Source organism: Carassius carassius, chromosome 25, assembly GCF_963082965.1.
Source record: "Carassius carassius chromosome 25, fCarCar2.1, whole genome shotgun sequence".
Taxonomy (NCBI): Eukaryota; Metazoa; Chordata; class Actinopteri; order Cypriniformes; family Cyprinidae; genus Carassius; species Carassius carassius.
Window position 1 is genome coordinate 13,717,561 of NC_081779.1, and position 72,089 is coordinate 13,789,649.

Below are 72,089 nucleotides of genomic sequence, written 5' to 3' on the forward strand. Positions count from 1 at the left end.
ATTTAAATAATAAACTGACGAAAGGCGAGACTACTTTTAATAAAAGAATTACAGAATCAATCAATTGATTCAGAGAAACTATTAAATATGTGTTATATAAATGTATGCATTTATATTCTAAAGTGCATTGACAGATGAGATATAGGTCATAGACATACAGCAGATATTCAGTGAATAACATATCTGATGACATCTCCATCAGCATTGTGAAATTTAGGTCACAAACCAATGTGACACCTGGACACAGATAACATTATGTGTGTGAATATACATGAGCAATGATATAAAATAACTACATGTTGAATATATTAGTGAACAGCCGTTGCCAGTTAGAGGTGTGTAACCTTCCTAACATCAGTGAAATCGACTGCCCACTCAGAGAGCAGAGAGGTGATTCATAAAACATTTAATCAAAAGCCCTTTCATTGATGCTCATGTTTTTACTGTTGTCAACTCTAACTATTGTACTCACTGTTTTTAGAGTTTCACAGAACTTCTGATACAACAATAAACAGAGAAAATGCGAAGACTGACTTTTAAGTGAATGGAAGACATGCTTATAGAGCTTAAAAAGAGAGAATGGAATATAAAAACATTCTGTACTTTCTGATCATACAGGTAATTTGTGACCCTTTTTTTTTGGCATTTTAATAATGTCATAAGGTTGCCCTGTTAACCTAAATTCACTATACACTCTTAAAATGGTCTCAGAATTTTTTTTTGGCACTCTATAGTAGAAAAACGTTAATTTTAAGAACAGTTCACTGCAAAGGTTTTTCAAGGTCATTTCATTCTCGCATAATAATAATAATAATAATAAAAATAATAATTGTAATTTCAATTGAAGAGTCATGTCAAACAACCAATCAATTGCATAAAAAATATATACAAATTCTCTTATTGGACAAACAGCGGATTTAAATTGCACGGATGTCAAAGTGATATCATCTTTGGTTCAAACTGACTGCCAGCTGGTTCTTAAAAAAGCAGCCTACTGAATACAGATGTAGTGACGTTACGTGAATACATCAGGTAACAGGAACATCGTATAAATAGAGAAATTTCCCAGCAACCCAGTGAAGCAACAGAAAGCGGCAGCAAGAGCACAAGCTCAGAGAAAAACTTTCAACGCTGGTATTGCTAGAACAGAAAATAGTAATAAAAAGGATTTTGTATATTAAATTCCCAGTTTTACCTTACTAGCGCCAAAGCATTCAGCACCATGGACAGCGTCCGCGCGGCGGTTTACCTGAGCGTGTTCCTCTCGCTGCTGTGTGTCTGCAGGGGTCAGATGTCACTGGACACCCGACTGAGAGCGCAAGAGGAGCAGGACATCAACAGAGACCTGGTAAGAGAATACATAAGAGGAACATATATGGCATAACTCAACAAATAAATTTTCAACCTGTTGGTGTAAAAAAAAAAATTTCAGCAACACCAGAAAAATAGTATGTAAAGCTTTTATTTTAATAAAAAAAAAAAAATTCAGGACAGTTCTCTTGATTGGGTTCAGGCATTTTAAGTGAAGCTATATATATGTTCATAACTATGAAAGTCTCGTGAAATGTGCTATACCTATTTTTTTTTATTTCAAACAGAAACGATTTACTTGGATAAAATATCAGACTATGTCAGAAACGTATCTTTAAATAATGATTTGTGTTTAGGCTGAGGCGCTCCATGAACTTTTGGATGGAGATCAGGACAATCGGATATCTGTGGAGAAAAAAGCTAGCGTCATTTCCAGGGTAAAGACATTCTTCCTATTTTCCCGTTATTAATAGCGCTCATCATCAAGTTAAAGAGATTGACCAAGTATCTAATGCGATGCACCCTGTTTAGTGTGATGTTGGGGAGCGCTGCGCCATGAAGCACGGCCCGCGCATCGGGAGACTGTGTGACTGCACGCGAGGAACAGCCTGCAATACTTTCTTCTTGCGCTGCTACTGATGGGGCTCGCGCAACTCTCCTCTCTCTCAGGCACTGTGAAGAAACTCGTGACAGGAATGCTTGGGACACCTCATCTATTTAACGGTTTAATTCTAAGCGTGAAATTACTTGTAGCCTATTGATAGGCCTTCTGTTCTATTGTTAGTAAAATGTAGCCTAAACTACATCTTTAGATGATTAAACGTGTTTATTTTGAGTAATGAAATGTCTTTAAGACTCATTCGTTCTGATACTTCTGATACATTGTCAGTGAGTGTATAATGTAGGTCTAACTATGTTTAATAAAACCATATAGGCTAACTGTTCAAACAAGATGTGAACTGAGGCGAATTATTACAGATGCATAATGGGTGCGATTAACAATGACGACGAACAAGTGTCATGATCAGCTACTAAAATCCCGATTTGAATAATCATTAATCATTGTTAATCTTATTATAGGCTTTGAGAGGTTTAACTGTTTGATGGAAACGTTTTTTGGAAGCGCAATGTGTTGAGGTTCTTCTAGCACAGCTAAATTCATCTTAAGTTTTAAAACCAACAGCGATTTGTGATTACAAGTGTTATAATGCAGTAACAATGGTATTTTTTATTATTTACAGCCATACCAACCGGAAAGCGCTCGAGCAGTGTATAGTTGTTATAACGAGCTCTAGCGCAAACTTATAAGATATAGGGCCTAACTAACTTTTCTGGTTACTGAAGCGTAGGCTACTGTATGTGTCAAATAATTTATACTTTAAATATATATGTATATTTTAACAAAGCCATTCTATAGACTACCTTTTCTCAGAATCGTTTTACCATATAGCCTACATTAATGCAAGCAGATCGGTTGAAGAGCTCGGTTCTAGATCCAGACTCATTCGGTTTCTTAAATCCTCTTTGAAACAAAATAGGATTGGGTTACTGTGAGATCTGTCCACGGGTTATAATGTGGTCACCAATCACCATTATAGAAATTCAAGAAAATGTCGCAAAGGGAAGGGAAATCTACATATAATGGCCGTGATAAATCGCGGAAAATCTCATCATCCTGCTCTTCAGTCGATCAGCAGGGGTGATCAATCACCTCGTGACGTAGAAGCTGGTAAGACCTTTTAAGTACCACAAGTCTTTGCGTGAAAACTTGTCCCGGACCCCTTGCCACTAGAAAAACCCCTACGTGATTATATTACAAATACAATGTCAAATCTATCTATACTTCTCGGAGCGCTTCACTGTGCGGTTTACATTTATTCTAAAATCAGTGGCGTGGATTCAAGACCGCCAGACTACGAACCGTCCAGACCGTCCACTGACGACGCGACAGAAGCGGTGAGGTCAAATATTGCGCGCGTGCATTTTCTTCTCAACAGATCGTTGGATCAGGGCCGGCCCGCGGCATAGGCAAATGCTAAGGGCGCCACTCATCCATAGGGGCGCTAGAATGAGTGAACGAGTGAATTATTATTATAATTGAATTATTATACATATTTTTTTTATAATAGGCTACTATTTAAAAACCATTAATTCGAAATACTACCAAATAAAGCAAAATTTTTTATCTCCCCCACAGGGAGCTCGTAGAAACGGGACTGGCAGCCCGCGCCAGTTCTAGACACGGTGAAAGTTTCCTGATTGTGACGGAAGGCCGAATTTACATGACACATTATAAATGAGAATAGTCTGCAGAGATGGGACCAAGTCACACATGTGCAAGACTCAAGTAAGTCTCAAGTCTTAACCTTCAAGTCTCAAGTAAGTCCCAAGTATTTTTTTCTAGTCAAGTCTAGGCAAGTCAAGTCAAGTCAAGTCACAAGTTATGTCAAGTCAAGTCAAGTCCTGTAGTAAGTCAAGTCCAAGTCAAGTCACCTTATTATTGTAATTTTACCTGCAGAATCTGATCTTAATAAAGTTAAAGACAAGACATAAGTAACAGTAAATTAAAATAATTTGGATTTGCATTGTAAATACTCATGTTCAGTAAAATACATCATGGAATCAAACAAAATTGTAACTTCATAAAATTATTTATTTTTCACTTCTGCCAACAGAAATGTTTTACATTTTCAACATTGAGTCCATAAAACAAATAACAGCTAAACATCCAACAGACTCCTCTCTCCTCTCTTTTGAGTGAGCTATCCCTTTATATATATATATATATATATATATATATATATGCTAAATCCTGAACACAATGACAGGGTGAAATGGGCTGTGATGCATGGGGCGCCAGGTAAAATCTTGCCTAGGGCAGCAAATTGGTCAGGGCCGGCCCTGCGTTGGATAATCGGAAAACTCACTGTTTATTTCAGACAAGAGCTGTGACAGAATATAAAGAAAAACTTCAAAGACAACTCGTGCCCATTCTGAGGAGAAAGTTCAACCGTCTTCCAGGAGTATGCAGACGTCTGAAGAGGAGGAGGATAACAGTTCTGGTACTTCACTTTTGCTAATTAGATGTCTGTATACTGTGACAAACACTCGCGTATCTGCATGAAAGTCATTTAACGCAAGCAAAATTTTGGAATTAAAGGGATAGCTCACTCAAAAATGTATAACTTGTCATCAAGGTCTATATGTTTCAAACTTGTATGAGATTCTTTGTTCCGTTCAAAAAATAAATAAATAAATGAAGGATCAATGTTTGTATCCAGTTGCCTGCACCCACTTGTATGGAAAAATGTCTATGGATGTCAGTGGCTTCCTGCAACTGTTTGGTTAGCAAAATTCTTCAGAATAGCATATTTTGTATTCAACAGAAGAAATTATTTCATACAGCTTTGGAAAAACATTTTCATATTTGGGTGAACCTTTCCTTTAGGTAGACCACAAGAAAACAAAATATAAATCTAAAACAAGGGCTTGTAGAAGACGTTTAACACTTTGACTGCAAATCCCTTACTTTAAGTAACTTTTTATTTTTGTTTAATTTTAATCAAATTATACAATTCCAGTCCCTATATGGGTTTTGCAGGGCGGGAAACTCTGGGATCAAGTCACTCTGTAAACTTGAGCAAAACATGTGGTGTTCAGTTAATGAGTGTTGCTTACCAGTTGTCCTTTTCTTCTCCAGAGTGTAACATAGCAAAGTTCTGTTCTGGTATGACATATCTTCAGCATGGCCACATCTGCTCCTGTCCAAAAGGATCAAAGTGCACTAATTTCTTTTTATGGAGTTTGTGACCTCTCTTTTTTTTCTTTCATCACACCATGCATTATATCCCATCATAACAGAATCACATGACAACAAACAAACGAGGGCAGACAATTTATTTTTCCCATTTATTCCTCCGTTCATTATCAACAGAGGACAGGAAATGTCACTAATCTTTCATATAAAGACACCAGTCAACCTTTAACAAAAGGCATTATTCCATCAAACCAATCATAATGTAAATAAACTTATAGGGAACAGTTAGAAATGTACCTTTGTACCCAAAACCAGGAGAGTAAAGTCTTTCTGAAGATGATGGCACAAAATATCACTTTCACCTTCAATAAATGAGAAGCAGATGCATTATTGAATTTTGCTGAGAAGTGCTTAAATGTACAAAAAAAAAAACAAATAAAAAATGTGTTGATTTCAATACATCTTTTCCTCTTAATTTCAAGTCAAACAGCTTTAACATACACTACTATGCAGTCTTGCATATATCAATCAGATAAGAATACAGAGCTGGTATCTTTGAGACTGAAATTATTATCAAAGACGTTTGTTCACAATTTTATATAAAATATTTCATTTCACTCGGGGGGGGCAAAGACTGAAAGTAAACACCATATATAAAAAAAGAAAGAAAAAAAACTTTTAACAAAGATCACCTACAAGTCTCAAAGGAATGTGCAAAAAACACAAAAAATATGTAAGCCTACTGAAAATAAGGATTTAACAAACAGCAACTGCACATTTAAGATAAATTAAATTACCATTAAAAGGAGTCATGAACTGAGAAATGAAATTTCTCTTTTGACATAACAGGTCAATGTACTATAAAAATCATCCCGTAAACTCAAAACTTTCTTGTTAGTTTAAAAACAGCTTTTATTGAAACCAAGTTCAGAAAATGACTAGTTTTGTAATATGCCACCTTATGACGTAATCATGTGGCTAAGCATCGCCTTTGGAAGCGAATATCAACGCCTGCTTCTACATCACTGCCTGTTTAGCACCGCCCACTGATACACGCCTGTAGTAGGAGGAGAGGAAATACTACAGAGACGCAACGACAGAAATACTCCAACAGAACCATACAGATGACATTACAAGTCACTGTGTAATGTAAGTTGTGAAAAGTAGTCTTTAAATTGCCTTCCTTGTGATCTAACACCATATCTAGATCAGACGCGAGCGTTGTTTTGTCTTGTCACGAATCAATTTCTCTTTCATGTCAGAAGTGGCATGAATGCTTGTATGTTAGAAATAGAACTGGACATCAGTTTACTGTCAGAGATTTGTTGTGTCAATCCATGCCACATCCAGTGTAGACAGAATCGCAGATTATAATGGGTTCTGTTGTCTATAGTCGCATTGTGCCGCTTGCTTCCGATGTAAACACTGGGTAAAATTAGCAAAGAGCTCCAGATCGCGTCAGTAAAACACTGTTTGCTTTAATTTGATACGGATTCATTTTTAAAAAAGACAGTATGATGCAGGCTTTTTAGAGAGCCTGAAAGTAAATGATGATGCAGTGCTGCGTCTGAATAGAATGGTTCTAACGGTAATGTCACAGCACAGAAGTGGGAGTAAACATGATTTTGCCACTATTGCATTGTCTTGTCTTGTTCCAGACTGTTTTATTTATACGGGGTATTCATACGTTGTTAACCCAAATGACCCATGTTGTTTTCGGAGTACGTCACAGCAGCTTTCGTTTGTTATTTTAATAAGCAAAACTGTTCACAGCAGTGAGCATTTACTTGCTCATCTTGAATGTGCCCTGCCTATGAAAACAGACCTTTCTGCAGAGAGGCTCAAAAGCAGGAAAGGAAATAGTCTATTACTTCTACATAATGTTTTTCTTTTTTTGATAATGTAAAAATCACACTTACATTATAAGTGATCCTCAGAGAACATTTAATGTTCCTGGATGAAACGTCAATGTTAACGTATGGAGGGGGGTGTCAGTTCGGAGAAAAACAGGAAAAAGACATCTGTGATTTCATGAATGGCAGCATGTTCTAATATGAATGGAGCCAAAGGAACAAACCCCAAACTTTTGATATTCACTGAAACTCACACTATCTAACATAAACCCATCCTAATGAGACAAAATTATGTCTTCTTTCATTCTAAGCTTGAAAAAAATACTTGATGTGCTTTTGGATTGTTGAAAACATGCAACACACCCATGTTTTTTTCTACACACACCACCTTCACAGCATTTGAAAGAACAGGTATATGCCGAGTTTTACATCTTCTGTTACAAAATAGGGACTAGAATCCTGTCTTGCATAATTTTTGTTGAGTTGATGGGATGATCTTGAGATTCACATCTAGTTAGTTAAATCCTACACAGAAGCAGCATCCACAAGTAATGTCAGTCTGGAAGGAAAGAGCACATTGTGCCCATTCAGAGCTTTGTCTTTGTGCGTCCAGTAAGATTAAACCAGTGATAAAGTCTGGAAGCCGTCATGGACTGTGGGGTTATGCCATTTGCTGAGAGTTTATGACACCAGGCCACAGGCCAATTAACTTTTAGTACAGTCCGGACTACTAAATAGACTCAATCTGACGTCGAACCTTGTCTGAGGCTTGGCGGTCAAGTGAGCGTTGCCTAGCAACAACCATTATTGCAAAGACAACAGTGAGAGCCAGCATAACGCCCTCAAATTTCCAAAAGAGATGCTCCTCCATTTTGGTAGAGCGACAGCTGAATGTAAAACAAAGAGAAAAGAGTGAATTCAATTAGTATATTTTTCTTAATTATTAGCTGGCTGGATTAATAATGTTGTAAGCCAGAAAAACATCTGCTATTTTGCCATCCAAACTGTGAACTTATTATGCATGGAAAGAAGTGGAATTTAAACATGTACTGTAAATGCAGCCCTAAACAGACATTTAAGTTGTAGCTATTGGAGAAGCTACTATGACTCTTATTACATGTAATAAATTACCTGTGGTTTAGAACATGGTGACAAAAACAAAACAACTCAATACAAGATCGCCAAAATTGCATAAATGTATATTGTTGGAGAAATGGCTACTGTCAACCGAACAGAACAGGACAAATATTTTAGGTGGAGAACCACTCACCTCTTGTATTCATCTTTGTTAGACTTAGTGCAGTTGATCTTTTCTACAAATCCTGTTTGGCTGCAGGCTGGTATAGTTTTCTGTAAAAATGACAGCGGGTTTACAAGGCAAGCAGAGTAAACTTTTTAATGAATCCTCAAAAATGAAACACTCTTCTTCTGGAACAATCAAAATCTTTTGAGCACTATATTTAGATACCTTGACTGTACCCATCCAATTCAGTATATTCTGCTTAGGAACCTAAGATCATTTGACTCTGAAGACTGGAATAATGGCTGCTGAAAATTCAGCTTTGCATTTACAGGAATAAATTACATTTTAAGATATTTAAATAGAAAATAGCTATGATAATATTTCACAATGCTACTGTTGTAAAAATAAATAAATCTGGCCTCGGTTAGCAAGACTTTTTTTTTTTTTATTAAAAAACTAAAATCTTACTAACCCCAAACTTTTGAACAGGTGTGTGTGTGTGTGTGCGTATACACTCACCGATTGCAAACCTTCACATGCACTGCACTCTTTAGCCACCACAAACTCCTCAAGCTGCCAACATGGTGCTGTCACTGCCTTTGTCACTGCAACTATGAAACAAAAACATATGGACAGTAACAACTATGAACTTGATATACTTTAGAAGAACAATCTTGGATGCAATCCTGATTTTTTAAATACCTGCTGCCTTCTCGTCGCTAAGAAGCGCTACTCCAAACACTCTAGAGAAAAAAAGTTTAAACATGAAATGAATGAACATCAAAGCTTTGTTTTGCAGTACTCTGGCATTAGAAGAAAATCACTTGTGGTAAATCTGTAATTTTTCTCACCTAAGGGACACTAAGCCCCAGAATAAAGCATGCAGGGCCAGTATCCGGGGTCTCAGACATGCCATAGGGATCCTACAGTCACTCTCCATCATTCTGGTCCACATGCGTTTATAAAGTAACACAACTGACGTTCACTGCTGGTTCATAGCACACATTTTCTTTCCTGAGATCAGTAAAACATCCAAAGTATCTACAAAGACAAATGAGAAAAACAAAATGAAGATCCCGAAAGTCATATAAACACTGAACAAACGAACACACACGTTTAATAATTTAATTATTTAAATGGAGGCATTACATAGACTTATATTGTTTTTATACACAGATAGTTATACATTTTTTTAACCTAAACCAACCCACCCCTACCCCTCACAGAAAACTTTCTGAATTTTAAAAAATTTGTTTACTTTATTTTTATTCCAGTTTTACAAATGAGGACGTGTCGAAATTGAGTTTTTTCAGGTTTTGATAACTTTTGGGTACAAATTTGTCCCCTAAATATGGTTAAGTAGGTACACACACGCACACACACACACACACACACACACACACACACACACACACACAAACAGGTGATTTGAAGGTAACTTCTGACCTAGACTGACATAATCTCATTACCTGTGATGGCTATTTACGTCTTGAATCAAGGCAGATACGACGTGTTAAAACAACAACAAAAATAATATACAATGTTATTGTACTGGACTGACTGGAAGTACTTCCTGAAGCAAACATACGGACGCATTGTTGCGACAGAGCTCATGCTAGAAATGTGCTAGTAACTTGTGAATCACGCGTCAGTGCGTCGATGTTTGAACGTTGTCAACTAAAGCAGTAACATGGAATAATAAATAAATGCGAAGTAAATGCTGAAATTTAAACATGTCAAGACAAAAGAAAATTGATGAGGATATGGAGGAAATTTGAAAATCTCTGAGCATGTTGTCTGAGGACCTTGCTCGAGTTGCTAAAAAACAAGAAATGCTGGAGGAGCTAATGTCGGAAGTCAAACAATTGAAAAGTTTGGTAAAAGAAAAGGACATGATGGTCGACCAGTTGGAAAGAAGGATTGATGAGTTGGACAAAACGCAAGAGGGAATGACTTGATTATTAGTGGGGTTGATATCCGAAATAGATCTTACTCAAGTGTGGCTGCTGGAAAAGACGGTGAAGATATTTCGAGCGAAGAACAGCAATCGCTGGAATATCAAGTGATGCAATTTAAGACAAAGGATATTAATATTAAAAGTGAAAATGTGTCATCTTGCTACAGTCTTCCAGGGAAAAACAAACAAACGAAGCCAGCTATTGTCTTGCAGGTTTGTCGCGACTAAACATAAGAGAGACATTCTAAAGCAAGGGAAAAAACTGAAGGGGAGCGATGTTTATATAAATGAACATTTAACCAAAAAGAATGCTGATATAGCCAGAGTGGCGAGGAACCTGAGGAAACAAATGAAGATTCAAGCAACATGGACAAGAAATGGAAAGGTGATAATCAAACTAAACGGAACGCCCGAGGAAGCAAAGATTATCACGGTAAGAGATCTACGTGAACTTGAAAGATTTAAAACATGAAGCCTGAAATGAATGAATTGCACTCTGATGGAAATGGCAGGAGTCCTAGATGGCCCAGATTGTGTGATATTTTTGGAAGAGGATGGTTAATTTGGGGCTCAGGGCTATCGGGCCTACTGACTGTGATTTTTTTTTGGCCTGGGAATGCCGTGAAACTGGATGGATGGATTGTTTGTGCACACAGATCAGAGAGAGGATTTGGCTTACAAGTGTTAAATGACAATGACTGATTGTATGTTTAAAGATTACGTGTTTCCCTTTTTTGATGGACATGACGAAGACTTAGACCAGCAGAAGACTGATAAGATGGACAATGAAATGCCAATGTCAAGTTTGGTAACACCATATCTGAATTACTCGCACAGTGGAAGATTAGAAGATTTGGATGAAAGAGTATTTGATGTGGGGAGTGAAATAGACCCTGAGAGGAATTTCAATTATGCCTCCACAACAGATGGGTCCAACTGTAAATATTTCACTGAAAAACAATTCAATGACATTGTAGAGAGGGATGGAGTGTATATTATCCATCTCAATAGCAGAAGTTTAAATAGAAATTTCAGCAATATCATGGATTATTTAAAGCGGCTGAAGAGGGCATTTGATGTCATTGCGATTTCAGAGACATGGTTACGAAATGATACTGTGGAAGACTTTGGAATGACAGGCTATGAAATGTTCTTTGTAAACCGGACTTTAAAGAAGGGAGGTGGAGTGGCCTTATATGTTAATACTGCCCTGCAATGTAAGCAGGTTGTCGAAAGAATGTGCTGGGAATTTTGAAATAGTCACTGTAGAAAAAGAGATGAAAACAAGTAGAAATCTAATAGTTAGTTGTGTGTATAGAGCGCCTGGAACATGTATTGACAAAACAAAGGATCAATTAGTTTGTATGTTTGAGAAGGTGGTAGGTAAAAAAAATGTTTTTGTTTGTGGAGATTTTAATGTTGATCTTTTCAATCCACAAGGCCACAAAGGTACCACAGACTTTATTTATACAATGGACAGCTTAGGTTTATTTCCAACAATCACAAAGCCGAGTAGAATTACAGGACAAAGTGCTACATTAATTGACAATATTTATTCAAATGTTGTTAGTAATGATATTGTAGGGGGACTGTTGGTGGAAGACATGAGTGACCATTTGCCAATTTTTGTTTATTATAATTGTAAATTAAATGAAGAAGCACCTGTAAGGAGGAAAAGAGAATGGAGGCTGAGGACTCCTGTAACCTTGAAAGCCTTTAAGGAAGATCTATTAAGATATAATTGGGAAAATGTTTATGTTAATGATGCAAATGAAGCGTATAGCTCTTTTCTGAATAGTTATTCAAAGTTATATGAAATGAATTGTCCTTTAAAAATGTACATTGAGAAAAAGAGGGAACAAAAACCCTGGATGACAAAAGGGTTACTTAATGCATGTAAAAAGAAAAACACACTATATAGGGTCTTCTTAAGACAAAGAACGGAAAAAGCTGAGATGAAATATAAGGCATATAAAAATAAACTAACGAAAATACTTAGGTTAAGGAAAGAGACATATTATAGCAGTTGTTTAGAGGAAAATATAGGAAATATGAAAGGAATGTGGAAAATTATAAATGGTTTAACAAGAAATTATTTTAAAGAAGCTACATATCCTAAATTTATAATAAAAGATAATATGTGCATAGACAAGAAACAAGATGTGGCAGAAGAATTTAATGATTTTTTTGTTAATGTGGGATTGAATCTCGCAAGGGATATTGTTGAACCAAAAGAGAAAAATGGATTGGATGAATTAATTGAAAACAATTTGCAAAGTTTGTATCTAAGTGAGGTTAGTGAATCTGAAGTGAGGGGAACGGTTTTAAACCATAAAAGTAAGAGATCACAAGATTGCAATAACATAGATATGTCCTTAGTGAAAGAAACCATAGAAGAGATTATTAAACCATTGACACACATATGTAATGTTTCATTTAGGACGGGAATATTCCCTGACCAGATGAAGGTAGCAAAGGTCATACCTTTGTTTAAAGCAGGTAATAAAAATGATTTATCAAATTATAGACCTGTATCACTTCTTCCACAGTTTTCTAAAATATTGGAAAAACCTTTTGTTAAAAGGCTGGATAGTTTTATTAATAAATATAATATTTTGTGTGAGCAGCAGTATGGATTTCAGGCCAAGCAGTCGACCGGACTTGCAATAATGAAATTAGTGGATGAGTTAAGCAAGGCAATTGATGATTAGAGAGTGAGTCTGGGTGTCTTTATTGACCTGAAAAAGGCATTTGACACTATTAATCACGATATTCTTCTGAAGAAGCTGTTTAAGTATGGGGTCAGAGGGGTTGCATATTCTTGGATTTGTTCATATATAAATAACAGAACACAATTTGTTTCAGTTGATGGAATTATGTCAAGTCCCCTGAAAATTCTTTGTGGAGTTCCACAGGGCTCCGTCCTGGGACCAAAATTGTTTATTTTATATTTAAATGATCTCTGTAGGGTCTCAAGTGTTCTTAAGCCTATTCTTTTTGCGGATGATACCAATTTTTTTTATTCTGGGAAAGAGTTAAAAGACATTGTGAGAAATGTGGAAAGGGAGATGGAATGGGTTAAGAAATGGTTTGATATTAATAAGCTGTCAATGAATATGAGTAAAACAAAGTTTATGATCTGGGGTAAAAGTAGTGTGACAGAAGTGAAAGTAAGAATAGGGGTGGAGGAAATAGAAAGAGTTAATGAAATAAAATTTTTGGGCGTTATATTAGACTGTAAATTGGGGTGGAAAAAGCATATTGATTACGTAAAATCTAAAATCTCAAAGACAGTTGCGATATTAAATAGGATTGGGAATTTGTTAAATAAGAAGGCATTATTTATGTTATATGCATCATTATTTGTTCCATATTTAACGTATTGTCTGGAGATTTGGGGTAATACGTATAAGACATACACCCAACCACTTTTTACTTTACAAAAGAGAGCTTTACGTATCATAACAAGATCACAATATAGGGATCATACAAATGATTTATTTTTTAAATTAAACATTCTAAAATTCTATGATTTAGTGGATTACAAGGTTACATTGATAATGTATAAAGTATACTATAAAATGCTGCCTGATAAAATTTTGAGTATGTTTGAGAAACTTTATTGTAAGTATGAGTTAAAAGGAACATGTTTGTTTAAAAAACTGAAGGTAAGAACAAATATTAGATGTAGAACTATCTCTGTAAGAGGAGTGAATTTATGGAATTGTTTGCATATAGATCTTAAATTGACACAAACAATAAGTGGATTTAAACGGCTCCTAAGAAACAAGATAATACTTTCATATAGATAGGTTTTTTAGGTAATTAATGTCTATGACTTTGTTGTTTCAAGTGTTTGCACGAAGAGAATTGAGTACTGCTTGACTGTTTGTAAAAATTGAGAGGGATAGGCGTCAATAAGCCTTGAGCTTCAGCCTATACCCTTTGGTTTAATCAAAAGTTATGTATATGATGAATTGAATATTTGTTATTGTATATTTGTTAGTGATAAACCAAATAAACGAAATGTAAATGTTTCACTCTTCTACTATAGTGGAAACTACGTTAGTAGGACAACTAAAAACCCAGAGGAAGAAACGAATGTAAAGCGATTAAACAATGAAGCCACACTGGAAATATTTAACAAAAACTATCAAACGTTAAATCTACTTAATGTAATGTCTTTAAAATATAGTACTATTAGATTAAATGCCTTTTAAAAACAGTGTTTACATTTCATTGGGTTTTAAGAAACAGTCTTATAACTGAAAAAACCCCACCTACGTTACCGTTAAACCAACATAAATGTAGTGTTTTATCATGATATAAAAACGAAGAAAGAACAACTTCTGCCGCATACCAAGACTTGACTTCGATCTCCCCCGATACAAACAGAAGCTCCACTGCCGAGCTCACGAGATTCGTAAACAGAGAAAGCGTAAAGCTCCAACCAAACACGGTCCACATCAGCAAGAAACACGTAGTACTCACCCGAAATCACACTATCTCTCCGGACATTCCCACGAGAGGATCTCAGAAACACTTTACGGCCAGCGATCGTCGATCACTACACATACACACGCCTGTTAGTTCTGAAAACACCGTATAAATCGTCTTTATTCACAGAGATCTCTAGACGAGGGCCTACGTGCCGTACTGAAACGGAGAGGGGATTGCGTCACACGCGAACGTGGGTTTTAAATCAGATTTAAATTGTAGCTATCGCCCTCCAGTGGAGCGGCTCTCCCTGTCATGACCGTACAGACTCGCAAAATGGGTTTTATTTATTTATACATATCATACAAAGCACTGAATCAAAAGGAGTCTGCAAACAAATTATGTGGGATTTCCTCATAATCACTGAACCTGATTGTTGGGTGTCTTAATACTTTTGTTTTGCTTGATTCTTGAATATTGAACACTTGGTTTGATATTTAGTTTTCTAATGCAGTGACAGTCACCTTTTTAAAGTGTGGATTAGAGAGCTGAAACACTAATTCTACTTCAGTGTTTTGATTGACACAGCTAGACGGGATTTGTGTATGGGTAAACATTGGATTTTTTTGTTAATTAGATTTAATTATGTTAAAAACATTAGATTTAGGCTAAATGTGTTGTTATAATTATTATATCTTATACTATACAATTGACCACATATAATGTCATATTGGACTATATTTTGTGCTTGTACTAATTATGATTCAAAAGTTTGGGGAAGTAATTTTTTTTTTTTTTTTTTTTTGGTAAATAAATTACTTTTATTCAGAAATGATGAATTACTTATACATTACAACACTTCTATTTCTAATTAATACTTTCCTTTTGAAAGTTCAATACTGAATCTACACTATTCTATAAATAGTGCATTTACAGTTGAATGATATCAATATATGGTTAATGGTTATATACAGTTCAGCTGATAAAGTGCCACAGCGTTATTTCTAACAAATCCATTTGAACTCTGTTGCCCTGCTGACAGTACGTTGTTAAAGATATTGATTTTACTCTCACAAACTCAAACTATCAAAATATATACAAATGAGCATTACATTACTGTTAATTACTTTCAGAGATCTGTTACACCTGTTTTTCATAAACAAAATCTGGATTTATTCATTTTTTACAATCATGTCAGAGTTATACATATACATCAAGTTATCTCTCACATTAGCATTTACCAATCATGTCAATGAGGGGGAAAAAAAGTATTACGTAGTGCCCGAAAGGTTCAGAGTTCAGTTTAAAGGGACAGAGAAGCTAGAAAGCGTGTGCTTAGGAAACAAGAACTACTGGAAACAAGTGATTGTTTTCAAATGTAGTCCAGTAGAAACAAAGGTAGTGAAAGGAGAATCAGATTTTCCAAAAGCATATATTGAAATTTGTGAAGGTGCGAGAGAAAAGCAAATGTAGAAAATACTGCTTGAATTGTGTGCTCCAGTTTTGTCCATTAGAATGATGAATGAATGCCATGACAAGTGGCCTAAAGGATCTCTTAGGTCCACTGTTGTACCGTAAACACATGGTCAGTGTGCTCTAGCTATGTCAGTAAGGCTGAGGAGTGCTATATTCCTTACAATCCCCTCCATGCTGTCCATTACGTGAACTGCATGTCATATAAAGCTGGAACCTGTTCCAAAACTGCATGCATAGATATTAATGTTGAGATCATGCATCAATGCTCATCTCAGTCACTCGGATTAATCTCAGTTCTCCCAGTTTACTTCTTCAAAAGTAGTGGCGAGTCTGTACATGGCTAAGGGTTAAGGTCATGTGTGAGACAGTGAGAATCTTTTGTATTCTCAAATAATTAAACCAGAAGAATAATTTATGGTAAGTATTCCTTCTTGCTGGATGGATCTCTGACCTATTGATTAAGGATGATGAATGTAGCAAAAAAGGCATTCATTGTGAGGTCATATCCTGTTGAAAGATCTTAGTCTTAAAGGGATAGTTCACCCAAAATGACAATTCTGTCAACATTTACTCATGCTATTTCAAATGTGTATGGGTTTAATAGATCTTAGTCAAAGTATAGCACCATATCTAATTTTTTACAGGAATGAAAATGAGGCTGTGAGGATAGAAGTACAGTATTTTCACCAGTGTACTGTTGTTTAACAACATACTGACTGTTCAACTTAAAAAAAAAAACACCATAAAAAAGTTTTAAAATGACATGATCTATGACCACTGTAAAGACTGCAAGTCTGTTCCTTACAGTGTCGTTTTCAACCGTGTTAAATTCAATATGGCGTCTAACCTGATTAAGGTCTGTAGAGTCAGATTTGCTGTTTTGGTCCTCATTAACATTGTATGAGCCACAGAAACATTTTCCACAGATGAAAGAAAATGGACCATTTTCACAGACTGTGATGACACATTTCCACAGCTATTATTGTAAATCTAGCAGTGCTTTTTATGTATTCATTAAAAAAATTTTTTTGAGTGTTGTACATCACTTTTCTTTTTTTTATAACCTTGGCATTAAATTACTGAAAACTGGCTAACTGTTGTGTGAGTGTTTCTAATACAATGGCTAAGATATCCTTCTCTCTTTCTACCCAACGTTTTTAAACTCTTAATATATATATTTTTTTTCTGTTTTGGAAAGTCATAGAAACACTATCATGGATTTTTTTTCTTCTGCTATTAGGGGAAATGGGAACGCAAAAAACTATGAAGACTTTTGAGACGCATTTGAGAACTCTGCACTGTATACAAATTTAAATAAAAAAGGAAAAGGAAAATGTATTAATAATTGTCCAGTAATTTTACAGACATTTCCAATGAAGTGCAAAATTTTTAATATGGGTAAAACACCTGTATAAAATAAATATGGAAAATTCCTAGTACAGTACATTGTTATATATATATATATATATATATATATATATATATATATATATATATATATATATATATATATATATATATATATATACATATATATATGTGTGTGTGTGTGTATATATATAATTTTTATTTATTTACACGATTTCTTGTACAGTGTAGAAATGTGAAAAGGGTCCATTATACAGGTTTGGAATGATATAAATCACAATTTTTTGAGTGAAATAAATCTTAACTAATTGAGAGTCTCATTTGGGGAGAAGATACAGTCTACTTTTGACCCTTTTATTTGTTTGCAGTTAAACTGATGCACATGCTGAATGAGGAGATGGGCTGCAAGGCAGAGAGGCTGAGGATCAAAGAGAAGGGTATATGAACAGCCTCTATAACTAACCCCACTCAATTAAAACAAACTTGCCTGAACTATTCAAACTATGAACATGCATTTTAATGCTGGATATTTCACCAAATAATATTTTTTGTTTTTATTTGAATTTTTTTTTTTTTTGCACGGTGGGCTTCTGAGCAATGATACAGTGGCAGGGTGCTATCGCAGAAGAGAAGGACCCAATAAGCCTAATAGACTCTGCGATGTGGGAAAGAAACCTGAGGGTTTAACATTTGAAAGTTCCTTCCTTCCTGAAGTCTCAAGAAGAACCATGCAAGATCAAAATGACAGGAGATGATGCTTTGGTGAAACATGTTCTGTCAGTCCATCATGCTGTTCTTTACAGCAATCTGTGATGCCGTTTTCATTGAAGGACATGTTAGTGATAAATAAAGAAAAAGTACTTGATGCAGTACATTCATTAGAAGCTCAACGACGTCTTGTGGCACAAGGAGTCTATTGCATCAGGCCAAAGTGTAAGGCCAAGGCCGAGAAGGAGAGTCCAAAAATCAAATTCAGTTCACAATGCCCTGACTTATTAGAAAAAAATGACAGAAAAATAGAATTGCTCTTGGGGCCTATTGATTATCAAAAATTCAATAAAAGCAAGAAACGATATTGGCACAGAGACTTCCAGAAAGAATTACCATCAAGCATTCAAGAGATTCGTCCCCTCATATTTCGGAAGACCACTTCAGATAAGACTCTGACATCTACTGGAATAAGTCCAAATGTTCAACAAAACCTTCATAATATATTCATCCATGTGAGAATATTTCTCTAAAACTTTCCTGAATCAGTTGAAATAAAATAAAAAGAAGAAAGACTGTTACTACAGGCATGTAAAAAAAAACAGATATTGTGAAACATCAGGGCATAGTCTGCAAGGAAAAGTCTGGAAGTTTGACAAGAAGCCACCATCCTCTATGCAAAGGATGAACCCATGCAAGGAAACAGCAGTTGTTTAGAGGAACTGTGCTAGGTTAGTTTAGGGAGGTATTTAGCCTTTGGATGAGTTGCCCTGATGCTACAGTCAGAGTAGGACTGCTGCCCTGTGTTTCTGGGGGTCATTCCATGTTACCACTGTCTGAGTGGGAGATGTTAAGGGTGTTTGCAGAGGGGAACAGGTCGCATTGATCAGTGGGACTGTGGTAGTCAGAGGTCAAGTCAGGTTCCAGCAGGGATGACAGAGTGAAGTGGGATGAGCCCTTTTTCAGGCACTGGGAGTAGAAGTTCAAGAGCAGGTCCAGCTTGTTTTCGATTGATTGCACCTGAGAAGGAAAAAAATACAATGTAGTCCAATTACAAGGTCTAGTGCTATTTTATGATGATCTGACAATGTTCAGGAAATTAGTTTAGACTATTATTGAATATCAGCAGTTTTCAAAACCACAACTCTATTACGTGAAACCCAATGGGCTGCACTATAGACACGATAGGTGATGAATTACTGCAATGACAAATCAAAACTAAGCACACTAACACTGGCACACTAACTCTAAAGATACAATTAATAATAAATAGCATCTAATTTTTATTTTTTTTTAATTTGGTAGTGGTAGGTAGCTCAGTAGAAATTAATTTAACTGTTTATTTTAACTAGATAAATACACTACCATTTAAAAGTTTTAAGTCAACATGATTTTTTTTATTAATACTTTTGTTCTGCAAGGAAGAATTAAATCGATCAAAATAAAAAAGTGACAGTAAAGTCATTTATAATATACAGATGATATGTTTCTTGAGCACCAGATCAGCATATCAGAATGAATTTTGAAGGATCATGTGACTAATGCCTGCTGAATATCTAGCTTTGCCATCACAGGAATAAATGGCATTATAATATATATATATATATTATATATATAGAAAACTGTTATCTATATTGCAATAACATTTCTTAATATTATTGTGTTTTGCTGTATTTTTGATCAAATAAATGCAGACACCTTTCAAAAACATAAATTCTTATTGTCCCACAAATCTACATAGACAGATAGATATTCATATTCATAGCTAACCTGCTTTTCCACTTTCACCACACGTCCCATCATGCTTAATTCATCCATCTGTTCCAGTTCAGGAGGAGTTTTCTCCCCTTTTTCAGGCCTCACTTTTTTATCTGATGGAATAGCACCACGGCCTATGATCTGATCCACCCTGTAAATAAATATTTTTTAAATTAAATGGGACTTATTTGGAAATGAATTTGTGTTAGGAGTAAAACCTAACTATAGGAATGTTGGCTTATCTGTATTTTATTTTGACTGATCAAACCTTGTCTGCAGGCTTTTGATTCTGCCCAGCATATCGAGGTGTCCTGCTGAATACTGCTCAATCACATCTTTTACATCATATGGTCGCAGGGTTTCTTTAAATTTCCTCTTGGCCACAAGGAATTTAAGGATCCTACATTCACATGAGACACAAAAGAACATTAGATTGACCTGGAATGTAGGCTGAATGATGTAGAAGCCTCCATGGCATTACAGGAAGAGATAAAACAGGAATACTGCAAACAGCTGTGAAACGAGTCATAAGATTAATACGTGTAAAAAGATTAATTACAGAAAGAGGCCTTATCAATTTCATGAGTGCCTCATAAACAGTCAGTGCAGAGAGAAAGAACACATCCCCTACCTCACAGCTGGTAATTATTCTGATGATGACATCTCTTTACAATTAGGGACAAATAGATTTTTTTGTCTTACTAAGACAATCAAGACAATTATTTAGAAAATGAAGAAGAAAAAAAAAGTTTTTTTTGTTTTAAACAAATAAATTTAAGCTAATTTTCAGTTTTACTCTGTCCTATTAAACTAATATCTTAACTACTAAACCAAAACTGATATCTTAACAATGGCAGGTTTAAAATAAAATAAATGGTTTATATGAACACAAATTTTCATAGTTCATAATTTAATTTCCGTTTTACAATTTTAAAAAGGGTGTCGCCTAACTGATACATAGGGTCCAATTTGTAAGCAGTGTGTAATACAAATATATATAATTTAATATTTTCCTTTAAAAGTTAAGGAAGAAGGAATTCCTCATATTTCACAGTAACTTTGTAGTGTATATTATTGTGATTGGATGGATAATTCAGTGAATCTCTGAGATTGTTTTCTGGGGAAAAAGCATCTGAAAATGTACTAGACATTCCTGTATGCATCCAAGCAAGAGCAGAGATGCCCTTGACTGCCACAGTGATTCATTTTTCTCCAAAAGTGTTTTTTCCCCTAGCTGTTAGTCAGAGACAGGTTAAGCCATCTTTAAATCAGCCCTGATCCCTCTTATTATTGTCACAGTGCACTATTAAGACCTGCTGGCTCAACAGAAAACATGGACAAATAGATCTACTCAAAGTGTCATACTCACTGTGGTAATCCATCAAAGTAAAGAGGATATCCTGTCTTTACCAGGTATTTTAACTTGGGATAAGCTTCAGTTACAGAGAGCATCTGTTCTCAGAACACAAGCAGGACAACCGTCTTCCTCATCCTCTAGATTCATTAGCAACCAGCAGTGAGGGAAACTAGTGCTGGTTCTTTCTACATACTGAGGAGTACTTTTTTTTTAAAGAGTAACTGAATCGCAGAAACAGCTTGCGTGTGCAACAGCAAATGTTGAGCTGTGCATCTCTTCCCGAGTGATGGTGCAGTTTCAGTCAGATTTCAGAAGTAGTCCACAGCTGGTCCACAGCACACGTCAACCTCCTCCACAGAACAAACAAGTTTCTTGATGACTCTAGAGTTCAGGCTTTTTGCGGTCTGTATATATATTTTTTCATCATCTAATTTTGCAGGTAGCTGCATATTTGCCTGGGCGGGTCTCAGGTAAGGATAAAAGAGAGTGTAAGGAAAAAGAGGAAGGTGAGCAGGAAAGGAAAAAAGAAATCCCATTTATTTCCATCCTCCAAGGGTTTCCTTAAAATGCTGACTCACTCACTTGATGGCAATGCAATGTATGGCTGTATCATTATACAGCTTTAGAATACCCCAGTCCACAGAGGCATTTGAGATGGAATCTCTAAGATTAACTGCATGAACAAATATCAGCCTTCATAATTTATCTGAGGTAAGGATAAATGGAAAAGAACATTCAAACACAGAGGAATCTTTCATTTAGAATTTTGAGTAATCAAGTATACTTAATTTATGACAATCATTTGAACGCATGCCCCAAAACCAGGAAAATAAATAATACAGCACAACACAAAATAAAATATATATTTTTTATAACGTTTTATATTTATTGCTTTAGAAACTGTGCAGAAAGTAACTCAAAGCATATTTGAGGGAAATCTGGTCTTAGAGCATTCTAAATTCTTCTGTCCTAAGACTGAATAATACGCTGTACGCATTTGTGCAGCAGAACACTGATAAACTGTGGGCCTTCCCCCAAAGTGAAACCTCAGCATTGTGGTGATGCTAAAATTGGCCTGTTCCTTGAAGACATCAATCTTATCGAGGACTCCTATGTAAAACAGATAACAGGAAATGATGCACCTGTGAGTATGTACACACCTGGAGCTCTGCTTTGAGAATCTGTTTGGACATTGTGACCTAATCACCCATGGTATACTGGTCAGGATGAAAGGCTAGAAGATAAGATTGTTCTCAGAAAGTGTGGCATTCACAGATGCGGTTTGTGCAAGGTAGGACAAATTGTACACAAAATCTATTTAAATTTTATTATCAGACAAGAGTACAAAGTAGAAATTTGAACACATTTAAAAATGCATTACAGGAGGGAGTGTTGATGATTTTCTCATTCAAAATAAATGCAATTTCCTTTTCATGCTGACTTTAAAAAAAATCTTTTTTTTTTTTTTAGAAACATTTAGGTAAATGCAATATTTCAAATACTTAAAAAAAAAACAGACAAAAAGTTTGAAACTATTTGCATTTTCAAAAAAGAATAAAAGTTCTTGCATTTTTAATTTCTTTAAAAAAAAATTTTATTTTTATTCATGGACAACAATGTCTCCCTAACTGAAGAATCACCCATACGCATCCTGTACTCACTGAACTAGGAGCTTGTGCTGCACTGACCAATCAGAGAGAGGATACTCGCTTCTCAGCAAGAACTTCACAATATTTTTAGAACATCTATTATGTTCTGCTTGTTTAAGCAAGAAGTAGGAACCACAACTGAAGGTTGCCATGCCCTCTATGAGTCTAACTCCACTTTGTCTCCATAATGGTCAACTGATGTACTCGCATCATGAAAAGGTCATGGCTGATGGAGCAGATTCTATACTAAGGTCCCTTTTGCAAAAGACCAACTGTTCATCCAAACTGAATGGCATGCATGGTGACAATATCTGAGAATGCTGATATTTCATTAAGTGAAATATAGGACTCTGTAGAGCTCTGTAGTGGTGTTTTTAACCCCTGACTCACCTAACAGCTCGAATTAGGGTTTTCACTGCTGGTATCACATCATCCATGGCGACATCACAGTAAGATTTGTCCTCTGTGTGCTCTTCTCCGACTCCCTCAACTATGAGAGATCAGTCCAGAATGAGAAGCGCAAAATATACACTACCATTCAAAAGTTCGGGTACAGCAAGATTTTTTTTTTTTGAAATGGTATATTCTATTTAGCAAGCAATCAAATAAATGGCAAATGAATGCTGTTCTTTTGAAAATTCTATTAATTAAAAAATCCTGAAAAAAGGTTTCACGTATTTTAGAAAAATACAGTACAACTGTTTTAAACATTGATAAGATTAAGAAATGAAAACTTAACAGGATCATGTGATACTGAAGACTGGAGCAATGGCTGCTAAAAATGTAGCTTTCCAATAAGTTTCAAATTATTACTGTTTTTACTGTATTTTGATCAAACAAATGCAGACTTGTAATTTGAGACTTCTTAAAAAAACACTGAAAAAAATCTTCCCAACCTTGAACTCTTGAACAGTACTTAATATTTATAAATATATATCTGTATGAAGGTAAACATATGGTCAGAAATAGCTACCATCTGCAGCTGGACGTGGTTTTAGGCGGAGAGAAGTACGGAATCGAGTCCGATCATTGAAGCTCCAGCTTTTCTGGACCTTGCCGGGGCTGGTGGCTTCTGGAATGTTCTCCGTGCTGGGAGAGCGCCGCACATTACCTGGGGGCAAAGGAGAAGCCTTGCTCCGGATAGCCTGAGAGGAGCGTGAATTGTTCATCCTAATTCGGTCACGGAAGCCAATCTTCCCACTGGCAAGAAAGTTAGAGGAATGACAAGGAACATGTTCCATAATGTAAAAAAAACTTGACTATGTTTGCTTATGTAAGAATACATTTCAACGAAGACAAACAGACAAAAGGGTTAGAAAACAGGCATTGATCTAAAACAGGTGATCAGTTTAATTTACATGGTAACTTTGACATCACATAGAAGGAAAATGGTTAATCAAAGACATATGTTGCCCCGTGTGAGCGTCATATAATTTCATGGTTAACATGAAAGAGAAGTCCTTGTCTTCCATTTAAGAAAATATCATAATATTTAAATATTGTTGGGACAGATTGTGCTAACTGGAAAACACTGCAAAATAAAAAGATTATTCATCAGTATTATTGTCTTTATTTTCTTTAAAAAATAAAAAATAATTAACAGCCCATGGCCTTTTTCTTACTCCATTTACAAAACAAAATGTATGATTTTTGCAGTGCATCACTTTCAATAAAATGAATTATAACACTAGCTTACATCTTCCACTGAACAAACTTTTAGAACGCATGAAAATGTTTTTACTGTACATACAGTCCTATGCATTATTATTTAAATAGTTAAGAAAGCATAGCAGATATTGAGCTTAATGTCTTGAGCTGAATGAGGTGTGATGGTGTATTAACCTGTAGCATGTCATCAAAAGGAGCAACAGTAGAAATGCACAAGCAATCTTTGAATCCATGGAACCAAGCACAAGCATGCTGAGGTAGGTATTTCTAGCGGAAACATTTTGTTTAATCAAGCCAAACCCATAACTTTATTAAAAATAATGGCATTCAAAAAAATATTTAATAACTGATGAAAACATGCTAGAAAGTAACATTTTATACAGTCCTAGTCATCATTTGAGCTTTTCAAACGTCACTTAAAGTTCACCCCAAAATGAAAATGAAAATTCTGTCATTAATTACTCTTGACAAATCGTTTGTCTTCGGAACACAGAATAAGATGTTTTGGATAAAATCCGAGAGCTTTCTAACACTGCAGAGACAGCAACACAACTGACACGTTCAAGGCTCAGAAAGGTGGTAAGGACATCATAAAAATAGCCCATGTGATGTAGGTTTACATGAGTACCACGACGCATGCGGGTGGTGCAGCTGAAACAGGAGCTGGTGTTCTGATGTAGAACCCAGATGTGCCTTGTTTACAAGCAGAACATAAGCTGTACATAAAACAGTTTTCGTAAACATGTCTGAAGATGACTTGCATGTTTTGCCCAGTCTATGCCAGAACATCAGCTCCTGCGTCAGCAGCATCACACGCATGCATCTTAGTACTCTTGTGAATGCGTGTCAAACACTGACACAAAAGAGAATAAATTGTCATTATATTTGTTTTCTTTGTGCTCAAAAGGTATTCTCATAAGCTTCATAAAATTACGGATGAACCAATGATGTCACATCCACTATTTCAACAATGTCCTTCCTACCTTTCTGGGCCTTGAACGTGTCAGTTGCACTACATGTCAGAAAGCTCTCGGAGTTCATCAGAAATAAATATTTTAATTTGTGTTAAGATGAACAAAGGTCTTATGGGTTTGGAACAACATGAGGGTGAGTAATTAATGACAGAGTTTTCATTTTTGGGTGAATTAACCTTTTAATCCCTGCATATTGTCATTCTAAACCCACATTTAACGTTCCACACTTGAAATTTCGAAGCAGTGTCAGCACCTCTTTTACCTGTACGAAACCCTGCTCCGGAAAAGGCTTATCACACTATTTACATTGTGGTGTTAAACGTGTACAGTATGGTGTGAATCGATTCTGTGTTAGAATGTTATGATGTTATCTCATTTCTCATGTTTATGTTCTTTGGACAGTAACGAAAACATTGCACGTTGAATAAAGAGTTGTATCAGAGTTTATGGGGAAAATGTCAAATGGTGACGAAATACCATGGTGGAAAACACATGAATTTGGCGCGAACAAAAGACTATTCTATTCTTAGGCCAAAAGGTGCATTCAGAAAAATCCTTGATAGTATTCTGCCTATTAAAAGTGCACAATGCCAGAGCATTTATGTAAAAAGGTCACGTGCTGCGTTGATTTAATTCATGACAGTGACTCTGCAAATAAGAATGTTAAGCCCGGGTTTAGGAATGTACAATGTGAAACCTCCCAGGATTAATTGTTAACCCTAAGTAAATTATCAGCCGTATGAAACATATGCAACATAAACTAGGGTTTAGAATGATAGCTATTTAAAATAGGAAAAGCCTTAAATTGAAATACTGTTTCAATCTCATACACAGATGGCAAAAACATCATCCACATTGCATTTCCTTTGGCAAGAGCCAATTTTAGCAACCCACAAATCTACATAGATTACTTTTAGCATACAAACACATGCTTAAACATTAAAATATATTAAAATCTCAGTCTAAGCATGACTCATACATGCATACCTCTCCAACAAAATGTTTAATAGCTCTGACTCAAGAACTCTTGATATTCCTGCATCAAAATGCTAAAACATGCCATTAGGTAAAAGTGACATGCATATCGAAATAAACCATGAAGAAACGTTATTCAGGTTTTTAGTTACACCCGACCACATGGTTTATCTATGCCCTGTGAGCACATGCAGGCCTCATCTGTGTGCATTCAGCAGAGATTTACAGCACTCTGTTCTCTGATCAGCCTCTCACAGATCAAAGGTCAGATCACTGAGGTTAATGAGCTAGTGCAGCCTTTGTCTTTCACAGTTTATGAGGAATGTAATTTAGTCATGATGACTATGAATGTCTCTTCTTCACACAAGGCATTACGAATCTCCTTGAATGGGTCGAGCTGCACTGGATCAGTAAGGCTCAGAGTGTTTCAGGCATCAGGGGAGGGACGGATCGTGCCCAGTGTGCACAGGCACATCTCACATGGATACCTCTGCTTACTGCCAGTATGAATCCGGAAGAAACCCCTCTTTTTAGATACGAGCTGACTGAAGAGACACACAAGGCACAGGGAGGGATTTGTGAGGGGTTGTGAGGGTTAGTCAGCTGTGCTAGGACACACACATTACACTTGTTTTTAGTGTGCATTTGCAAGAGATTGCGGGCTACTGCAAGTAGCCTAGTATGTAATACAACCCAATCATATGATGCTCTTATAAGTGGATATGGATTATTTTCTCTCTGTTAGTGTAGCTCAAGATAACAACTTAAATTTTAACTGAAAAGTTCATCTGGAAATGCAAATTCATTTCTAATAATTTAAAACTAGTATGATTTTCTTTCTTCTGTGGAACAAATAGGAGATTTTTTTAAAAATGTCCTGGCTGTTTTTTCAATGAAAGCCAAAGTGGACTGGGGAGCTCTAAAAATGACAAAACACATAATTAAAAAATAGCATAAAAGTAATATGCAGACATCTACGCTAGATTTCAAACCATAATATACAGCTTTGTGAGGAAAGGGTGAAAATTTAAGCCACCACCTAAATATTTCTTTCCATCATTGCCTTCAAATCTCAAGACTTGCATTTTAGTCTCTTTCAAAATTATAAAATATTTTGTACAGCTTCAGAAAACTTGGAATATAGGAGAAAGGTTTTATGAACCACTGTTCTTTAGAGCTCCAGAACCTATTTACACTTAATGTAAACAATTCTTAATATCTCTTTCTGTGTTCCACAGCTGAAAATAACACAGGTTTGGAGCAACTTTAAGCTCACTTTTAGTTGTGGACAATATCGTGCACTTTAAAACAAAGTGTAACTTAGTAATAAGTGGAGAAATAAGCGTTTCTGGAGAAATGCTTGGTGAGCTCGCACACACATATTCAGGAATCAGGATCAGCACATGCAGCCTTTCAGCACTTTTTTTTTTTTTTTTACTGAAATGACCCAGGATCATTTGAAAGGTGTACAACATTTGGAATTTATAGGGGTGAAAGGTAATTTTAAGGAATTAGGAATTTTAAGGTGAGGCAGGCAGGGATGGAGCGGCATGCAGATACTGGCATGTGAGGTTATTCAATTAGATTTCAATGCATCTGAATGCAGCCGGAGCATTGTTGCATCTAAGACTAAGTTCAATTTTAACATCATCACTCAAAACAAAAAGCAGCTCAAACGGTAAACACAGCATGGTCAACGACACTTCCCATTGGGCAAAATACAGTCTACCACAAACCTGCATGGAGTGTCTGTCCTCCTGAAAATGTGAATGGATGGAGTGATGGCAGAGAGATGAGAAGGAGAGGAGGAGAATGGAGAGGTTGAACGAAGGGGTATGAAGATGTGTTGTGTGAGACACACTGAAAGGTCAAAGGGTAAAGAAATAATGCTCTCACACAAATGTGTTCAGGCATTAACACACACACACACACACACACACACACACACACACACACACACACACACACACATACACAAAGGCCATTGTATCAAAGACCAGCATCAGATATGCAATCAATTATGGATATTTTCAATTATATATAACAACTTAACGGCAACTTTTTACCAAAAACACAAACAATTCAAATCTATCTACCATATACTGTATCAAAGAATAAAACTTCATCACATATCTGATAAATCTTTCAATGTCCCGGTATAGATGTGTATTAGTATCAGCACAAAAAAACAAGACAAGCGAACACAGAAAGGCATGCAGAAAACACAAACAAGTAACACAACTGCAGCTGCATTAACTACAGCTTACTGGAGTGTCAGGTGTTGAACTTCCTGTAAACAACCTGCATATTGATGAATTGCTTTAAGTAATAACCTGAGACTTTACTACTCTACAGTATGCTAGTATGTGAATGTAACTGTATTACTGTAAATTGCAGGGAAGAGTTAGTGTCCTCTAGGAAGAGAGTTAAACTGGACAGTGTCGTACCTGTCCCCAGACAGGTAGGGGGAGCTATACGGCCGGAGCCCCGACAGCAGGGTGTGGTAGGAGTTGTGAAGAACCTTCTTGGTGCTACGCTGCCGTTGGAGGTGACTGAACAGTAATGTCAGTTCTCTGACCCACAAGCAAAAATAAAAAATAATAAAACATGATAAAGAAACAAAACAAACCAAAACAAAATAGAAACCTAACAAACTAAAAACTAAAAACAAAATGGCAAATGAACCATCAAAATACCTTTAAAAAGACAGGGACAACTTAATTTATAAAACATCTGGGTTCAACAGAAATACAAACGTCCCTGTCATTTTAAATGAATGATAATTAGTCAGATTAATTCAGCCAGAGAAGAATGCATGTGGGATGAATAATATTAAGCGAAAAATAGAAATATATTCTAAAAAAAAAAACATAGGATCTTTATACACCGTAAAATTACTTCCTATTGTTCAATTAGTGTTATGTCTATAAATATGTATAAATCCTTAAAACAAAATATTTTTTTGAGTTTTCAGAGAAAGTATAAAATGCTGGTTACAATTTCTATTTCTCCACATTCTTCATCCCACATTAACTGGGACAAAAATGAAATCTCATATAACTCATGAAAACATGTCTTGCTTTCAGTACATGCAAAAATTAATGTTGCAGATGAATAAATCAAAACGATAAAAGGAACTGCAAAACTATCAATTAAACCATGATTTCAGGGTCAAAGTACCACTTTTAATTAAAGTGAAAGGGATTTTATAATAACACTGTGCATCTACAGGGAGGATTAACTGAATGTGTGTTTACCACAAATAAAATATTGTTTTCTCAGAAACTCTATTATAGCTCAGTTTGACTAATGCTATTTGGGATATTTTGAACCCCTTCATTTTGAAATCATGACCTCAAAATGGCAAAGCCACCTGTCAGTCATATCAGTTACACACAAGGCCAGATCAACTTGCACGGCACAGATAAGCATCTCACAGCTCATTCTTACCTGAAGGACGGCAGCATACTGTCATAGAAATACCAGGTGGCTGTGAGATATGAGTGCTGAGCATCTGTAGAGTAGAGACGCCATGCAGCCTGCGGAGACAACACGACACAGCGTGGCACAAGATGACACACACAGACGTACATGTACACAACATACTGTACACATATTTGAGCGTGGAAAGAGAAATTATGATTTTATTTGCAGCAGATGTGATGCTGACTAAACAGTTACCTGTATGAGGTTGGCAGCGGGTGTCCTTCTCTTCTCAAAGTGTTTCTGCCGGTGCTGCTCCTGCACTTTGAGAGCAAAACCTGAGCCCAGGATGCCCTAACAGAATGGTAAGAGACCATTAGATGATTTGGGATCAGTGACAAAAAGAAATATCACTGGCCTTAAAATCTATGGCTGTACTTACAGCTGGCAGGGCAAAGAAAGATACTCCTAGCAGGGCAAAACAAGCCGCTAAAAGCCGACCTTGCCAGGTGCGTGGTGTCTTGTCTCCGTATCCGATCGTAGTGAGGGTGATCTGAGTAAAAACAGTGGAGGAGTAAATAACAACATGCTTTTCCTACCTAATTTTTAAATCACAAAACATGTTTATGGTTAACCAGTCTGCTCAGTGAAATGCATGGCAAGGTCAGGAAAATCATCATCAAAATCAACAACAAAAACACAATTAAATTGCTCATTTGTTTAAAAAAGGGTTACAGCTCAAGGCAGTGGCAGTAATGAAAAACTAAAATGAAAACTAAATGAAAATATTTTCATCATCTGAAATAAACCCAAAATGAATCAAAATAATAATAAGTAATAAATCCTTTACAACCTGCCTGGATTAAACATAAAAATTCTAAAAACTGAAACAACAACGACAAACACTAAAATTACATGCAATTTCCATTTATGAAAATAATAACAAAAAATAATAATAATTAAAAACGTAGGCATGATCCTTTTAAAAATCTTTCCAACTCAGCAGATTCAGGTTATTATTTAGCAATCAGTCTACTGGAGGCAGAATTATAATCCCAGTTAAAAATAAAAATAAATAGCTGTAACATCAATTCCCACAAAGCTATTCTGAGACAGGGAACCGACTGAAAGAACAGCAAGGCAATACTTACTGTTCCCCACCAGAGGGAGTCAGCATAAGTGGAAAATTCTTGGTTATCCTCCTTCTCAGCCAAATAGACCAAGAACGAGGCAAAGATCAGCACCAGGAAGCCAATGTACCAGGCTGTGATCAGCTCCTGAGAGAGAAAGGAAAGTTTAGGGACAATGGGAAGCTATGAAAAGAGTATTCCAGAAGATTTTAAAACACTTAATTGGAAAACAATTTAAATAAGCAAATCAGTTAAATGTATGGAAAACATAGATTGTATTATATATGTATAAGTTTTAAAAAGTTAAAAACATGGTTTAAACAAATGTTAAAGTGTCAAAACACTGAAGCAATACCTTGCTGTGAGCGTAGACCACAGAGCCCAGTAGCTTCCAGGTTCCTCCCCGGCGGTCCATGCGCACCATGCGCAAGATCTGCAGAAACCGCATGCTGCGCAGAGCAGATGTGGCGAAGATATTTCCCTGTGTGCCCGCTGCTATCACTGCCAGTGATGCCACCAAGACAATGAAGTCTGCAAAATGAGAAAAACATAGATGACAAGAACAGAAAACAGAAGGAAAGAAACAAAGAAAATAGGATATTTAAATGCATATATTTAAAGAAATATAAAAAAAATCGACTTATTCCACTAATATTGGGCAAACACAATCAGGTTTTGAGAGGGCACCAATTGAAATAAATAAATCAACTGCTATTTATTTTTGTAAGACATCTATTGATGTCATTTATGTTTATTGCGCAATGGGCTGAAATCTCAACCTATTGTACTGATATCTATACACACTACTGTTCAAAAGTGTGGGGTCACTAATATATTTCTTCCTTTAAAGAAATTACCTTTTATTCAGCAAGGATGCATTAAATTGATCAAAAGTGATAGTTAAGTCATTTACAATGTTACAAAAGATTTCTGCTTTATAAAAATGATGTTCTTTTTGAATTATCAAAGTATCCTGAAAAAAAATACTACAGTTTCCACAAAAATATTAAGCAGCTCAGTTGTTGTTAACATTGATAGTAAACAGAAATGTTTCTTGAGCACCAGATCATTATATCAGAATGATTTTTGAAGGATCATGTGTCAACTGAAGACTGGAGCAATGATTGCTGAAAATTCAGCTTTGTCATCACTGGAGTAAATTACATTACAAAATATTTAAATAAATATTTCTACAGTTTTACTGTACTTTAGTTAGCATGAAAGACTTTTTTCAACATATATGATAAAATCTTACCTACCCTAAACTTTTGAACAGTAGTGTAAGTTTGTTATGTATGTATATATATATATACAGTACAGACCAAAAGTTTGGACACACCTTCTCATTCAAAGAGTTTTCTTTATTTTCATGACTATGAAAATTGTAGAGTCACACTGAAGGCATCAAGGGCTATTTGACCAAGAAGGAGAGTGATGGGGTGCTGCGCCAGATGACCTGGCCTCCACAGTCACCGGACCTGAACCCAATCGAGATGGTTTAGGGGTGAGCTGGACCGCAGACAGAAGGCAAAAGAGCCAACAAGTGCTAAGCATCTCTCGGGGAACTCCTTCAAGACTGTTGGAAGACCATTTCAGGTGACTACCTCTTGAAGCTCATCAAGAGAATGCCAAGAGTGTGCAAAGCAGTAATCAAAGCAAAAGGTGGCTACTTTGAAGAACCTAGAATATGACATATTTTCATTTGTTTCACACTTTTTTGTTATGCATATGATTCCATATATAATTCCACATGTGTTAATTCATGCCTTAAGTGTGAATCTACAATTTTCATAGTCATGAAAATAAGGAAAACTCTTTGAATGAGAAGGTGTGTCCAAACTTTTGGTCTGTACTGTATATGTATATATAAAGCTTTGACCTTTAAATAATAATTCCTTTTGTGTTCCTGAGTAAAAAAAAAAATACAAATAAATTTCTTATGTCTCCATAAAGATGACTGTGGGTAGATGATAACAGAATATTTAGAAGAAACCTGATTGGACAAACTAAAATTGTAAATGTTTTTTTCTGCCAAAGATATTAATACAAACAACTTTTGTTTCCATTCACTTTAAACAGACATGGTGCTTTTGATCTCAGACTCAGTCTTTTTTACCTATGACACAGAAGGGCTTTCGGGCGAACCGTAGTCGACCCTGCCATCCCCTGTACCGGCAGCAGCATCCGGCTGCCCAGATCCTCACAAAGTACTCCAGCCCAAAAACCACGATCATCACAAACTCCTGCAAGTCAAACAACATGAAATCAAAATCATTCCTCTCAATAATGCCTACCTGACAGTAATGACTAATGCACTAGACTAGTCAAATACCAGTTCCTAAAAAAAATAAAAAATAAATAAATTTGGAGATTATTCATTAAGTCTTCATTTACGCTAAATCATTTTCTTCCTGGCCTTCACTAAATGCTTGTATTGATTATAGATCTTGAAGTGGCACCCGCGTTCTCCATGTGAACAAACACATTACAGACTGAGTGTACATTCAATACCAGAACTTGCATGATAAACAACATAACCCTTTCCTGAAGGAGACCATTAAATGGAAAAAAATTGGGAGAGAAAGTCAGTGTATGAGAGAAAGCACTTCATACTGAAAGTGATTATAGAATTGCAGCTAAGATTATTGGATGGATTCGGCTACTTCTTGCATACTCGACAACACCTGAATCCTCATGTGTGCTTACACTGCCATTTCCCAGAGCAAAGATCCCAGCGGAAAACAAAATGCACACTTAACGCAGCCACAGGGAGACATGAGACAGTACAAGAATGCTTACCGTGTGCCAATCAGATGAGAAATGAATCCGGCCTGAGATGCTGCTAAAACGGTAATGAAAATAAGGCCTAATAATTTTCTAATTGTGTGCAAATGCCCCCGCATGTGTTATAATGAACCGGTACACAGAACACTGATAATAGTTTATCATACTAAATAAAGTTCGCAATCCCTTCAGATGGACGGCACACAGATCATGCTTTAGCAAAAAGCCTTATAATGAATTAATAATATTTTGAAGTCACAAAACTTTCTACTGCATATGTAGAACTTTATGCTTACAAAGGATTACAGAACAATACCAGCTGGACTAATAAGATACTTCTTAGTAACACAATAGACAGCAAAACAGGCTTGCATACACGGCACATTTGATATATAATGCTGGCAAACAGAAAAAAAGACCCAGTTCATCTTTTTTAAAGACACACCTCCAAAAACACCTCAAAAAAGATATATAGACTGTGATTGGATGGACTAACAGCCACAGTGAAAGTCCTGTGCGATTAATTATTTAGATGATGTGCTATTATGAATGTATTTAGAGATGGCACAGACAATGTGGATGCTGTTTAGTGAAGGTACTCAGATCAGACAATCTGTGGCAGCCAACTTTGAATTTTCTTAAACTACATTTTTGGATGTAAAACACAGGAAGGAAGTCAGACCATTTGCTCTACAGGTAAGAGAAAGTTAGTGGATTCATTTAAATGCAATTCAATAGATATGCATACTGTGGATACTGAAATGTATACTGTGTCAGACTCAAAGCCGTCTGGCGATGAGGGATGAGGTTGAATCAATCAATAATTAAGAAAAACAAGAAACAGTATTCCACAGTACTTTTTTTTTCTTCCATAAAATGGAATTACTAGAGTCAACTGTTTGGTTACCCACATTCTTCCAAAAAAATCTTATTTTGTGATCAGCACAAACGAAAGAAATTCATCATACAGGAGAAAGATTTGGAACGACATGAGGGTGAGTAAATAAAGACACATTTTGTCTGTGGGTGAACTATGCACTTTTCAGTTCATTTCATTATTTAAATAGAGTAAAATATGTTAAATGGATCTGAGAGTACTACACTGTTATTGGTAGCTGATAGCATTATCAAATTAGCCAAAATATTTAATAAATAAACTTGCAAAGTGGCTGCATCTGGTCCTGCTGGTAGATGTTGGAATTAAATCATTTAGGTATTAAAAAAGCTCTTTTCTCCACTAATGGCCATTCGAAAGTAGCTGTGCATTCTGAAAAACTACTCAGCATATAAACTGCTAATATCTGATTATAGTAGATGTTTTGCCAGTGTCAGATGTTTTTGTGGAAGTCTTAAAAACTTGAAACGGGCTTAAATTTGATGTCGGGAAGCTGCTAGTGAAGGGTTTTGTTCTTGTGGTGCCATTAATCAAGAAGCATTGTTATGATATAATTTTCCTGTTTAAGGTATAGTTTGTGTCATTTTAACCCCTTACCAGGATGAAGAGTGCCTCGTTGGCAAATTTATGATGGTCTGGAATGGTGGAGAAAACAGAAAGCACCAGACAGCTGAACACTAGGAGAAAACTGAAACACAAACAGACACACACAAACAGACTAACAGATCAAAATACAATACAAAATTAGGGTCTGCTGAATTTGTTTTATCAAGTAATAGTTTATCATGTAAAACACAGTTAAATTAATGCAGATTTAACAATGATTATTTGATTATTATTCTTAAATCTATACCTCGATACCTCAGTAAAAATTGCAAATAAATAAATCAACAAACAAAAACACAAATATCACAGCAAAACAGCAATGACTGACCAAAAACTCAAAAACAAACATGTGTTCTACACGTACTGATGAATATTGCCTCTGGTGGACGGAGAAACTCGCCATGGCACTGACACCCAATAATCCAAGCTGGCACTCAGCTCATACACACAGATGCTCTTAATCACTGCTGTCACAGACCCTGCTCGGAAAGCCCAGTATGCCCACTCAAAATGGAGTGGATAAAAGCAGAGATTACTGCCCCACTTCCTGCCATTTCTCAGGAGAACTCAGACTCTTTGAGAAAAGGGGCCTTTTACAAGATCTGGTGCTCCCGGATGGCTCCAGGTGCTCCCAGCTGAAACGTTGCAAAATAAAAGCTGGATTTGCCCCATGGTTCTCAGAGCAGTTCTTGGCGTGCGATCAGCTCCATGCAAGCAGCTGCTGCTGGGGAACACACCAAACCCGACACATCTGGCTCACTCGCTCACACGTCCCTGTGTTACTGCTCACTCATACCCGCTGCCTTACTTCTCAGTTTTGCAATCTAACTGCACGAGGACAGAATGAAATTGTTCAGCTGTGCTCTTGGGTGTAAAGTGATGGTTAGGAGCAACAGCGTCTTGGTTATGAGGTAATGCAAGATGATTCAAACAGTCACAACAATAGGACCTTGTTGCTTAATGAAGCCCATAAGGAGATTTGAAATACAACTGCCTTTTTTTTTTACAATCTACAATTACAATTTTTACTGATAGAAATGGTAAAATGCTAATAGCACAAACTCACAAACTGTTACAAGACTGGCATCTTAATTGGTGGCTGTATACTGATTCACTTAGAAAAGAGGAAAAAGATAAAGATAGGTAGACAGCCAGTCAACGTCTTGAACAAAATACAGTACTGTTAGATGATCATCAGCTGACATCAGAAGAGGGTGTAAACACTTAAAGTCCAAAGATAATAATACACTTTCTAAAGTTTACCATGTGTACCATCCCAAAGAATGACTCAAATTGGCAACCTGTAATCCATGCCTTCCTGTGTTGAATGGAAAAAAGCTGCTGAAAACAAATCTATTTTTCAAATCATGGGTGAGTGGGAACTAATACAAGGATATAAGTGCTAATGTAATGGACTTGGTTTCTGGAGGCATTTTCCAAAGTTTTAAGTTAAAACAATTTCTGAAAGGCTGAATTTTGGCTGTTTGCAGTTCAGAGTGCAAGAAAAGAACTATGACTTTAAGTAAACAAAATATTTTAAGTAAAAAAAATATTTTTTATTTAGACATTAGTATCTTTCTGAGTATATATATATATATATATTGGCTAGATTAAGATATTGATGGCTCTAATAAATAATAATGCATAAATAATATTTTTGAAAACACTTCTTCCCTGAACTGTTTTTGCTGAGTGTAACTCATTACTGCCAAACTAATGTACTGTAGGTAAATGATCTCTCATAAAACAACAGACTGGCACTTAAAGCCAAAGCCCAGTTTCCCAGTCCTGAATCATCAACAATCTGACTGCATAATCTGAGGAAGAAAATGCCAAGAAACTGCTTAGCTGCCCCCAATAGGTTTCCATCAAAAAACGATGAACGCAGTAAAAAATAGATACATTAGAGCATGCAAAGATCATGTGCGGCTAGCATTTCAGCTGAGAAGCAAGTTTTAAACCAAACCTCCAAGCCCAAAGTCAATCAGCCAAAAGCCGAAATCAAATCCTCCAATCAGCAGAAATGAGGTGAAAACAATACAGTGCCACGTTTGTTTGCATTTCCTGGTAAGCACATGATTTACTGTAAATCATTTCAATACCATTCTCTGATGGAATGTCTGTACTGACAATTAGTCCTGGTTGAATTTTACACTGAAAAACAAAAGAGAGAAAAAAAGAAGTGAAATACGTTTTACTCAGAAATTTCTGTTAAATTTCACAGGTTATTACAAAACTGCAAATACACATTTAACTAAACATGAAATTCTGAAGTATGGAAAGACTGAAAAAGCATTTTCTTGTAAACGTTGTGGCACTATTGTGAATGCAACAAGGAAGAGAAGAAATTGTTGAATGAAGTCATTATTTTGGTTTTCTTTGCGCACAAAAAGTATTCTCGTAGCTTTATAAAATTACGGTTGAACCACTGATGTCACATGGATTTTTTTAACAATGTCCTTACTACCTTTCTGGGCCTTGAACGTTTCAGTTGTGCTAATCCAGGGTCAAAAAGCTCTCGGATTTCATCAAAAATGAAATGAAAATGCAATAATGCAGCATGACACGTGAAGTATGCTGCAATGGACCCTGCTGTGGCTCTCATTAGACTAAATCTTAGGCTAAATTCATCACTTGGACTGTTAATATGCTATAAAAGCCAGGGTGAGATGAAAGCATGAGGACATAGATATGGGCCATGTGGGTAAACAGAGGGGATGATGAATAGTGAGGGCTTTACACATTACTGAGCTGGACTCTGTAGACTGTACACCACAAAACATCTGCACATAACGCCAGAGTCTCTGACCCTAATTCAATCACGGCAGGCTGATGGACCACGTATCAGTTACACACAAAGAGAGATAAACATTAAGCTCTGCTAAGGGAGGAAGAAGGATAAATGTTTGGAAATAGAAAAAGTGGAAGGTGTCATGTGATTCACCTATGATATCTTAATGACAATATGTATATAGAATAATATGTAGATGGGTTAAAAAGCTAAACAAATAATATATCAAATCAGAGGAAGAAGAGAATAAGATTGTACCTCTAAGCAGAGGACAAAGGTGGCAGCAGTGGAAAGCTCTATATATATCCACGAGCCTTGAATTGTGACAGCCTGCAAATTTGTCCAGTACACACAACCACATTGTTAACGCTGCGAGGTGTCTGTGGGGAATATAAGAAAAGGAAAGAAAGGCTGAAGAAGCAAAAAAAGATGAATGCCTTGATACTGTACAATGCTTTATATAGTGCAATAACATATGTATGGTAACATGAACAAAAGAAAAAACCCTGAACATCTGTCCAAGTCACTGTTAAAAAAGATGACTTCAAGCAAATACTGATGAAATACCAACAATCGCCTTGACTATTTTAGTCATTCTGGCTAACCTGGTAATGTGAAATGAAAAATTAATGGTATCAAAATAATGGTATTACTGCAAAAACGTGTGGGTTATAGGGCCGCCTTCACATTTCAAGAATTGAAAATTCTAAATGCACCTGTTCTAATGAGGGGCAACATCTTGCTGAAGCATAAATAAAACACAAGACACAGGTTTGGCAACACAAGCTCTGCTAGGAAACACTGTGTAAAACCAAACAATCCATCCATTACACAAATCTGTTATCCCCAGTCTAGAGAACTGCCTGGTAAGTTCATAATAATTCATTTAATTGTAAAGTGTAATTGGAAGTCAGTGTTTAATACTGTACCCAGTTGTGAAAGATGCCAAAAAGAAGAAGCAGAAACAGACAACACAAGAGCTGGAAGTAAAGCGCTTCCATAGCTGCAACTGGTCTGGAAAGCATAAATCCTTAATGTAAGCTAAATAGGGTTAACACTGATACCTATCATACAAACAGAAATACTATCAGTGAAAATACAGAACAGACACTTCCCAGAAGAAAGCAAAGGCTCCAGCTACTGAATCATGCAAAACTGCCCTGCATGTGGAATGACTTTATTATGAGGTCATTTAAATATGTTTAAAAGCACACTCCTCATCTGGAAAGGAAACGCTAGTTATTGCTCAAGTTGTTTGGTTCCGTTTTATATTTTGCTTGGCTTAAAGCAATAGTTCAACCGAAAATTAATTAATTGTCCTTATTTACTCATACTCATGTCATTCCAACACTTTAAAATTTTAAAGGAAAACAAACGTAAGTTTTGATTGGAATCATTACCACACAATATAAGTTCATTGTGACTGTGGTCAAGTCCAAAAAGGACAAAGAAACACATGAACGAACTAAAGAGCATATGACAGCTTTCTATGGAAGCCTGTTTCTGTAATAAAATGTATTTTTCAAAAGAACATAAAAAAAGAAAGATAATTGTGACTTTTTGTCTCTCACACTTTGGGCTTTGTTTCCTACAATTCTAAGAAATAAAGAATTGCAAGATATAAACACAGAATTGTGACTTTTTTTCTCGCCATTCCTAGCAACTCTGACAGAATTAACTCTGAATTAACAATTCTGTAAATACAATAAAATCTAAAATAAATATGGTAGGTGCTTTTATCTCACAGTTCTGAGTTTATATTCTGACTTTTTTTATCTCGCAGTTCTGACTAAAAAAGAATTGTGAGAAAAAAGTCAGAATTTTTTTAATTCTGAGGCAAAGGCAGATCTCCATACCTGCGTGTGAGGAACAAACCAGAAAAATGTTGTTATTCCTCTTTGCTGAGACATTCAAACACTTTTATGTTGTTGTAGTGTTTTTATTTGTGCAAATTCATCTATGACAATCTCTTCTTCAGTCTTTATGTAACTGGTAGATCATAAATTACTTCATTTTAATCAGATCACTGATATACTGTTGTGTCAACTGCAAATGGCATCTATCAGTGTGTCTTCACTATATATTCACATCCGTTCACCAGCACACAAGCACAAACCCTGTGGCCTTCTGAACACACTCAGCTACCTAGAAACTCTCATTCATGCTATAGTTTGAAAGGGCACAATCACAGGCCACTGAGTCGCAGTATTGTGAGTGGGATAAATGCTGAGCTTGCTGAGTGGAAAAGCAGAAGAGGAGTGAGAAATGTTAATTGGACGCCAGAAGGATGATGAGAGGCTTGACATTTACAGACAATACTGTTACCATGAGCAGACAATTCGAGAATCCTCTCCATATCCTGAACAAACAGAATGTCACACACAAAAACTTCTAACCATCCATATTACCACATCTGCAATTTTATATCGGAAAACAAGCTATTGCCATGTGAATGGAACATAAAGTAACTACGCACACATTTATGTCAGAAGGGTTGCTTAAAACATTAAATTTTTGTTAAAACATTTTTTATATTGGAAACTTTCACTATTTATTTGTGTTATTGTTCCTTGTACAGTAGATACAAAAATAAATAACACTAGAAAATTCATATATTCAAAAATATAGAAAAAATAATAGAGAATCATCATAAAATATATATTAATTAAATATTTAATAAGAAAACATTTTAAATATTAATATTAATAAAAAAGCAATTATTTTGTGAAAATATATTTTTTTTACTGAAATGTTCCCAACACCACATTCACACAAATATGCACAAACTTACACAGTCGCAAAAGATTTGAAGCAGTGTTTTCGACACACACACACACACACACACACACAAATGCACACTTGCACTCCTTCACGCGCACAGTTCATTGCCCAGATTTCCAGTATTTATGTGCTGACATTTCACCGCTCAATGCACTGCTAACGTCACTCCAAAAAGCCCAAACCCTTGCAAAATATAATGCCTTTATTTACACATGAGGTGAAGAGAAGCCGGTGCACGAAGCCCACGGCTCTGTCAAAGAAGCTTTGATTTAATGCAGACTTGTTTCTAAATATGTCCTATTTTTCTCCCTGTCATTACTGCAGCGCTGGGACAGCCACATGCTAATATTTCAGCAGCATCCACCTGCACATTTTCTATTTTGTAGTTATTGATCAGATTGTAAGTCTCTGATCTAAACTACATATAAATATAGTGTGTCAAGCCAAGCTGAAGTCACATGACAGAACAGGTTACATGATTGTGCAACAATGAATTTAAAAATGTTCAAAATAAATAGCTCTCACACAGTATATTTCCGTCATATATTCATTACACTTCAAAATGGGTGCTTTCAGATTCAAACAATGATTGATAAGTAAAAAATATACTCTAAGTTACTTTTATTTAATTGAATTGGACTCACCTGCAGCCATGCTCACACATGAAAAGAGTCTTTACAGAAATACTATAAAGATTAAAAAATGAGTCAGACAATGACTTCTATTTTACACTCATGAGAAGTGGTTTGATTTAAATATTAAATTAAATTTGATTTAAAACATACAAATCACACCTCTTAACGACTGACAATGATGTAAAAAAAAAAAACTGAATTATATATTATTTATAAATGTAAAATTTTTATTGCAGAACTACGCTCTGTGGTACAACCAAACATTTTCACCTTTTTTCTGAGCATTTATTAATTACTCTAATCCACTTTGTGTGGATAAGAACCAACAATCTTTCTTTTGATTAAGAGTAACACTTTCAGCATGGAGCATGGAGAATTGTTTAATAGGTGCATGGTCAAGCCGAGGTCATTGTTCGGTTAGAGAAGAGAAACTGCAACTAAATTGTCAGAAAGTGACAGAACTGTTCTTTTAGAGGGAATTTCCTTTAGTGGATTATGAGATTAACAGGAACTGGCCAGTGGATTGAACAACAACAAAAGAAAGAAGTTTGACTTGTGACGTACTGGATTAAGATGTTTAAGAATTCAAGGGTGTGAGAAAAAGGAAAAGGTTACACATCTTTGGTGGCCAGCGGCAAAGCTTTTATGTGGCAGGTAATAACTTCTACCCTATGATGCATGAATTGATTAAATTAAAATGTTAAAAATTTTATGTTTTTCTTTACTTCAAAACTAAAATATTTCTCAGAATGATGAATTTTTAGATGGTTACATTAAATTGATCAAAAGTGACAGTAAAAAAATTTATACTGACATTTGAAATGTTGAAAATGATTTCTATCAATAATCTATCTATAATTTTCATTCATAATAATAATAAAAATAAAAAAAAAACGTTGAGCACCAAACAGCATACTAGAATGATTTCTGAAGGATCATGTGACACTGAAGACTGGAGTAATGATGCTGAAAATTCAGCTTTGCATCACAGGAATAAATTACATGTTAAAATATATTCAAATTCAAAACCAATGCATTTACATGAAAAAAATATATTCACAATATGAAAATATTTAAATATATATATATATTTTTTCAAATAAATGATAAAATGGTAAGCATAGGTGACTCTTGACTGCTAGTCTGTGTCTTAAAAAAATTCACAACAATATAAAACATATAGAATTAGAGGTAAAGATCAAATGTGCTTTGGATGTAACATCACACCCTGAATATTTAAAACAGCTTTTAAGCATCTGTTTTAGAAGCTTAAATGTTCAGTAAAAACTGTATAGATTACTTAGAACAATTCTCTTTGGATGAACATAAATTAATTTATTTGGTAAATGTATTACTATGTATTACTATGTATATGTATTACTATTTTATTTATGTCTTCTTTGTCAAATAAAAAAAATATCTACTTCAAGTGAGTGTATACATTTTTTTGTGTGTATTATAAATACACACACACACACACACACACACACACACACACACACACACACACACATATGCAGTTATCTTAAAATGTCCATAACACTGTTGTTACAAAAAAAACTAAAAAACATTCTAAACCCATTCCTAGAAATAAGTGCACCCTGAATTATAAAAAAAGATTTAGCCAATCAAAGTTGCACAAGCCTGATCCTGGGGTGTCAGTGTCTCTGTTCAACTGAGATGCCACCTAACTGTCCCTCTGAACCTCCGGTGGGAACGTTCTTTTGAAGACAGCCTTATTAACAGACAAGTGATGGGAGCATCTGGCAGCAAAGAAGAGACGTTTATAGAGCACGCCAAATGCTATCTCACCATTACGCTTATCATTCAAAGTACTATTTACAAGATCAGCGGGCCACCATCTTTGACCAAGACTTCAAACATGGACCTTCTGGCTCATCTAAACAACTGCTGTGGCATGCAAGAGTGTAATCAAAGGTGCAGCACCCTGTCAACACTGCTGAAACTGACACAAAACACAGTGCAGAGACTCCACCACTGCTGTCCCATCACTACCTGGAATTTGATACAGTTACTTTACACAGCAAACACGTTAGATACATGACATTCCCTCACCTAACCTAACTGAGATGTCAGAACAAAGCAGGAAAGTAAGATTGAACTTTTTTTTTTACATTTTTATTTTATTTTATTATTCACATTTTTTTAAAGTGACATTTACGTTGTTACAAAAGATTTCTATTTCAAACAAATGCAAATTTTTTATATACCTTTCTATTCTTACTGAAAAAATGTCATGGTTTCCACAAAAATACTGAATAATGAATGAATAAATTATATTTTTTTTCCATGAATGAATAAATAATAAATAAATAATTTTTCTAATTCTTGGTGAGAATTAAGAGGAAGCAAAGAGTGAGGCTGAATGCAGATAATGATGCTCTACATGATCTATTTCTTTTGACTGTCTTATTATCTTAGTAAAACTACAATGAACAATAAAAGACACAGCCAGAAACACCAAGATCATCTGTGAATTCTTCTCATTCATCATATGACATCTCGCAGGAAACAGAGCCAAGACCATCCAGCCCAGCAGATGCTAGGAAGCGTTTGTAGTTTCAGAAAGAAAAGCATGCACACAGATAAACACACAAGCATACTCTACACATACCTACTTGGATCTGTCAGGCCTAATAAATAGCATGCAAAAACATTACATCATTGTTACGTATCCAAGTACACACTCAGTGCAGCTATATACATAACTAACAACTCAAGAGAAAACACATGAACAATATTCCAAAATATAAACTTGCAGAAATGTGGTTATTAGTTCACTATATGTTCATTCACAACAGATACATGAACACCAAACCACTTTGTGAGAGTCGTCAAAATGCTAGTACGTATAAATACCTCTCTATATTATGAATTTGTTTTAGTCCTGTTGCTATGGTGAGGTTTCCTGAGATGTTTATAGAACCTGCCATTATAAATAAAAGGACCTAACAACACTTAAGGGGACTTACACAAGACATCAGCTGCGGAGGTGGAAGTAGAGAGGTTAGCTCTCTGTCGAAGACGTTCATGGGGTTCCTTAAAATATACATTTCTAACCATTCTATGCAAATTAAATACACAACATAAGAGTAATAATGATGTAACAACACCACAGAATCTAGCAATTAATCAAGAATCAAAAGTCTACACTTGGCCAATATCTCAATCATGTCAAAAGTCTGATTATACATGTATGTTTTCTCCACCAACAATTCTCCACAATTGGAGCATGAAGTCACAGAAGTGTTTTCAAAGAATTTGGTGGCAAGTGGTTATGGTTCACATGTGCACATGAAAACCAGTACACAAACATGCACATACACAGATGAAAAATTAAACTGTGTGCACTCGTTAAACAGCATTTCATTTGACTTTCAGAATTATAAGGTAATGGTGTTTTAACCATTAATAATACACATGCAAAACCTTGTACCCCTGTGACGAACCCTCTTCATTTAAAATTACCATTATTAACTTTTAGTTTGGATGGCAAACAGTAACATGAATAATTTATGATGCCAGTACAATTGAGGAGTGGCTAACCTTATTTTAACCCCAAATAAATTCAGGACCACAACATAAACCCCTCAACAATGACAACATCAAACAACTGACATTCACTGTTAAGGTGTTTACGAAAGCAGGATCAAATGCTAGAAATGTCCCTCAGCTACTTACAAAAGACAATGTTCTAAAGGCTGAAGCATTTGAAGCATCCCTATCATGCCTAGATCTCTGGTGATGATCTTTGATGTCTGGGGTTGTAAAAACCACCTGAGTGCAGTAAGATGGTTACATCCACTTAAAATAAGCTTCGGTCAAAAGCTTGAACCAGAACTGACTCTGAGTCTAGCCTGGCAAAAATAACATGTCATAAACAGAGATTACAGCAGATTAAGGGGGTATCGACACTGGTGCGGATCACGTTACTCGCTATGACCGTTATGCACTTTCGGGCCTTTGGTCTTCCCATCTCCCTCGCTGCTTTCAAACGTAGGTCACAGTCTAATCTTTATGGGAGGGTATGTTGTGACGCACAGATTCAGATGGATACCAAATTACTGAATCACTGTGATTTACTGGAAAAATATAATAATAACAAAGCGCAGAACACACACAGTCTTAACCCTGAGTCAGCATTTGTAAATCAAAGTGCAAACACTAGACTATCAGCTGGAGAACAAGCTCCTGTTCGTCATTATCCTGGAAACTTAAAACCTGCTGCGCCTCATCCTGGGAGAGACAGGCCGTCCCGTGGGAAACATTTTTGCCCCGAATGGAGAAATGAATACACCACATCAGGACTTCTTCTCCAGGACTATGTCACAAGGACGAACCACCACGCTTTTACTGCAATATCTCTTGCAGTGATTTAACTTTATTTGAATCTTCTATATAATTTTAAAAATGCACATATTAAAATTTGGTGTATTACAATCAGTTACAAGATACATGAGAACCAATGATGGTTCCTTGCTCATATATTTGAATAGGCATAAACTTGAATGAGATTTGAGAACTGCAGAAGAGAAAATAATCAGTGAATAATAACTTACATAGCTTTGCATGAGAAAATGAAATTTAAGTTAAATGTTGTAAATGTTTAATGGTGTTTTTCCCCCCACTTTGACTGTATGGACATGAGCAGACTGAAAAAAAAAGAGAAAGATCATGTGACACTAAAGACTGAAGTAATGCAATCACCTTAAGAAAAGAAGGGTATGTTGGAAGCTGCCATAGCATGAATACACAAAATAAAAAAAAACATCTCTCTCCACACGTACTTAACATTAGCACTGAAAACCTTCCCGTGGTATAAATTTATCAGAAACCTGAGTAAAGCTGGTAGTGCCAGCTGGACGCTCGGCCATGTACAGAATGTGACAGGGTATTGAATTAGACATCAGTTTAGTGTCACCAGGCACTGCCACAGATGTCATGAGGGACTGTGTGAAATCTAGGGATGCAACATTCATTTAAGGAGGCCAGGGGAAAAAATCTGAACAAAACTCCCCATGCATGTTTGTTCTTGACCGGAAATGGCTTTCTCTCACATTTTCTGAATGTATATTGGTCTACAGTAGTCCCACCACCCAAACATCTAAAGGCTGTGAGAGTGATTCCTGCATAATCACCACATCTGTTTGCTTAATTATCCCCCCCCCCCACCCGACACCTTTTTCTTCTTGGAAAATATTATGAGAAATAAGAACATAATTTATATGACCAGTAACCTTCAGTTGCCTCTTGAAGTAGTTCCTGTGAGGATGAGACATAATGAAGTCACTCAAAGCCTTAATAAACAATGTGAACTAATGCAGATAAAGAGAGCATTCCATACACACACCTCATTTAACTCAATCGGCTGCGCAAGACAAAAAAACTAAACAAACAGCACCACCGTAAAACAGGACTCCACCTTGTTAGTCATTAAGATAATGTTTTTTAAAAACATCAAACCAAACCTTAAGAAACAATTAAACAAAACATGACAAAAAATAATTACAAATAAAAATAACAATAAACTAGATGAAATATAAAAAAATAAAATAAAACAACAGAAAGAAACCAAAAAAAAAACAATAAAACTAGATGAAACATGACAAAAATAAATAATAAAAAAATGTACTGAATGAAACTAAAACAATTAAAAAACAAAAAACAAATAAAATAAATTAAAACACCAACAAAAAATATCAAACAAACAATACCAAAACAGAGTGAACAAACAAATTAGGCATTACAAAAAACTACAGAAAAATTTAGAACTGTACAAAACAACACAAAACTAGCAAATTTGATTCAAAACAAAACAAATGCACGTCTATGTTTCATCCTGAAAGGAACGGACTATCCTATTCTATAAGTGAAGCCTAAGACCTGAGGCCACAGTCCACTCACAAGTACTTAACAATCAATCCTAAATGTGCCCTCAACTAGCACTTAGCAGATAGTTTTAAAAGGCATTTCCTCTTCTTCCACCTAATCCACTATATTACCACTGGTCAAATGTGGTGGATAGCCACTGCAATGGAGTAGTATGGGCATGAGGGGGGGTGCCGTATCTTGAGCGGAAATTAAAGGTGGTGTGAGAAAAAGAGATAATACACTGCTGAAGGGTATTATGGAATGCAGAGTGATAGCTAAATAAATATTGGGTGTTTTTAATGGGGCAGAATTTACACACTCCATTGGAGCTAACCAGTAAAACAGGCTAATGAGAAACAAGCAACACTGCAGTCATGAGCAGGATAAATGAATATGCTGAGCAGAAAGTTATATTCAATAAACAAATTTGGCACTGTGATGGATCACCACATGATTTTCAATATAAATACAGGTCCTTATGCAACACCCGCATTCACTGGAATAGCTTAACTAGCTTCCATTCTGGATTCTGGATATTTCCTGATTTGTGTAAAGGAACTGTACTATGAAAGCTGCATCCTTCTCAATCCTTCATCTATAAATGACGAATTAATATAAATTCGTAAAAATAATACGAATTTAAAAATATAATCTCATAAACCCATGTTATAAAAGTCTGAAATATGATTGGCATTTATCTGATGAGAAATGGCAAGAAAAAAAAATAATATATAGAAAACTGTTTTAAAAAAATGACAAACCAAAAACAAAATAAAATAGAAATAGAAAAAAAGCGAAAAAAATCTAAACAAAAACAAAATAAAATAAAATATATATCAAAACAAAATGCAAAACAAAAAAAGAAAAGAAAAAGCTAAATAAATCAAACCAAAATGAAAAAAACAAACAAACAAAACACTGAAAAACTCAATATCAAGGCAACCCAAAGCTGGAAATAAAATTCAAGGCATCACTCAACACACTTTATCATAACCGCCCTGCTTACTGGAAAAGTGTCTGCCATTAAAATGTTTAAAAGCCTACTAAAGCATGTGTATTAAATTATTGCCTTGTCATCCAGAGGTGGACAGAACAAACTATCTGTGGTTTGTCTGGGGCCTACAAATCTTTTTGCTGCAAATCTGGCATCCTTCATGCTGCTTATCCTAAAAATCTTGGTGGCCCCTCTGGTCAGCAGCTAAACTTCGCAAGGTCAAAGCCACCACAGAAGAAAAATCAATGACCTTCCTTGGAGAGGAGGGTCGCATACCCGTTGGATTTATGATCGCTGCGTCATAAAAAAGCACAAAAATGCATTATTGAACAGCGTAACAACACTAGAAGTACAAAAGCATTCCTTACACACGCAATTCCAACATGCAAGGCTACATGTTTGTGCAGAGGGATTTATTTACTCAAACTCAAGTGTACAGCACTTTGAGGGACCGAGCAGCAGAGCAGCACCAGTTCTGGAGAAGCCGTTATTTCTGGCTGACTACTTAAAGTAAAAAAAATTGGTAAAACTGCAAAACATACTGAATCCTAAAGAAGAAGAAAAAAAATGCAGGCCTGTTCACTTTTCCCTCTGGTTCTCTCACCTCCATATTTCCCTTCTCTTTAGACTACGTCCATTTCTTTAGTGCTAGACCAGCCAATACCATTGCATTTTTATTATATTAAGCGGCAAAGCTGTTTCTATTAATCCAAAAGAAAAAAACAAAAGCAAGACAAAGTCATCCATAAGTAGGGAAGTCATTTAACAAAATGAGAGCTCAATTATTGTTTAGTTTGCAGGGTGGGCTTGAAGCGTGACTCGGGGGCTGTTCAAGGGATGAAGATGTTTTCCACTGTAATCACTGCTGTTCATCTCTTCAGTTTGAGACTGTTTAACAACTCCTGGTACCGTTGCCCAAATTTACAGTCCAAGAACCTTTGTAAACTCTGAAAGCTCTTGTGTTTTCTCAGGGCCTGTTGAAAACAGCATGTGATTTTCTATATGCGGTGCTATGGAAAACGGATGCAACCAAAGGTCAGCTTCGACTTACTAAACCTCAAGCTGCATCCTAGGCATCTGCTCATGTACATTAAATATGTTCAACTTTGACCCCCATATATAACATACGTCACGTCAACAATCCAAAAGCTGTCCTAGCAATAGCTCAGTCACATCTGAAGGAATTTGTGTCAGAAACTGCAGCAGGTGTCCTTTCAGTCTGATTTGTGTTTAATGGCTCCATTTTCAGCCAAAATGCATTTTCACAGATGTAATTTGTGCTTTTAATTCAGTTTAGTCCAAATTTTGACCAACTCAAATTTTGACCAAATTAATTTATAAGGTATGTTAAAAATCATCTAACTGATGGATTTAAGAGAGAAAAAAGTGTTAAGCAGCTCTTCACAACAGTTGTGCCAAAAGCAAGGTACCATGAGAGAAATACATTGCCTCCAGCAGCCTCACAAGGCAGAGCTAATTAAGCGATCAAGACATTATACCCCTTGCTTAATCGCAGTCTTCATTTAATAATCAGTGAGCTTCCCTGAGCCATGCATTATGGTTCTAAACTACAGTTAAGATTCCTATTTGCTGAAGTACCACTACTAGCAATAAACTTGAATTTGTCATAGGAATGTATAGACAGTAAATAATCACTAGGACATCAAGTCACATTGTTACCCATTTGCAAGTTTTTCTCGGATGCCATATAAGAGTAAACTCAGATACTAATGCCATACAGTACACTGACAATATGTATATCATCCAAATGCCACATGCCCAGGCGCTAACAGAAACAGAGAATTAGACACTGGGAGTCTGAAACTTGAGAGTCATAACCTTCACACGTCAGGCACTGTTAATAACTCCTCACTGTATTTCATTCATTGGACAGAGAGCTATTGTATTATTATAAGAATGCTCATCTTCATTTTTAGGTTGACACCTTATACAAAGTAAATACCCACTTTTTAGAGTACTGTTTAACATATAAACCCAGTTTAATAAAATAATTGTGATTAATCCCATGATTTCATTTTCTGACAAAGATCATTAACAGCTAAAAATTTGGTCTTTACCTTATATATTAAAATGACCGTATATATATATATGGGCTCTGTGCATTTAGTAAGTGTGAGTGTATGGGTGTGAGAGAGAAAGAGTGATAGAGAAAGAGTGATAGAGAGAGAGGAAGAGAGAGTGCTCAACATAGATGGTGTAAACAAACAGAGGCAGTGGCTTAGAGACCGCTATAATTGTTTAAATTACACTGGGGTGAAACACGCCAGAACAGACCCCTTCTCTTCATGGACAAAGGGGAAGGTTTTTTAGCAAGCAGGTTGACCAAAAGTGACTATACATATTTAAAGGCTATGATAATAGGTATAAAGGTAATTACTTCATGTAAAACTTACAGAAACAGCTGGTGAGCTAGATTTAGTATGGGAACTTTAGTGACGTTCTGGCAATGTCCATTTTTATTGTATTAGACAAGTCAGCCCTATAAGTAGGATAATATACAATCAGACAATATCAAACCTATTGACGTGAAACAAATGTATTCATAAGATTAAAAAATCTATATATTTATATTATTTATTCTTAAAAAAAAGATGTTCTGAAAAAAATATTTGAGTGCATTTTATGAACTGCACCTAAAAATTTCTCAAATTTTTTTTAAATCCCAGGCCCTGGTCTTGTTTTAGGAAAATCAAATTCTGTCTGGCTCCATTCTGATATCCAACGCCCACTTTCCACGTTCTAATCACGGTGGATAAAATCAAGTCCCAACTTCCACCCTGCATTTTTTCTTATGGAGTATCCTGTTTCACTTGGAAATTCATCATGTTACAGTAGTAAAAGTGAAAAAATATCAGCAAATCATGCTTACTTTAAATAGCAAAAAATATTTGTTAAAATAATCAAAATATATTTATTTAAATCAAACTTGAATCGTTTACCCTGAAGCTGTGCGATTACAAGCTATTTTGGAATTTGCAATTCGATTGGGATTGAAACAAAAAGCACTCATTAGGATATCAGTGATTTCATTCTGTGTTGTGCTTTAGAGTGAGGGAGATGAATGACAGGCGAGGTATGAGGGACTCTGATGAGCTCCCTTCTGCTCTCAAACTGTAAGAGAATAGAGGTGATGACTGCACTTTAATGGCTCACTATGGTTTTAATACTCATTAAGAGGTTAAAACCACATGGTGTAGCATCCATAAAGGGCCTTCTTAAAATAAACCACATTATAAGAAAGAAATGCATCAGAATGTTAATATAATAAAAAATAAGACATCATACACCTGCCTCCTTTGCACAGGGCTTAAACTACTGTCATTGTCACAGACATCCATAAACGACCTCTGACATGTGCGCCTGCGGGGAACGACTTCTGACCAGTCAAATACTATGATTTAGTTGATTATAGAATAGGGACCATTTAGGACTCTCAACCAAAGAGAAGTGGGCTAATAACTAACTTTGAATAAACAAATGTCAAAGTTAGCCTGGTGGAGCACTTGCTCTACATCTCTTACTAAATACTCTGCCCTTTTAGTTGGCAACACAACAAGCAACAATGAATAAACCATTTAATAATGTGCTGTATTAGAGCATCCCGAGGCATTTTACGATTTCAACCAAGTTATACAACGCATCTGTAAATGCCAAACGGCTCTCTCCCATCAAGCAAACCTGATTTGTTGAAAGAATGCAGCATGGGAATTTAATCCAATTGCGAGAGATGAAAATCAATCATGGCTGATTCTGAAATGATAGGGACTACTGGAAGGGTCACCTAATAGGAAAATATCTCAACTCAGCTTGTTCAGAATTAGAGACTGTCACTGATTCCAGGTGAGCGCATGGCAGGTGGGCCATTTGTGTGTGCAAATTACATTGCAGTCATTAACTGTTTCTCTGAGGTAATTTATCAACATGCTTCTTGCTTAGCTTAAGACTTTGTAAAACAAAAACTGAATGCATAACAAAAAAGTGCATCTCAAAATTGTGGGTGACTTACATGAAGGCATGATAGATAAATGCCCATCCTCTGGGTCTCTCGAGCACATTGTACAGGTAGTTCTGTAACTTTCTGTAGCTTTTGCTGGAGGCAGAAGGGGTCGCCCTTGGGCCCGGTGGCACTGGCAGCGGTGTGCCCAGTAAGCCGGTGCGGTGAGATGGGTGTCCGCGCTCCGGGCTCGACGGCTCGCTTCTTTCAGTGTGAACAGCTGCGAGAGCCACAAACTCAACCCGCCTGTCATCATTGGGTGCAGGGGGGGCCAGCATCCTAATGCCTCCGTTATTTGAAGGGCTACCCAACATTTTTGTGTTTAACATGCAAACTAGTGCACCATATACAACAGAGATTGTCCGATATTATTTATTTTTTTCCTAATGACCGATAATAATTATTTGTATTTGTTTAAATGTCCTACAGCTGATATGCGCAACCTTCTATGATTTCTAACACAATGATAGCAAAATAGTTATCAACTACAATAAAAACACAACAGTATTATTAATAATATAATTAATATTGACGCATGATTAATAATAATTGTGATTTTGTATTATTATTAATAATAATACATTTCCTTAAGCAGTTTGGTTGCAAAGATAACCATTAAAATTTAAATTCGAATCTAATCTTGACAAACAAAATATACTGACACTTCACTTAAGAATGAACATCTGTTACATACAAAGTTGAATAATTTCTGCAAATAACCATAAAAATGAATGCTTATTTTAGAGTGCTACTAGATTTTATCGGTGGGCTCGATGTTAACAGACCGATAACTGATCAATTAGAAAAGTGTGAATACCGGTTAAAAATAATCTTTAATATACACTAAAACTTACTCTAAATAATCACTTCCAAACAAAACTTTTATGTTTTAATCAGCAAAATAATAAAATAACGTATTAGGACATTAACTTAATCACTAATTAAACATTTAATCCCTTTAAAAGACGAAATGTTCATTCTAACAACCTACGTGAATAAACGTGGCTTACTCAGGTGAAACAGTTGAAAAGCCTCGCAGATCGCGTCCACGTGTTATTAATGTTCAATTAAGGTCACTATAATCACAAAGACACGTCAGTTAAAGCCCTGGTTCTACATTGATATGAATATTTCAGCTCAGATTTCATCTTAAATCGTAACTGGACGATGAGCACTTCATGGTGAGACACTAACGTGCGAATTAATTACTCAAAAGTTTTGGAACACATCCAGCGGCACAAAAAAGCCCAACGCATCCCATTACTGGATATTTCCTGACATATACTGTCTAAGCACACAGCAGAAATGTTTAGAAGTAAACGACATGCCCGGTTTTCCCCCTCCGGAGCGCAAAACTCATTCTGGTTCTTTGGGGAGGAGCGCAGCCGGTCCGTGAGAGATTGACTCAAAGTCGTGCCCGAGGTTCGGTCATTTCAAGACTGTCCCAAAAGTCCGTGTATCATATCGTAGAGTCCGAGAAGCTCGGTGGTGTGGACGGAGAGAGTGCGTAACCGGCACGTGCTGCGCGCATCGAGATGTTGATGAAAGTGGGAGCAGGATAGGCTCGAGCAGAGGGAGGGATGACTGGCACCTCCACCAGATTTAGATGAACGGGTTATGTTTTCTGTTTACCAAGTCACATCTTTTCAGAGCTTTCTATTTAGATGCTCGGCACAAAGTGACGAATGTAGATGTAACGCCGGGATTTGGTTCAAAGCCATGCTTCAGCTGCAATAATACGCACGACCCTTGTGCAAACGTTTCCTCAGTGAGTCAATAATCAAAACTAGACATGCTTTCAAAACACAGCGTGCGCATCATGGGAGTTTGCGGTTGGTCTGGCTTCTCTAATAAAAATGTAAAACTTGCATAAGAAGTTAAAAAGTTAGGGTCTTAAAAATTCATACCATTTTGCATACATTTTAATATACCCTACCAAAAAGTTAATCATAGCAGGAATACAACTAACTAAAGAATACAATTAACATACTAAAATAAAGTGATAAATTAGAGATTTAAGTGAGGTTAGGTCATGTATGGTGTCCCATACTCTTAATTTGCACTCTGCATTTAACCCGTCCAAGTGCACATACACAGCAGTTAACACACACCCAGAGGGTGTTCAGTGCCTTGCTCAAGGGTCTCTCCCTAGTCATGGTATTGAAAGTGGAAGAGTGTACTGTACATTGATTCTTCCCACCTATGATCCCTGCTGGTGCTGACTCAAACCCACAACCTTCGGGTTACAAGTCAAACTCTCTAAACATTAGGCCACGACTGCCCTGTTATAAAATTAATATATATATAAAAATAAAAATAAAAATGCATGTGTTTAAAAGGTCAAATAATTTACCTTTAACTTACTGTTGCGACACCAAATGACAAATTGCAGCACTAAATTAAAAACTATGAAAAAGAAATAAAAACATAAATCCCCCCTTGAAGTTGTAGTAGCTATAATCATCACACACTGTGCAAACATCAAGCATTTATCCAACTACATGCTGGATCAATGTACTTCTACGTAAACATGCACTCAGTCATATTGAGAGAATCAATCAAAAGGCCATCTTGTTGATGTCAAGGCCAAGATTAACCCTCTTGGACAAGTGCTGGGGATGTGCTGTAAAGATTTCTAATGCCAATTTTGTCTACAAATGTCATCCAACCATAATGACAATAGAAAAATCTGAATAGTCATAGTCTCTCAGCACTCTCTTATATCGCAGGAAACCATGCTTATAAAAGTCTGAGAATTAATGTCTAAGTTATGTGGTGCTAATGGTTGATGATAGAGTGGAGAAGAGGGACATCAACAATCAATACCTTGCATTTAGTTTATGTTATTTTATGCAGACCGTTCTATTGGCTTCAGTGCTGCTATATGCACTGCTTTAGAGCAACCATGGAATGCATTAGTCCTTTGCCTCTTAAACCCTGCATGCACTCTTGTGCAACTTTGCAACATTCTTACACAGTAATCCCTTTGTCATTTCTTTTTTTACTTAATGACATTTCATTAACCACTTATTTTTGGGGAAGTCGTGGCCTAATGGTTAGAGAGTCGGACTCCCAATCGAAAGGTTGTCAGTTCGAGTCCCGGGCCGACAGGAATTGTGGGTGGGGGGAGTGCATGTACAGTTCTCTCTCCACCCTCAATACCACGACTTAGGTGTCCTTGAGCAAGGCATCGAACCCCCAACTGCTCCCTGGGCGCCGCAGCATAAATGGCTGCCCACTGCTCCGGGTGTGTGCTCACAGTGTGTGTGTGTGTGTTCACTGCTCTGTGTGTGTGCATTTTGGATGGGTTAAATGCAGAGCACAAATTCTGAGTATGGGTCACCATACTTGGCTGAATGTCACTTCACTCACTCACTCACTCACTCACTCAAAGCTTTGGAATGAAATGTGAGTAAAAGAACGAGTATGAAAAAACAAAACATTATTAATTTGTTAATGCATTCCATTATTAATGGAATGCATGAATTGAGAATATGTACACCTTGAATGCAGTGTAACTTGCAAAATGAATACATAAGCATAATTACATATTGAACATTTTAAATAACAAATAATTAAATAATAAAAGCAATTACAATGTAATCTAAAATTCGAATCTGTTTAGTCCTTATGTAAGTGTAGGTGACCCATAGCAAACTCATAGGATTATCTTTATGGGTGTAAATCACTATACGATATGATATAGATACTCATACCCAGCGATATTTATTTGCAGATACCTCCGGAAATTCTATGATACAATTTCGATATGATTCAATTTTGGAGTATATCAAACGAATTATCGATATTATGATATTACATCACTTGTATACTATTGTTGTTCTCTTGTTGTCTGATTGCTTCTAGTGTTCTCATTTGTAAGTCGCTTTGGGCAAAAGTGTCTGCTAAATGATTAAATGTAAATGTAAAAATTATATTATTTACCTAATTTAAACAACCATCTACATTTTTCACAATCATCTAAAATCTCCAGAATCACACATCAACAACTCACAAATGCAACCAAAATATATAACATGAATATTTATCTGAAATTTCCACATCCTGTACCTCAAATGGGACATTCACAACAAAAAATAGGCCAACACTTTTTTTTTAAATAATAAAGAAAAATAAATAAATAATTCAAGTCACACATTAAATGAAAAAGTGTAAATCCTCATTAGAAAACAAAAAAAAACAAGGTACTCCCTTTGTAGAAAAATACATTAATGTAGAAATATACGTTAATGTAGAAATATAAGTTTGCGCGTGTATCAATATTTTACGCGTGGCATTGATACATCGTATATCGTTAGACATTTGATCGATGTATCGATCCATATTGATGGATCGTTACACCACTAATTATCTTCAAATGTTTCAATGCGAGAATCAATCATTTGGGTCCACCTAATTATACAAAACACACCCCTTGACACCAGCAATTAACAGGAAAACAGACTGATACAAGTCCCAAACCTCTATACTGGAATTGTGATGACAGACAGCAGCTGGGCAATGCACCCTTTTTTCTTTTTCTTTTCTTTTTTCTTCTGCTGAAAGACATAAACACCTTCTCGCCGCCTTCTACTCTTCACACATAAATACACACACTCACAGGACACATTCACTCATGTCCTAGAAAGAACTGTGTTATCCAAAACTGAACGTCCCACAGAGGGACATTAGGAGAATTTATAAATACACACACATCAGCAGGTCTGGTAAGACCTCAGGACCTCACTTCCGCTGTCCTCTGTAGAACACGACTACTCAGCAATGTTTCCAGACCAAAAATATTGTTTGGCTTATTAAATTGTTTCTTTTTTCATTGACTTCATCAATACTTCTTTTTTTACAGTCAACAAAACACAACAGATGTTCTACAACTGGTCTTGTAGATGTTAGGTAAGGTGAGTTGCAGTCATATAAGTTTATATCGCATTTACCTACTCTTTACTATTAGCATTTTTCCCGTACAAATTACATCACAAGAATTAATGTGAAATTTGCACTTTATAAAATTATTGTTTTCTCATGAGAAATTGACAGTCTTTTTTTTCTTCCAAATTTCAAACTAATTGCATCTTTAACCAGCAGATGTGCTCATTTTTCAGGATTTTGACAGCTTTTAAACCATTTTGCGAAGCAAATGCTTATATTGATTATAAGTTGGTTAAAAGCCAAATTTCTCCAATCACTAGTGAAACCCAATGCACTTTATTAATTGCTTTGCAATGAAACAGGAATCCAAAAATAATCACAAGAAGTTCAAGACCAGTTAAAAATCATTAAGAATTAAATAAAAAAACATAACATGAGCCATGAACAGCCCAAAACAAATTCAACTCAAAAAAGAACTACGCTATTTTAAAGCAACACTAGACCAAAGACAAGACAAGCACATGGGGAACAAGTTCTATAGACACATCTACCACACAACCAAAGACTAAACAAGACTGAAGAACAGCAACCAATAACAAGACAGGAGAAAAAGAATAAATCAGTAGAAGAGGATGAAGAAATGTCATCAATGGCTGAATTCGAAATAGCAAAATAGCATATTATCATATTACAGAATAGTCAAAGAAATAGTAAGACTATGCTATTCTTAATTCAGCTAATGACAAGAAAAATGAAGACACAAAATAATGAATCTTTGGAGAACTAAGTATGTGGAACTTGAGATCATGCAGACTGCCACTAGACAACTATTTTTCACAGAATTATTTATACATCAAATTATACTCTGTGGGTCAGACAAGCACAAAACAAACATAGTCTCTCCATTACTTCCTTTTCCAAAATGACCCCATGACTCACATGCAGCCCAGAGGCTGGAACAGTACGGTTGTATCTTCTGCTGTTTCCTATACCTTGAATGAGAGACAATTTTAAAGACCTGTGAGGGCTCTGGGCGTCTTTTTCTTAACCTTAATCTACCAAAAGAGCACATCTTTACTTGTATAATGACTGAACAACAATGGAGAAGATATGCTGGGTTTAACAATATTAACATGAAAAATAATGCTTGGAGGAACATTTTGTTCACTGTAAGAGCTCTCAAGCAGGGCCTGGCACTTTTAAAATGCTTTGGTGGACACATGGGCTGAGTTTAAAATGTCCATATGTCATCCACCTTATCTTTAAAACATTGATCGCATATGCAGGACAGAACGTCACAAGAGGAAGAGTTTGTTCTCCAGTTCTTGCCCTCCTTTGTCACTTTGTACCAATCAGTTCCAACCCAAGGCTATTAAAAACCAGGTCCAATAACCCCACACCATGGAAACCCCCCCTGAACAGCTCAGGACTCGGACATGTCCACAAGAGTCTGAACGAGGGTTCTGTAGCTCCAGACTCGCGCTGAGATTACACCAGACTCTGGTGCAAATCGTAAAGAGCCAAGTTCCTAAAGCTTTGTCTCAAAACAAATGGGTCAGTCATTTACAGATTTCAAAACTGAACAGAGCACAAGGAAAACACAGGATTATCCACAATATAATACAGCACTTCTAAGATTCCGGTTCAGAGTCCAACTGTTTAATCCAATCATTGTTATTTACTTTAGTTTACTGAAAATAAATGCACAAATGTTAAACCAGTTATCCACTTAAATTATACTTAATTATAATATTATACCGGTTATCCACTGAAATTCAAGATTTATTTATTCATTTTTGTTATTTATCAGTATATTGTTGATATTAGATATTTAATTATGCATATTTATATCCCCTATTTTTACATTTAGATTATCTTTGCAATTATTTAATGCTCACTTAAAGTTTTTAATAAAAAAAAACTAAGAATTTAACATCTTTTAAATATATATATTTTTTTTAGCAAATCTTAAAATTAATATCAATTTTTTCTTTTTCCTGCAAATGATGTTTTAAAGCCTAAATTCACATGTAGAAGCTAAAACAACTTATTTATTTTGACAAATTTTTATAAAATTGTTGTATAGAATCATTCATTTATTTTACTTAATTTTAACTTAATAAATCAACAAAAAAAGTCTAAGTTATATTAAATACTAGGGATGGTTTACATCTGCTCTAAGAACTTTTGTGTACTTATGGCTGGTGGAATGATCTTCTCACCCCATCTGGAATGTACTCATCTGAACAATATCTACAATTTTGTATTGCGAGCACTTCCTGTGTTTATTGGCCTCCTTATGATGAATTGCTTGTTCTATACCTCAATTGTAAGTCTTTTTGGATACAAGCATCTGCTAAATGAATGAATGTAAATGTAAATATGGCTTTAAAAATTCCAGTACAGTATTTTTTTGCTGTTATAAAGCTGATGTACAAATAAAGCACACTTAAAATTAGTTGAATGAAGTCCTTTTACACTTTTAAGGCAGGCCAAACAAATAAATCAGTATGTGAGATCAGTAACTGAGGGTCATGGAATGGAATTCAGAACCATGTCAACAGTTCAAGCCCGTTCCGCTGGTTTTCCCCTTTGATACGATGAGGGGTCTAAACTATCAACACAACGGCTGTGCCAGGCAAACAGCTAGAAGTGCTTTCTCGATGACAATAGGCTGGTACAATGTGACGGGCTACAATAAAAAAAACAACAACTGCATAATACTCATTGCAGTGTCTTACATCAGATGATTTATTGTCCGTGATTTTGGTGGTGGTATTAAATTAACCAATCTCTCATGACCAGTTTCAGCTAATCTTTTGGATGATTCCTCCATCTGAAGAAACTCAACAGCCAAGACAAACAGAGTTAATAAATCCAAGTCATGCCAGGATTAGGTACAGATATTCGTCAGGCCCCATAACTCAAATATTAAGAACCAATCCTCACTCATTAATGCAGTAATTGTTCACTGCATAAGACGATTAAGCATGCCCACCAGTGAAATCCTGGCCTTACACCACTTACAGGAAGAGTAGGCTTATTTGTACTTGATGAAGCCTTTCAAAAAGTTTTTTTTTTTTTGTACAAAATAAATTGAAGAATTACTCAATCGCGAGCTGTCCTAATTTTTTTTGTTTAAAAACTGGCTGAAATGGTTATATCTTGATCAACTTTTATTCTTGTATACAAGATGAGTTTCTAGCCATTACTTTAACTGCCATTCTAGCCTTTACTTTCTAGCCATTACTAATTTTCACTCCTTTCTCAGTTCTCTCCTAATGAAGCCTTGCTTTCAAGACTTAGGCCGGATAAGGAATGCAGCCTGACTTCCTAAACCTTCATTGACAAACTCGTGACTCAACCTTTTTTTTTCTTCACACACATACGTTTGTTTTTGTGAAAAGTGGGGACATCCCATAGGCGTAATGGTTTTTATAATGTACAAACTGTATATTCTATGGCCCTACACCTAATCCTAACCCTCACAGGAAACTGCGCATTTTTACTTTCTCAAAAAAACTCATTCTGTATGGTTTATAAGCGTTTTGAAAAATGGGGACATGGGTTATGTCCTAATAAGTCACCCTCTCCTTGTAATACCTGTGTCATACCCATGTCATTATACAGAGTTGTGTCCTGATATGTCACAAAAACAAGAGCACACACACAGACACACACACACACACACACAGACACAAATCGAATCGATGGTTCCTTTTTCAGGAACTATTCGTTCATTGAGTCTGTTACGTGAATAATAAACGAAACATCGGGGGGTAATTACTTATGTTCCTCATAAATTATGTTTCGCTGTTTATTAATGATAGCTACCCTAATTTGTAATGTGATCCAAGATTGTGTAGGTTAACAATTTGGCAGTTGAAAATCAAATGAACGAAATGACTTGAAACATTAGAATGAGAATAAGTAATATGAAAAGGAACTTTTAAATCCGAATAGCAGAACTTTTAACGTTAGCTACTTAAACGCACTAGAAAGATGTATCGTCTGATGTGAATGCACTGTATAATTTAGTTTTAAATTGCCTTATTTTTGGGTCACGTCAACAAATAATAGACACAATTTACAGTAAAAACTTGTATTAATAATAACATTTATTATATATTATACCGATTTCCGGAAATGAGTCAGGAGTTCTACTAATGTGCCCACAGTGAGCACTAGTTAGGTTGAAATGGCGCCACCGTGTGGTGAACTAAAGACCGCCGCTGTCTATCAGCACGAGATCAGAACGGAACGCTCAACTGTGACGTCAGAGCTCGAGACAAATAGAATGTCCTCCTCAGTGTTTTAAATAAATGTACTCCATGTTAATCACCTAATGAAAATATTTCTAAATAGTCTTTATTTGTTAGTCACGTAGAATAAGACTAGGACATGGCAAGAGGAGTTAAAACCTTCATCTCATGCCACCAAGAAGCCCAGGCACTTATACTTTACTTAGCCTACTGACAAAGCTGTGATACACATACACACACACACACACACACACACACACACAAAGAAAACCGCACACACGACATCCAACTTTTTTGAAAGTATTTATTTTCTCACAAACCAAGGTCTGTTTACAAAAAAGGAACAAAAATAAAATTTGTACCTAGGTATTGCATATCATGCTGGCAGTCACAACTACATGCAAAACAACATGACCAACAATTATAATATGAAGAGAAAAAAAAACTAAAACAAAACAAGAGGGTACTCAAAAGAAAGAAGTTACAACTGGTATTAAAAATGTTAATATAAAAGGGGTTTTATTTCATTAAGGTGTTTTTACAATTAGGTAACAGTGGAGCAGTTCAGTTTCAAGGGGCAAAGGAAGTCTCTTTAAAACTGGTCCAAAAATAACACGCAAGGAAAGCACATCAATTACACATTCACACACATTCACACAAAGAGGACCATTCTGCATATACAAAACCCAACAATAAGAAGCCCTTTAACAAATACAATGTTATCAAATTTCAAAACTATACAAGATACTACAACTGAACTAATACAATTACTACAGAATTACAGAGTTAAACTACAGAGATACAGAATGTGTAGATTATGGCTTTTTTTTAATCAAGTTTAGAACTCTCATAATCTCTCAAAATGGATGAGGACTTTAAAAAAAGAAAGTAGTGCCCCCCAGCTCAGGTTTCACAAGCCTCACCCTAATGTCTCCATCACTGAACAGATCTGAAAGCATAATCTCTACCCATAATATCCACGTTAAACTATGAAACAAGGACATATTCTACCTATACTGCAAGGAAGACAGTGGGTTCATACTTTTTAGCCATATTGCAAAAGACAGAGTTGAAATTAATATGGCAGAAATCAAATCTCTGCCATAACACATTGATCATTCCAGCACTGTAGTAAAGAGACCTAAACTCAGCAATACATATATTTTGGACGGTAAATTATGAATCCTAAATCTGAAGTTTATTATTTGATTGCTGAATTAAACCAGTTGGAGAACTTGATCAAAATATGGCATGAGATGAAGGGAAGTGGAAGGACTGGGTGTTGGTGTGTGGTGGCTCCTCTCCTTCAGTGTAGGCGGTGGTTGGTGACAGCCTCAGTCAGCACTGACCTGCGTGGTGACCTGTCCGTCGGCCGTCTGATTGGTGGACTGAATGAACATAGGCTGGGTCAGCTCCTGCCCTGCAGGCATCGTCACCTGCTGGATCTGATAAAGCTGCTATAGAATCACAGGAAGAAAGGGAGGGATGTGGGTTACTGAAGTGATAAATGACATTTGAGATCTGGATTGAAACTGTAGCTGTGCCAATTAGGGCTATCAGAAAGAGAATGTAATTACAGTATATAGCACATTACATACAGAATAGTTTTATAAAATTATAATATTCTATATTATATTTTAATATAACATATAATATGTTTTTTAATATTTTAATGCTACATGCAAAAGTTTGGGGTCGGTATGTTCTGTGGAAAGAAATTCATACTTTTATTCAGCAAGGATGGATTGAATTGATCAAAGGTGACAGTAAAGAACAATCTCCATTTCAAATTAATGTGTTCTTAATGTGAACTTCCTATCCATCAAAGAATCCTGAAGAAAATGTATCAAAGTTTTCACAAAAACATTAAGCAGCTGTTTTCATTATGGATTATGATAATAATAATAATAATAATAAAATGTTCATGTGGATTATGTGACAGGAGTAACGAATGACTGCTGAAAATTCAGCTTTGCCATCATAAGAATAAGATTTTTTGATAAAATTTCACTTCCTTTACTGTTTATTTCACCAAATAAATGCAGCTGTGAACATAAGAGATTAGACTAACTTTTTAAGCCTTACTTACCCCAAACCTTTAAACAATAGTGTGTTGTGTGTGTGTGTTTGTATAAAAGCCTTAAAAAAGAAAAAAGGGGGAGGGGTTTGGGGTGGAAGAAATCATTACCTGGCCATCAGTAAACTGGCTGAACTGTTGCTGACCCTGTTGTACTTCTGTCTGTGAAATCTAAACAACAATTCAACAAGATTACACCGAACAATTTAATTCAACTGTAACATCTGCACCATTAGTGTCACCGAATGAAATAAATAATCACTTGTCTCTTGTGGCCATGAGTTGAGCTAATATTGCTGACCATCTTTAAGATCTTTCATGATTTACCTGCTGAGTGTTTGTAGCAAGCGTCTGTATTTGTCCTTGAACCACCTGTGCTCCTGAGACAGGCTGAGCCAAGCGAATATACTGCAGCTGACCGGTGTTGAGCTGCACCTGCAGGACACCACAAGGGGGCAATGATGAGAACACATCATTCCTACCAAATAACAAGCATGTTTGCCTGGTCTTCATATAGCACAGGTGTGCTGCAATCCCTATCACCAATTTATAATGCTTTTAAAAGGTCAAAATGATCAAATACAAAAGGTAAAAGCCTGTTATTCCTTACTGGAATCTGCTGGATCTCTCCCGTGTTGGTGATGATCTGCTGCATAACCTGCATAGTCTGTCCAGCCGACTGTGCTGCCTGCGCCTGTCCCTGTGCAGCCGCCTGCACAATCTGCACCTGCTGACCCTCGCCCACCTGCATGGTCACCGGAGCACTCTGAAAGAGGGAGGATGAAAGTCATGAGGTGGGACTGCGGCATCAAACTTACATTCAAGTTGAGTTTCGATCTGTTGTGTGTCTTTCAGCACATATGATGGAGTAGATGAACCAGCATTAGTATTACAGACTACTGTACTATGGGCTGGGAAGGCAACCAAAAGAAAGTGAAATTGTAGACGTGTTGAGGAAAGGAGAGAGATGTAAGACTGTGACCTCGGGCCTCTCGGGTTGAACGGAGAAACCTGGGCGCTGACTGCAGAGATGTGACAGATGATCTCTCTTCTTCAGGAACTGACACCCGATAGGTAACAGCAATTTATTAAGCAGCACAACTTTATCTGGCCTGAGACATACAGTGACCTCATATAGCGTCAAGTAGAGGTCATATGAATTGCAGAATTTGCCGTGTGAAAAATATCTGCTTGGTTTAGGAGAATATGGTGACTTCTGCTTTCAGTTAACCACTTCAGTTAAAAGATTTTTAATGTTTTCTTTCTCACTAAGCCTGCATCTATTTGATCAAGGTAAAAACAGTAAAAACTTCAAATAAATGTAAAATAACCTTTCTATTTTAATATAGTTCTAATGTGATTTATTCTTGTGATGGCAAAGCTGACTGGCTGAACCCTTAATGTCCATTATGTTGCTACAGACTTCAGAAAAATGCTGTTTTCATATATGATGACAGTTTTCTCATTGCAAAACGTTATGAGGTTCCTTTTGAAGTCTCACTTTCAGGAACCACAAGACTCGAGCTCAAAATCAATAAACACAAGGTCTGCGGTCACACCGCACTATGGAGAAAAAATCCTATGACTACCGCTGACACCATATAAAGATCTAAACAGACTATAACAACTGTACTGAAAATAGATAATTAAAAGTCCAGCAGTGAGACGTGCTATATTTTAAACACCTTTATAAATTACACGTTTATGACTCCATATGAATTGAGAGAAATTAAATGTCAAATGCAAAATTGTGATTAAAATCTGTAAATGGCAAATGAAGAAAAACTGACACTAGTCAGATTAATAATAAAAATATCCGTATCCAGAAAATTTGATGAGGAATTTAAAGAAAAACATTAAATAAAATCATCATACCCTCTGCTTCTGCTTTCTGCAATGTTTCATGTATGGTACATGATATAGTACCCAAACAGGGATATTTTTGCTGTGATTTGAAATGCTCTTCTTATTCAATTGTCATGAAAAAAGCCCTTAAAAAAAGCTCCTTTGTGCTTCAAAGAAGGACTTTTTGGGGAGGAACAGGGGTCATTTTCAGGGGTTTGAGGTGTTTACCGTGATAGGGGTCCCCTGTGATTGAGCAACCTGCACCTGTTGCAGCTGCTGCATGGTGGTTCCTTGCAATACCTGAGGAAGAGGAGAAAACAATACGAGAAATAGAGAGTGAACTTGACAACACAAGCAAGCACATGCAAAGCGCATACTCAAACATCATTTAAAAAGCAACAAAAAAGGCAAAGCACTGAAAAGAAATGAAAGTGTGATGTCACATGAAGTATGAACAAACTTATTCGCACTATATCCATATTTTTGAAGTGACATAAAACATTCATTAATCTTTTTAAAATGAATTCATACCAAGCCTGAAATATTACACTGCGATAATATAGAATACATATTATTTACAAGGCAAAAATTCAGCAAAGGAATTTAGAATAATTAAAGTTTGAAAAATTGCTGTGAATATTTGATAATTTGTGTCTCTCTGTAGTTTCAGATTTGGTGTGAACGGAGTTTAAATCAGCAGCAAAGATGAAGCATCTGTTATAGCAGATGATTGCAAGCTCTGTTGTAAAATATTGACATGCATTTGGGGAAATGACCGCATATAGCAGCACAAAGCAGTGAGCAGACAGCGAGATGAAGCTAAACCGACTCTCTGTCCTCAGGTTTGAAGATAAAAACCCACTGAAAATACATTTTTACGTAAAGCGTGAACAGAAGTGAGCTTGAACAGAGCGCATGAAAGAACAGGTCACAATCTGAGAAATGTTGTGTCAAATTTTCAATTAACAATCCTGTGTACAACATTTTTCCTGTGTATAAATACTCTACACCACCATTTAAAAAATTGTATAGCTAAAATTAAAATTTTACATCTAGCACCACTACTGAAAATACTTCATTTTCAGGTTGAAATTAGAATTTGAATCTCATTTTATTGTAGTCTAACAATTTTGAACCCTAGAGTATATATTTGTCCCAAGTGCTCTCAAAGGTGACTGCAGCACAACACTGACAGGTCAGCAAACAGCAGCTTGCTGAAGCAGCACTGATCTTTAGAGAGAGAATGAGGTTCGCCACAGAGAAGAGAGAGAAAGTGAAAAAGAGCTTTACACTAGTAGAGTATAAAGTAGAGGCGTGGAGAGGACTGCCGTGTTCATGCTAAAAAGCTGGACAGATATCACATGAGAGAGTGACTGGATTCTCTGCTGTTCACCTGATAGCAACGTGAGAATGACACCCTCTGGGCTTTCAACCTTCACCAATCATGTTTCAAAAGATCTTGTAATGGGCTGATCAAAGTAATCAGGGATCAAGTGTTGTGTGAGAGAGTAAGTACGATAAAGTTTCAGGCTTTTGTCCACCAGACCATAGTATAATATGCACTATGGTAATTACAAGGGCAAACAGTGTCCTCCACATACCAGTTTTCTTACCTGTGCTGACATACTTCCTTTTAAAACAGGAAGTTTGGATAGGACGTAATCAAAGTAACCTGTTCTTTTTTTTTTTTTTTTTTTTTTCCTAATGTTTAATGAAAGCAGTGAATTTGGACATAATACTCTTTTCACATACTGAAATAGAATGGAATTATGTGATTTTGAATGTAGTCTTGCTATCAAAGCTAATTGTTTTAATGTGGTGTTCCATTAATGTACTGCGTTTTTGGGTTTGTGGCAAGTGTGTGAGAATTACCTGGCCTTGCTGGGGCTGAGCGATGATAATCTGTCCGGGCTGCAGTGTGGTGGCGGTGGGAGCAGCCACCTGCTGGCCTTGCTGCTGACCTTGGACCTGCACTGCACTGGGCTGCTGCGCCAGAGTGAAGTAATACTGGACCGGCTCAGTCGGTGCGACAGACTGACGCACTTCCTCCTACACAGACCGGCACAATTATAGAGAAACATATACCTTATATTACAGCACACCTCAGCAGGTCCTTCATAAATGCAAGAGAGCATCCAACAATCCCATAAACACACACAGATGAAATCAAGAGTTCATGAGGCCTATCTGCTTGTTACATCTCCATAAATTATTTTAGCTCTGTAACACTAGAGGCAGGATGAGGATAAATTACTTCTAGGCAAAGCCAGAGAGAGTAATGCAATCTTCTAGCTGGACAGAATGGAGACCTTCAGCTGCAGTCTGTGGCCTGAACTCCCACACTCAACCGCAGCGTAATGGCAGGCAATCAGCTGTCCTATTCTAACACAAAGAGCAGGAACATACCCAAACGTTTGTACCCAGAAGTGTATCGTTATATTTCGTCGTCATCCATTCCTGAAGATTTCTCTGCAACAAAGAGAGTAAACATCCCTCTCCCAGCTTGGTGATGTCACAGCTGAGAGTGTAGGATGTTTACACACCTGGTCACACACACAAAAACACCTCACGACCAAAAAGCCTTCGGGTCGAATGAAGACAATGGTTTAGCTGAGCTAGGAGGGATCGGATCATTGGATATACTGCGTAAATTCCTTCTTTTTGCATGGGCTTACTATCTGTTGAGTCTTCCCAATGTGGTATTTTGAGTTACCCCTATTTGATTTTTTTTGTTTTTTCATCCCTGGCGTGCCTAAAAGAATTCATGTTCAGTTTAAGGAATGTTGTTGTTTTTTTGTTGTATTGATTCCCAAAGCTTTTGTTTAATGAATATAATAGACACCCAATTATAATTCATAACTAAGATATTATAAATATAAAATAGCTCAAATATGACAATAAGTATAAAAACACATAGAACAGACTAAAGTAACTCTTCAAAGGCAGTTTAGATGTTTATCTTTATGTTGCTAATGCTCTCTACAGAAACATTTGAGGGAAGTGCTCAGGGTGTGACTGTCAAATAATCTACATTGTAAATTCAAAGTAAATGTTCTGTTAAATGGTCTCATTTCTCTTTATTTCTTTTCTATTAGAAAATCAGATGAACAAAAGATACACGGACCTAGGACCATATGTATATTTCTTAAATTGCATGAAGTGAATCCCTTATTTCAACTGAAAGAATTAAAATGGCTGGTAAAATCGGTTACTGGCAGCCAAAAAGATGAATTTCTCACCCCGTCAATCACTATCCTGCTGCCAGTGCTGTAGCACATAACCACATAGTTGTTTTTGGAGTTCATTTGTAAAATAAACCAGAAATGAATAAATATGATGTCTGGTTGTGCAGAGATAGGGGAAGCAGGGCGCTGCAAACATCCGACTGAAAGCCTTCACAAACCCTACACCCAGCTTCCAGTCAAGGATGTTTACAGCGCCCCCAGGCTGCCAAAGACAACACAGCACCATCTCCTCTTCACAGACAGTTAAGAAAAAAAAATGTTAGGTGCGGATTAATTTTGACAGCTTGAAGCTCTTCTCTTTTCCACACCTGTCGTTTTGGAGGCTTGAGGTCATCGCGGGGGACGATATCAATGAGGAAGTCAAACTGATCAAACTTAGTGATGGCCATGGCGATGTCATTCCTCTGGAAAACAGAAAACAAGTTCAGAGAGTCAAAAACAAATCCAAAAAAAAAAATATATATATAATGTGTCCCACTGTTTGCATCAACTGTTCTTAGCGAAGGGCAACACGATTGCACCCCACAGACCATCTACTGGTGGTATTTTCCACAGGATATTGGATGCAAAGACCACCCATTGTCACCCCCCAAACCAGCTGCTATTTTTAGCACCATGATTAATATCTGGTGGTGAAGGGTCACATCCATGCAGTTGTTCCATTGACGACTGTTGTCGTGGTGACACTGACTGGCGTGATGCCTTCACAATGGAACTGTGGGCCAGCTGCAAGCTCACAGGGAGAGCAGTAATACCATCTACATATTAAAGAGACGGTCTAACAGTCATTACAGCTTTGTTCAGTGACAAAACCTGCTGCTGAACACCACGCAAGAAGAAGACTGTGTTGACGTGCTGCTACACTGCAGACTATTGAACTGTTTCCTATATATATACATACACACACACAATATAACAACAATAATATATTTAGATATATTTTTACAGATTAGATAGATTTCATTTTAAAGTCAAATATTTTTAATCTAACACCTCTAACAATTTCAGTTATTTGGTGTAATGTAAATGTTACATAATAATAATAATAATAATAATAATCTATGGAAATGTATACATCTTTTAATAATTAATATTTTATAGATGTTTATTATAAATTTTCAATCCAAGCATTAAGGGACCACTTGAGTATCATTCAAGGACCAGGACAGTGTTTTTTACAGCACAGGGAGGCAAAATCAGTGGCAAAAAAGTAAGTGGGTCATGGTAGATGTACTTTTAAACTCTACGCTACAGTGAAACAGAGATAAGCCTTGGGGGCTCTTCCCATAAACAGACAAGCTGTGTCATGACTCTAGTACACGTTGTATTAGGAGGGACCTTTTTATCTTTGCTTTAATGGTTTGGGGTTGGACCTATTCACATGGAGTACAGAACATAATAGGAAAAATGGCTAAAAGAGCAGTCATATTAGACAAATTTTAGCAAAATTTTATAGGCAAAAAAACAGAGTGTTGAGATGTGTGTGTAGATCAAGTGTCAATAGTGTAGTGATGTATGAAGCACAGCTCACACAGAAGAAATTTTCAAATTAAGCAGATTTCTGTTGGTGATCAAGTCCAACTTGAACATTTCGCTCTGAAGGAAAACAAGTTTGCAGTTATTATTTTGGAAATGACTGGCCTATGAAATTTTGCCAAGCAACAGTAAATGTGACAGTCAGGAAAACAGTCAGGAAATAATATCGGGAAGATGGTTGTTGGAATCAGGTAATAAACCCAAGTTTGTCTTAAATTGAGAACTACTATACATATGGCGATCACTGGACACATGGCTTAGCAGGTAGAGCTCTGAAATACAGTTTCACTTTTGTGCAGGTGACCCCAATTTAAAACCAGTCCAGGGTAATTTCCTGATCCCACCCACCATCTTCACTCTATCATTTCCAGTCTTCTTCAAACACAAAATAAGATAATTTTGTCACAGAGGAGACTGGTTTATCTCAGCTGGCTAGGGGAAGGGGTCAAAGGGAAGTTGAGAATGAACATGACTGACCTGTAGTGTGCGCCGCTTGTTGTCCTCAGTGTGAATCCAGGCTCTGAGAGTGAGCTCTGTGATGAAGATCTGTGCTGCTTTGGCAAACAGCACTGGTGCTTCGGCACTGATCATCTATGGAGGATTACCAAAGCAAGTTAAAACAGAAATAAAAGTTAGACATACAATCTTATCCAGACACTCACTATACCCATGCCCATCATCTTTCAGCCTGCCATCAGACAGATGGACATATGTAGTAGCCTAAGAGGCTACATCAAGAACTGACCCAGGGGTCTTGTCCATGCTCTGCTCCTGAGCACTTAATTGCTTTGGCTTTTCTCTCTTTCCACTCTAAGCTGCAGGTTATTTTGAGCGTCTGGACAACACCCTGACCTGATCCCTGCTTCCCACGCAGCTAAGGCTGTGTGGGAAGATCATACCCTGTGGCATCTACAACATCACAATATTTTGTATTTTTCAACTGAGCACAAAGATAAGGAGGAAATATCTGTCTGCTTTAGAGTTAATCCAGCTCATTCTAAAGTGTTAAACCATCGAGTAAATACACCAAACCTTATGTCTAATCATTTTTATTTTTTCTTGCTCTATGAAACCACACTAAAACGGCATCTGTGTGTTACCGCCACTCAATACTTGGCTCATAGCACTCTCGAAATGACTAGCTCTTTCGACAGTACTGATGCCATGTTCTTATTTATACTTGAAGGTTTGTTTATGTGCATGTTGCTTTGTTAAAGGATCTGGCAAACAGAGTAAATATTGGCAATACATGGAACTGAGGTTGTTACGTGAGAAGTTCTTTTTAGTTCTCTGAAAAAGTCTATTCAATGTTCACATGTGCACACTACCAAATATCAGTTTCACAGAAATTGACCAGATGCCTGGATCTAATAGTTTTTCTATTCACAATGCTCAAAAAATAATAGATTACTGTTTTTGTAGTGGTTCAAATCAGACTTCACTGCAGCTGTAGCCAATGAAAACATGAACTTTTCATTTGGAAAAGACTTTGATTTGTTGCCTTAAAAATAAACTAGGAAACTTTATAACCATACTTTCATTAATGGTGGTTTGCGAATTAAACTGATCATATATAGATTATTTAGGTGGAGTAAGCAAAAGGATCCCAAAGTAGTTTTGTACTACTATATATTTCTTTAGCCAAAAAATGAAACCAAAAATAAATGTTTTGTTAAATGATTTTGGGTATCAGGGTAATTGAACTTAGTAAGCAGTTCAGAGTGAACTATAAACACTAGTTAATAGAAAAGTTTATTGGCAACCTACAGTATCAATATTTCAACTGAACAATTTTTACAT

General features: G+C 36.2%; 4 protein-coding genes across 14 annotated transcripts in view; 1 reads left to right on the forward strand and 3 right to left on the reverse strand.

The window, feature by feature from the left end:
- The first annotated feature begins 952 nt into the window (after nt 1–952).
- LOC132104701 (cocaine- and amphetamine-regulated transcript protein-like) lies at nt 953–2,177 on the forward strand. The gene is made up of 3 exons (XM_059510262.1): nt 953–1,348; nt 1,668–1,748; nt 1,843–2,177. Exons 1-3 carry the CDS (start codon nt 1,223–1,225, stop codon nt 1,948–1,950), a joined length of 315 nt encoding a protein of 104 aa, XP_059366245.1. The 5' UTR covers nt 953–1,222; the 3' UTR covers nt 1,951–2,177.
- A 3,018-nt stretch (nt 2,178–5,195) lies between these two features.
- LOC132104256 (protein JTB-like) lies at nt 5,196–14,811 on the reverse strand. 2 transcript variants are annotated; one of them, XM_059509578.1, is made up of 6 exons: nt 14,613–14,811; nt 9,016–9,108; nt 8,867–8,907; nt 8,684–8,775; nt 8,192–8,271; nt 5,196–7,808 (listed from the first exon to the last, which is right to left on the reverse strand). In XM_059509578.1, the coding sequence occupies exons 2-6, from the start codon at nt 9,105–9,107 to the stop codon at nt 7,652–7,654; spliced, it is 462 nt and encodes a 153-aa protein (XP_059365561.1). In that variant the 5' UTR covers nt 9,108; nt 14,613–14,811; the 3' UTR covers nt 5,196–7,651. The 2 variants fall into 2 exon arrangements, with proteins under 2 accessions (XP_059365561.1, XP_059365560.1); XM_059509577.1 differs by having other exon boundaries at nt 9,016–9,205; nt 14,613–14,809.
- A 3,142-nt stretch (nt 14,812–17,953) lies between these two features.
- On the reverse strand, nt 17,954–52,863 carry LOC132104258 (potassium voltage-gated channel subfamily KQT member 4-like). The gene is made up of 14 exons (XM_059509579.1): nt 52,450–52,863; nt 35,321–35,411; nt 33,161–33,287; nt 31,400–31,575; nt 31,066–31,191; nt 30,357–30,467; nt 30,173–30,268; nt 29,942–30,030; nt 28,939–29,064; nt 23,848–24,074; nt 23,265–23,364; nt 20,137–20,268; nt 19,881–20,019; nt 17,954–19,130 (listed from the first exon to the last, which is right to left on the reverse strand). Exons 1-14 carry the CDS (start codon nt 52,764–52,766, stop codon nt 18,927–18,929), a joined length of 2,061 nt encoding a protein of 686 aa, XP_059365562.1. The 5' UTR covers nt 52,767–52,863; the 3' UTR covers nt 17,954–18,926.
- A 9,583-nt stretch (nt 52,864–62,446) lies between these two features.
- LOC132104259 (nuclear transcription factor Y subunit gamma-like) overlaps nt 62,447–72,089 on the reverse strand; it is a 20,403-nt gene continuing 10,760 nt past the window's right edge. For 9 of the 10 annotated variants that reach the window (XM_059509585.1, XM_059509581.1, XM_059509584.1 and 6 more), the window contains exons 4-11: nt 70,767–70,880; nt 69,062–69,157; nt 67,381–67,557; nt 65,737–65,808; nt 64,274–64,429; nt 63,991–64,098; nt 63,775–63,834; nt 62,447–63,043 (exon numbers count right to left, since the gene is read on the reverse strand). In XM_059509585.1, coding sequence (XP_059365568.1) covers nt 62,921–63,043; nt 63,775–63,834; nt 63,991–64,098; nt 64,274–64,429; nt 65,737–65,808; nt 67,381–67,557; nt 69,062–69,157; nt 70,767–70,880 — 906 coding nt within the window. In that variant the 3' untranslated portion in view covers nt 62,447–62,920. The remainder of the gene's footprint in view (nt 63,044–63,774; nt 63,835–63,990; nt 64,099–64,273; nt 64,430–65,736; nt 65,809–67,380; nt 67,558–69,061; nt 69,158–70,766; nt 70,881–72,089) is intronic. The other variant, XM_059509589.1, reaches the window with a different exon arrangement.

Coding starts and splice junctions, on each gene's coding strand:
- LOC132104256 (XM_059509577.1), bottom strand. CDS start 9,119: ATGTGGACCAGAATGATGGAGAGTGACTGTAGGATCCCTATGGCATGT. Junction 8,776..8,866: donor TAGCGACGAGAAGGCAGCAG/GTATTTAAAAAA, acceptor TTTGTTTCATAG/TTGCAGTGACAAAGGCAGTG. Junction 7,809..8,191: donor AACAAAGATGAATACAAGAG/GTGAGTGGTTCT, acceptor TTTTACATTCAG/CTGTCGCTCTACCAAAATGG.
- LOC132104701 (XM_059510262.1), top strand. CDS start 1,223: ATGGACAGCGTCCGCGCGGCGGTTTACCTGAGCGTGTTCCTCTCGCTG. Junction 1,349..1,667: donor AGGACATCAACAGAGACCTG/GTAAGAGAATAC, acceptor ATTTGTGTTTAG/GCTGAGGCGCTCCATGAACT. Junction 1,749..1,842: donor AAGCTAGCGTCATTTCCAGG/GTAAAGACATTC, acceptor CACCCTGTTTAG/TGTGATGTTGGGGAGCGCTG.
- LOC132104258 (XM_059509579.1), bottom strand. CDS start 52,766: ATGTTAAACACAAAAATGTTGGGTAGCCCTTCAAATAACGGAGGCATT. Junction 31,576..33,160: donor AAAGCCCTTCTGTGTCATAG/GTAAAAAAGACT, acceptor CTCATTTTGCAG/ACTTCATTGTCTTGGTGGCA. Junction 31,192..31,399: donor TGGTCTACGCTCACAGCAAG/GTATTGCTTCAG, acceptor TTTCTCTCTCAG/GAGCTGATCACAGCCTGGTA.